The sequence below is a fragment of the Amborella trichopoda genome, chromosome 11, assembly GCF_054954075.1.
Source record: "Amborella trichopoda isolate Santa Cruz 75 chromosome 11, AtrichopodaSantaCruz75HAP2 v2.0, whole genome shotgun sequence".
In the NCBI taxonomy this organism is placed as follows: Eukaryota; Viridiplantae; Streptophyta; class Magnoliopsida; order Amborellales; family Amborellaceae; genus Amborella; species Amborella trichopoda.
The window spans coordinates 29,781,839-29,853,927 of NC_142346.1; the positions used below are offsets into that span (position 1 = coordinate 29,781,839).

Genomic DNA, 72,089 nt, shown 5'->3' on the forward strand with positions numbered 1-72,089 from the left:
AGCATGAAGGTCCCTAATCTCACTTTTTGCTCATCGGAGCAATGCAACACTTCAAATATCTTCTCTACTTGCCTCCTCCATCTTTCAGCTTTTTCCACTCCTCCATGTCCCGAAAATGCGAGAGGGGCAAGTCTCATCTTCTTTTCAATCAGTCCATTGTCACTTTAATCTGGGGTGGAGGCAGCCGAAGTCGGCATGCAGTCTTTCATAATTGAGTCATAGCCTCCAGTGTCCTGAAGAATTCCACAAAGGCTTCAGTGTTGTCATTACTGGAACTCACATTGTTGGCACGACTACTTGTCATCTTGACTTAAAACATGAATACCTCAATTACTAACCTATCCAAGAACCACTCTAAGGATACTTTTAAGACTCTTTAGGCCAAGAATCATATCATGACTGCTCTGATACCATAATTGTCGCGACCCCGCCCCCCGACCCTTACCATACCATGTCGGAGGGCGAAAGAGTGTGTGATCACGACCGGGTCACGAACGCCACTCAGGTGGGAGTGAGCTCAACACATTTTAACAGAGGAAAATCAGAGCAAACCACAAGGTAAAGCTTCAACTCCCACTAAGGCCATAGAAAAAGTCAGATGAATGAAAACTATCAAGTTACACATATACAGAACCCAAAAATATTACAATTGGCCTGAGGCAACATGGCCTCACAAACATACATAACATGTACAATAAAACCACTGAATGGCTACAACCAACAGACACCTACAGCATAAGAAAGCTTCCTCATTGAGCGGATCTTCACGTAGTTAACCTCGATTGCCACTCACTTGTCCTCAACCTGCAGCTGTCAATCTACAAAGAGAGAAGTAAACGAAATGAGCAAGTAAATGGATCATAATACTTTCCCTGCCTAAGAATATTATTTTACAATAATTAGAAGATATAATAATAAAATCCTCAATATACATGAGTCATATGTTAAAACCACATCTATCAGAGTATCATAGATGATTCACAGTGCAACAATAACATGTTATGCCACTGGATACAATACGGAAGGAGATCATTTATTTACTCAATAGTATTAATCTTAACAGCGTCATATGCTTAGCCAACCATCACATTTACCAGCTAACTCACTCCTTAGCCCACCTACTCCCGAAATAGAAGTCCTATTCTTCAGACCAAACTAATCCCATTGCTTAGGACCTCTATCACCACTCAGGAGGGAAGACATTGACAAGTGGGTGGCCCACTTCGTATTGTCCTCACACACACACACACAATCCCCAGCGCACTTTAGGGATATTGATAGGCTCTTGGCCTTGCAAGACACTGCCCTCTCTTTGCATCCTTCAAGAGGGTGTTATACTACTAAAGGGGTCCCAATGGATAGTGCACATACATCTTGGGGGACCCAAGTTCACATCACATCCTAGATCCCTTCCTATCATCAGGAGTTAGGGAAAGAATCATTGTGGTGCAAGTCCATGCTCCCACATCACATCTCATCATGGTGTTAGTTCATGCTTCCACATCACATCTCATCGTGGTACAAGTCCATGCTCCCACATCACATCTCCTCGTGGTGCAAGCCCATGCTCCCACATCATATCTCATCATGTCACAACACACTATCAATGGATGACCCATTACATAGTGCTTCGTATCACATTTATCAATATCAGTATCGGTATCAGTGTCAGTATCACCGTATCCGTAACAGTATCACGGTATTACATTTTCAGCATCAGTATCACATATTTAGTATCATAGTATCACATGTTCAATAGCACACTATCACATATTCATATTTTTTACAATTTCAGGCAGTGACATCTGGTCATAAACAGGATCATAACTTTTGATCCATTTGGAATTCAGAGACAGTTCCAAAACTAATTTTACACCAAACATATGTATCTTTCAAATGGGGGTAGTTTGAACTCATTCGGATCTCATTTGGCCCTTTAAAAGCTTAGTACAATGGAAACATGCTATCTGAAATATGCTGCACAATTATAACAGTGACATGTCCCTCTTTGAAAAGTTATAACTTTCAATCCATTAAGTATTCTAAGATGATTTCAAAACCAAAATTCAAGTAAAGACACGTATCTTTCCACCAAGGGTCATTTGAAAGCATTTGAACCCCATTTGGTTATTCAAAAGTTCATGAAAACGAAAATGACAGTTCTGGAATCTAGTAAATTCTGTCAACAGTGACATATTCTCATAATTTCATGCATAACTTTCAATCTAGGAGGAATTTCAAAATACTTTCAACATGGAACTTTAAGTCAACTCAGAGATCTTTCAAATGGAAGTAGTTTGAGGATATTGGATTTCATTTGATTAGTCTAAAGTCATGTCAACAACAAGGACAGTTCTAAAACTCAGATAAATCTATTAACAGTGGCATGCTTACACATATTAGAGCATAACATCCCATTTATTGGGAATTTGAACAAATATTGAACACGAACATTATAATAGACTCACATATCTTTCAAATGGCAGTGATTTGAGGTCATTTGAACCTCATTTGGCTACTTAAATATTCATTACAAAAGTATGAAATTTCATTGTGTGTACAAGACATGCCTCATCAAATACTCAAAAACTTTTCCATTCACAAAAGATAACAACATGAAGTTCCTTCCTTCTTACTATAGAGTTAGGGTCCTCCTTATTTTGCAACATGTATCCACCCTTAACTCTAACTTAATAATATAATAAGGAATAATTCATAAGTGAAAAATGATATAAATTTTTATTTTAAGAAAAGAGAAAGTAAAACTCATTCTTCCTAAAATAAGTCCTAGAAATTCTATATTTGTGTGTAAAAAGTTTTTACCTACTATATTGTGCCATAATATAGAACTGTAAGGGTTTGCCCACATACTTTCTATAAAATGCTTACAGTTCCCATAATAAAGAACTATAAGGATTGGAAAAATCAGAACCCATACAAAATGATGAGTGGATTTTGAGGATATGTCCTCCAAGAAAAATCATAAAACCCATGTTCTTATTATATTTATACCATACAGTCATCTAAAAAAAAAAAATCATAAACTTCGGTTGAAAATTAAACACCATTTACAGTGTATTGGCATTCCAACTGGAAACTAGATTACTTCCATAACTCATCAAACTCGTCCTCAGCTGTTTTCTATTTCTCTTTGTTGCAGTCATTGTCTTCTCCAAAGTATAACTTCAACGGAAAGTTTGTACTGTCAGGAGCTTGACGAATTTTATTTGCTTTAGGTTGTAACACCATTTCCTCTTCTACTTTTAATTTTTCCACCATCATGTTCTCCTCGGCAATAGCACCTTTTCACTCCATAGGCTAAAGGATGGAACCAGAAGGGAACGAGAATAAAAAGGAATTTCTCAAACAAAAAAAAAAAAGAGAATAAAGAAGAGCTGCTTAAGAGAGTGAGATGAGTGAATAATTGTTTTGCAGGGGCTCTTTCTCTATCTAAGACTCCCTCTCTCCCCTTTTATCTCTCTTTTTCTTTCCCTCTTTGGCATTCTGCTAGCTATGAAGAAGCTTGGATCAAAGAGTTCTGGTGCGTCAATTTTTCCGCATATAGGTATGGTTTTCTGATAAACCAATTTTTTTCTTGTACCGTCACTTTATTCCCTCTTTCTCACATTAGCAATGGGTCTAATTTTTTTTTTTGCACGAATTTGTCCCCATACTGTCAATTTGTTCCCTCTCTCTCTCTCTCTCTCTCTCTCTCTCTCTCACACACACACACACACACACACACATAGCAAAGGCCGAGGATAGTAGTCTAGAGCAAAGGCGATCCAAGATAGAAATTTTGTTTTCTCACTGAATTATAAAATTTAAAGTTTTAAAAATTGCACACATTTATAAATATAAAAAATTTGAAAAATAATGATCTTGTAAAAGATATATAATCTACTTAACTTATTTATTATGAATTAATTTTTTTGTTTTCTTCATTGTTTGCCATAATATTTTAGAAAATTATTGATAAAACCACAAACCAATTACTTAATTTATAATGGTCCATGCATGCACCCATAAAACTGCAAAAAATCAATGGAATTGGCCCCATGCCGCATACTATTTTATTTTTATTTTTTTTATTGTTACCATGCATGTTGTGCTTCCATGAAATCAAATAACATATGGTCATTTTTATGTCGTGTAATATTTATCAACATCAATGTACTTGGCCCCATGAATGCATGCTATGTTTTTTTATTACTATCATCATGCCTGTTGCATTTCCATGAACTCAAAGATATACGCTCTTTGACTTACCCAAAAAAAAAAGACATGTTCATTGTTATGTAGTGCAATATTTATCTACGATAATAATTGTTTTGATCTATCTTCAAAAAATGTTAAAAGATTGTCCTAATGTAGAAAATCATTATTCTGAAAATTATATTTATATTCATGTAAATACCTGGCAAAATATGTTAGGCCTCGAGACATATCATATTTGTCGTGTACATTCAACATATATTCAAAATTTATAATGATCTTATGTAATAGGAAATAGATCATAACTCTAGAAGTCACTCATATCTTATTTGTTGTAGGATTTACTGAATTCGTGTTCTATGCATATTCCAAATTTGTAGCGACTATGTAATAACAAGAATTGGGTCGTAACCTTAGAAACCACTCAATTCGTAAGAGTTCTTTTAACAAAGATCAACATAGAGATGCATGTTAACCCTACATATTTATATGATTAATGGGCATTATTTTCTCGGTAAATAATAGGACAACTATCGCTAATATTCCTATATTTTAAAAAAATCGAAAAAAAACCCCCAACTTTCTAAAACCTCGCCTACATCCTTTTTCCCAATTTTCGACTTTTTTAGGATGAAAATACCCTTTACGGTAGTCTTTTTACCGTAAAACATATTAAGCTTTACAGTAATTAAAATACCGTAATAAGTTGAAAGATCATTACGGAAATCAAAATACCGAAATTTGTTGAAGTAGAATTACGGCAATTAAATTACCGTAAAGGTTCCCACATTCTTTACGGCAATCTTAGTACCGTAATGTTTTCAATTTTTATAAACAACAAGATAATGAATAAAGAGGCTTATATAGATAAACCAATTTCCACAAAGTGAGAGAAAGACAGAGAACCTCAATTCGTGACATGCCGTCCCCCAGGAAGGCGTGCACCCCTTCCAAAATCTCTTTTTGGAAAACTCACAAAATTTTGTCAAAATCAAATCATGAGTATATCTCAAAATTTTCTATGATTGATGGGGCATGTTACTTTCTCGCTCTACAACTTATCCAATTAAAATGCATACAGGTTAAAAAACAGAACAATGGGTGGGTCCCACACCCTTTGATTTTTCTTGCCTTTTTCTTATCTTCCTTGTTACACTAAGGAAAGGCCTTATAACTAGAGTTTTCAGTTTTCTCTCTCTACACTGTCCAGTGTGAATTCCAAGAATGCTTGCAAAATGAAAGCGAGGATGATGATTTACAGGAGCTTTATTCTCCACAAAAATTTGAAATGATTCTTTTCATTTTATAGGCTACATCACTTGACGGACAAGAGGCTAGCAGAGTAACAAATTACATATTGAAGGTCGATATTACTTTTGAAAGCCTCATATCTCTTGAAGCTATTGTTTTATGAAACCTATAGAAATAAGAGACTAATGCTCAACGCTCTTCCCACACACTTTTAAGCTATTGTTTTATGAATTCTACAAAAATAAGAGACTGATGTTCAAACCTCTTCTTCTCCCCCTCTTTCATTTTGCAAGCATTCTTGGAGTTCACACTGGACCGTGTAGAGAGAGAAAACTGAAAACTCTGGTTATAAGGCCTTTCCTTGGTGTACAAGGAAGATAAGAAAAATAGAGGTAAACAGAGGGGTAGTATTGAAGAGGCAATTGAAAATACTACAAAGAATGTGAAATCTTGGCCAAGGTTCATCCTAAGAGTAGATTGTGACATCCTAAGAGTGAAGATTACAGTGCTTCCAAGGCAAGTTCACAGAGCGCGGGAGGAGAGGGGTAGCCCTAATATTAGCTTTGGTTTGAAACTTTTTAACCAATGGGTATTTGTAATTGACGAGGAAAATGTTACAGTAATTAAAGTACCGTAATACAACTTCAAGCTATTATGGTATTTTGATTGCCGTAATACTCCTTCAACTTATTACGGTATTTCAATTACCGTAAAGTTTAGTATCTATTAAAGGTTATTTTGGTTCGAAAAAAGCCGAAAATTGTAAAAAAAGGTGTAGGAGAGGTTTCGAAAAATTAGGGTTTTTTTTCGATTATAATAAAATATAGGTATATTAGCGATAATTTTCCTAAATAATATTATCCTCTATATTGTGAAGAGATTTGTTTTATGTATGTTTATATTTCACTCTTAAGTACAACACACATAATCCATAATTTTATTTAGTAGTTTTGATGCATCCTAAAAATTCTTAGTAAAATTTTACATTTTAAATTAATAAACTTTAGTAAAATCCTTTGACTTTTGTTTTAGATTTACATATCATCATTTTAAAAAATTAAATATAATTCTATGAATTATTATGTATCCATAATTAATCATAACCAGTTTTTACTATTATCATAAACTTTAGATTGTTAGAAAATAAATTTTTGTGTTTACCATGCAGTAGAAATTCAACTTTGTATCTTTTATGTATTTTTTTAATAAATTTATATTTTATAGTGTGAAGTATAAAATTTATCAAGATTCATTATTAATTTTTATATTTTTAATAAAGACTTTTAAATTATCAAATATTTTCATATTTCATTCTTACAAGTAACACACGTAATTCAAGTAGTACATAAATATAGATTCATCTCAAAACTCAAGTGATAGCAATTTCAAAAAATTAAAAAGGCTAAATAATAGAAAAGTTAAGATCAAAATTTAAAATCGTATCTCGTTCTTTAGCTACGCACCAATTTTTTGAACCTTAGATTTCATTTTCTCAATTCTCTAAAATAGAGTAAGAAATTTAAAATCATCTCTCTCTCTTTCTCTCTCCTACATGCACCAATTTAAGGATCTCTCTCTCTCTCTCTCTCTCTCTCTGAGCATCAATTTTAGGAACCTTAGATTTCATCCTCACCAATCTCTAAAATAGAGTATGAAATTTAAAATGATATCTCTTACCATGCACCCTTTCCAGGAACCCTAAATTTCATTCTCTCCAATTTTTGAAATAGGTAAGTACTCAATTTCTCTCTCTTCCCCTAGGTTTCATTCTCTCCCATCATTAAAATTTATCTCTCTTCCCCTAAATATGGGAATGTGTCCTACAATATTTATAGAGTTAGGACCCTTTTCATTTTTACGATATGTGTCCACCCCTTAACTCTCACTTAATAATGTAGTATAGAATAATTCATTAGTGAAAAATCATAGAAATAATTTCCTTAGAAAAAGATAAAGTAAAACATGTTCTTCCTAAACGTAGTCCTAGAAACTCTACGTGCATGTATGCATAATTTTTATTTGTTATATTGTCTCATAATATAAAACTGTAAGTATTTGCCAACATACTTTCTATAAATGGCTTACAGTTCCCATAATATAGAACTATAAGGAATTGAAGAATAAAATCCTATGTTAATTTCTGAGTGGATTTTTAAGATATGTCCTCCAAAAAACATCATAAAACCCATGTTCCTATTGTATTAATACCATGCAATCAACTAACTAAAAAACAATCATACACTTCGGTTGAAAATAAACACCACTTACAATGCATTGGCATTCCAACTCGAAACCAGCCTCCTTCCATAGCTCATCCAACTCGTCCTCAACTATTTTTTCTTTCTCCTTGTTGCTCTCATTGTCCTCTCCAAATTAGAAGTTCAAGGGAAAATTTGTACTTTCAAGAGCTTGACGAATTTTCTTTGCATTAGGCTATGACACCATTTCCTCTTCTATTTCAGATTTTTCCACCATCACCTTCTCCCCAGCTATAGCACCCTTTCCCTCCATAGGTAAAAGGAAGGAACCAAAAGGAAGAGAGAGAATAAAAAGGAATTTCTCAAAAAGAAAAAAAAATAAGAGAGAGAATAAAGACGAACTGCTTAAGAGAGTGAGAGGAGTGATGAATCGTTTTGCAGGGGGTTCTGTCCCTCTCTAAGACTCCCTCTCTCCCCTTTTATCTCTCTCTTTCTCTCCCTCTCCGACATTCTGCCAGCTACGAAGAAGCTTGGATCAAAAAGTTTTGTCGCGTTAATTTTTCCGCATGTAGGTCCGGTTTTTTGCTACGCCAATTATTTTCCTGCACTACCAGCTTGTTCCCTCTCTCTCTCACATAAGAATGTGTCTATTTTTTTTGCTACACGAATTTATCCCCAAACTACCAATTTGTTCTCTCTCTCTCTCTCTCTCTCTCTCTCTCTCTCTCTCATAGCAAAGGAACATGAAGGTAGTCCGAAGCAAAGGCGGTCCAAGATTGAAATTTTATTTTCAAGCTGAATTATAAAATTTAAAGTTTCTAAAATTGCACACATTTATAAAAATAAAAAAACTTGAAAATAAATGATCTTGTTAAAAGATGTATAATCTACTTAATTTTGTATTTCTTTTATATACTAGTGGAATTATGTGTGTTGCAGATAGAAATGAAATAAATGAGTTGCACATAGAAAATGAAAAAGGTTATCACATAAATAATTGTGTAGATATGCAATGTAGAGAAGATATAAATGCAAGGCTTTCCATATTTTCGGACTAAAGCCTTTGCATCTAAATAACGTGCTTGCATATATATTGGACCCCCAATGAACCAAGCTGGTAATATAACCTGTTTGCCAACTTTATGTGCTATGACTTCTCCATCTACAATGGCATCGTGTAGGCCTTGATAGCACTCGGTTCTTAACTTTTGTTGGTTGTCTTTACAAAACCGAAGGCGATATATCTTTAGCTTTACATACATATCAACCAAATATTGTTGTAAGAGCCACCCATGTTGCAAAATGATATTTCTTTCATCGAGTCTTATTTGCAATTTATATGTATAATATTTACAGCAAGTTACATATCATTTTCTCATGTTGGACTCATTTTCTCTTCTGAGTATCTTGGGATGCTATCCTGTTTCACCATGGGGGGGAAATAATTTATATTGTAATAGATCATAACAACATGTAATTTCTGATACTTTAATCGTTTCTCCAGATTGCCCTTGGACAACAATACTCCTACATTGAATTTGTGCATCATTATCGGTTTCTATCCAAATTGCAGCAACTTGTGGTTCAATAGTTTCATTGTAAACTCTTTGATCTAGTCTTGGGTCACAATTGATAACTAATCGACGTGGTCTTAAATCATGGTAATGAATCAAGCTTCAAAGAACTAAGGCATAGGGATTATATTTATGTAAAATATGTGTGAGGAGCTCAATCAATGTCGGGTATAGCATGTCATAATATTTTGAGACGATTGCCAACTTCATTATCTATATCATAGAAATATAGCTGCAAGAACCTCGAAGAGTGTTCATTAGGGATTAGGGATGAAAGGCGATGGTTGATATGCCCTTTCACTTTAAAATTATATGTGCCGCTACTGTTTTTGAGAACTTGTTTTATCATCTCCAATAACAAACATAATAAATAGGAATTCACCATTACATCTTCTATTTTTTTTTTTTGAGTTGGCTTGTAAGATATGATGATTGGGTAAATAATTCATAAAATCCATTCAGAGTATCTGGGTGAGGTAAGTTCACTCCACCTCCTCCACAATAAAAAGCAGGAGGTCCATATTGAAATATGACTGCATGACAATGTCGACAAATAATGGTCAATAGCACATGAGGTATCCTTGGAAGCTAATGAATATATTTCATTATCTATATCTATATGCAAAGGATCTCTTCTCTCCAAGTGGTAAGGGATATTGTTATCGGAAAATTGGATTGATGATGAAAAAATAGTATTTGTCAAAGGTGTATCTGAAATGAAAGCATGATAATTTAGAGGATTTTCTTTCTCCAAAAATTAAGTGAGTAAAATCTGTATAAAAAGATAATGATTTTGAGTTCATACGATTGTCATAGTCAATAATAGAGGCATCTTCAGAAACTGACGGATACCATTAGCTATATCCATATGCAAAGGATCTCTTCTCTCTAAGTGGTCATGGATATTGTCATTGGAGAATTGGTTTAATGATGAAGGAATAGTATTTGTCAATGGTGTAGAAATGCCTTGTGAAATATTAGTTTCCAAAATTTGAGATTGTTCGTATTGAACATGCTAATATGCCCTTTCGATCACTCGCAGATGAGCACGGAAACGTGAATCTCTATGTTGATCTTTGTTCAAAGAACTCTTACGAATTGAGTGGTTTCTAGTGTTATGACCCATTTCATGTTATTGCATAGTTACTACAATTTTTTAATATGTATTGCATATTAATTCAGTAAATCATACAACAAATTAGATAGGAGCAGATAAATATTGCACTACATAAAAATAAACATATGCTATTTGATTTTATGGAAGTACAAGATGCATGATAATAATAACAAAGGAAAAAAAAGAAAAAGAAAAGCATATACACATGGGGCCAATTCTATTGAATTTTAGTAGTTTTATGCTTGGACTAACATAAATTAAGTAATTCATTAGTGGTTTCGTTTTATTGAATATTATGGCAAACAATGAGAAAATATAAAAATTCATATTTTATTATTATTAGTATTACCATTGGCGTATGCTTTTAGAGAGCAAATAAATGACCGTTTGAGAGGGCTTTAGAGAGAATAGTTTACTAGTGGTTGTTGGGCTTCTTAATTTTCTGCAATTGATAAGATGTTCAAAAACAAAATGAGTTCATTGCATACTAATTCAGTAAATCATACAACAAATAAGATAGGAGTAGATAAATATTACACTACATAAAAATAAACATATGCTATTTGATTTTATGGAAGTATAACATGCATGATAATAATAAAAAAAAAGAAAAAAGAAAAAAGAAAACCATATACACATAGGGCCATTTCTATTGAATTGTGGTAGTTTAATGCATGGACTAACACAAATTAAGTAATTCATTAGTGGTTTCATTTTATTGAATATTATGGCAAACAATGAGAAAATATAGAAATTCATATTTTATTATTATTAGTATTACTACTGGCTTATACTTTTAGAGAGCAAAGAAATGACCGTTTGAGAGGGCTTTAGAGAGAATAGTTTACTAGTGGTTGTTGGGCTTCTTAATTTTCTGCAATTGAGAAGATGTTAAAAAACAAAATGAGATCATTGGGAAGCAATCATGGATATGAATAACCAATAACTTTTGCTTATAATGTGTAGTAATTGTAAATTAATGTGATCACTTCCTTGGGAAAGAATTCTACAGTCGATGGACTATGGAAGGCACATAGAGTTTCAAGCTAACAAAATTTAAAAGTACACCTTAGTTGTATAGTGATTTTCACCCATATGTCCAAGTGGGGTGATTCAAAACTCTCTCTCTCACTCTCTAAGGGCGCGTTTGTTTTCTAAAAAAATTCATTCTGAAATAAATCTTTTTAATTTTTCAAAACACATGGCTTCCATCTAAAAGTTCGGAAAGTAATCTTCCAACAAAGTTCCAACCATATTGATAGAAAAACTAGCCGGTTAGCTTGGAACCACTAGGGTTCCGAGTCTAGTTAGGGGCGGTTTTGTGGATCTCCTAACCTAGGGTACAACTCCATTAAATTTCAGGCACAAAACCGGCCAGTTAGACCCCTAACAGGGCGTGTTTTAGTCAAACCAACCTGTTTTTTTGCTAACCGGACCGGTTAGTAGATATAACACGTTTTATGGATAAATAACGGTAAATAACGCCCGTTATTTTCAATTGAAGCTGTTATTTGACGCTGGAATTCAAAAATTGATTTTTTCAGTTTTTTTGATTTTTTCTGCCATTTTTTGGTTTGTTCATGCTATATGACTATAAAACAGTATTTATTATCTGTAAAACAAGTAAATTCGAATCCAAGATTGAAAAATCAACAGATTTTGTGGATTGAAATGGTGCATTTTCCCGTTTTTTGAAATTTCCCCCATTTCATCAAAATAATATCTTCAATATCCAATGGTTTTTGCTGAAATTTGAGGGTTTTTAATCCTAATCGAATCATCTACCATATACCTCTTTCAATTTGTTCAAAAAAACAAAAGATTTTGGCCCGAAAGCTGCTGCTCAAAAAACCTATGTTTGATCCAAAAAAACAGATTTTGGATCAATTTTTTGGTCATTTTTTATCAAATTGATTTGTGTATTTTGATAATCAAGGATTCATCTAGTACATAAAATAAGTATACTTATTTATTAATGAGTAAATATTTTTATATGAATTTTTTTCTTGCTCAATTTCACAGATATAAATTTTTTCATATTTTTTAATTAAATAAAAAATACCAAATATTTTTATTATTATTTTGGGGCATTTGAAATGGTGATCGAAGCCTTTACAGTGCTTGTGTGTCGATTTGTTCGATTATTCGAACATTGAGGGTCATTTCTTGCTTTAAATGTTGCTTCATTTTAGGAGTTTTTAAGAAATCGATTTTTCAAAAAAAAAATTTGTTTAATAAAAATGTTAGTTTTGATGAATATGGAATGTGTTTTCTTTCTTTTTTTTTGCACTAAGAAATATTGCGACATGGAAAAAACCCTAATAACTAAATTGCCATAAGTATTGATACCAAGGATAACTAAATTGTCACAAATATTGACATCAAGGAAAAAGCAAAAGACACATACCTTTGTCACAAATATTGATACCAAGGAAAAAGCAAAAGACACATACCTGATTTAGAGGTAAAGAGAGAGAAAGATAACATAAAAAAGGTAGAAGCTAATATAGTTTATATGAGCATATGGCATATAATTTATATGAATATATGGCTTGGGCGTAACTCTTTAGGGTTTTCTAACTTCTATAATATTAAAGCCCTGATTAATATGAGAGATATAATAATGTGAGAGATATAAAGTGGTAAGGGGCTTAAAGAAGGAAATAGGGTGACATATAGTAGATCTCTCTTATTCCAATATTCTTGTTTATCTATTTTTCATGTCTATATATTTGGCTAACAGAAGGAAATAAGATCTATGTTATCCCAATATTCATGTCTATCTATTTCTTGTGTCTATCTATTTGGCTCAAGGAAATATGGGCATAGTACGTCTCTCGTATTCCAATATTCATGTCTGTTTTCATGTCTATATAGTAGGTCTCTCTTATTCCAATATTCATGTCTATCTATTTAGCTTAAGGGAGGAAATATGGTGACGTAGGTGTCTCTTATTCTAGTATGCATGTCTATCTATTTTTCATATCTAAAATTTGTAGATATTTTTATATCTTTCTCCTCCCTCTTATTCCAATATTCAAGTCCAACTATTTTTTTATTAGTCCAATATGCATGTCTATCTGTCTTTTATATCTATCTATTTGGCTAAGGGAATGTCTATCTATTTTTCATGTCCAACATTCATGTCTATCGATTTTTTTTCATATCCAATATTATCTGTATCTATTTTAGGGAACCTATGCTCCTCCCTCTTGTTCCAATATTGATGTTTATCTATTTTTCATGTCTATCTATTCATATCTATCTATTTTTCATATCCAACATTCATGTCTATGTATTTTCTAATATTCATGTTTATCTATTTTTCATGTCTATCTATTTGGTTTAAGGAATGATATGTGGAAAGGTAGCTCTGTCTTATTCCAATATTCATATCTATCTATTTTTCATGTCTAAAATTTGTAGATATCTTTATCTCGTTTCTTCCCCACTTTCTCTCTCACCTCTCTTTTCTCCAGACACTTTCTCTTTCTCTCTCTCCCCCTTTCTGTACCTTCTGTCTTTCTCTCTCTCCCTTTCTCTACCTTAAAGATTTCTCTACCTTAAAGATAGGCAACCCTGGTAGCTCCTCCCCTCTTATTCCAATATATCTATTTTTCTCTTTCTCCCTTTCTCTACCTTAAAGATAGGGCACCCTTATAGCTCCTCCTTTTTTATTCTAATATATCTATTTTTCATTTCTATCTATTTGGCTTAAAGAACCTTGGTAGCTCCTCCCTCTTATTCTAATATTTGGGTCTATCGATCGATTTTTTTTTATTATTCCAATAGTCATGTGTATCTAATATTTGGGTCTCTCTATCTTTTTTTTTTTTATTCCAATATTCATGTGTATCTATCTATTTTTCTCTTATTCCAATATTCATGTCTTTATATTTTTCATGTCTATTTATTGGGCTAAGGAATGATATTTTTCTCTTATTCCAATATTCATGTCTATCTATTTTGATTTTGATATCGATTGGGCTTAAAGAAGGATGTTTCTTATTCCAATATTTATGTCTATCTATTTTTCATCTCTATCTATTGGGCTTAAAAAAGAAATATGGTGACATAATATATCTATCTATTTTTCATCTCTATCTATTGGGCTTAAAAAAGAAATATGCTGACATAATATATCTCTCTTATTCCAATATTCATATCTATCTATTTTTTTATGTCTAAAATTTGTAGATATTTCTCCTTTTTTCTCTCATTTCTCTCTTTATCTATCTCATCTCTCTCTACCTTTCTCTCCACACTTTCTTTCTCTCTCTCATCTCTCTCCCTTTTTCTCCCCGCACTTTCTTTCTCTCTCATCTCTCTCTCTCCCTTTCAATTCTCTCCCTTAGGGCATGTTTGTTTTTTTGAAAGTATTCTTTTATAAAGTTTTTTTTTTTTTTTCAGATTTTAAAAAGTTTTGCGCTTCTTTCACACATTCCATTTAAAGTTCGGAAACTAATCCTTTAACAAAAGTTCTTGTTCCTTTGTTAAAAAGTAAAATAATAAATTCCTTGGAAGAGTAGGAACGTAATCTTTCAGAGCTTTTTTGTTGATCACTATGCAATATGCATAATATAAATACATAATTATTAGAATTATTAACATGATATAATATAATATATATATAACATAATATTATATGATATAATATAATATATATATAACATAATATTATATAGTATAATATAATATTATATAGTATTATATTTTATCATATTATATATAATATAATATAAAGATATAGTAATATTATATATTACATATAATACATAATCAATATATACTATATAATATAAATTACATAAATAAAATGAAGAATATTACATTTATATGTTATATATAATAATATAAGTGTTATATAATATATAAATATATATATTATATTAATATTTATATTATATAAATATATTAATTCATTATATAAATGTAATAAATATATATATATATATATATATATATATATTATAATAATATTTATATTATATTAATATATATTGTATGTAATATTTATACTATTATATTATATATTATATAAATGTCTTATACTATATATATATATATATATATATATATATATATATATATATATATATATATATATATATATATATATATATATATATATATATATATATATATATAAGAAAATTCTTTCCAATGCCTATAGGCGAAAATGAATAGTGATTTCGCTCTACCCTCATCACCGTCCAAATTTCATCCCACGGTCACGATTGTCTGATAGTGTTTTATTTTTCAGTTTTTTTTACAAATCAGAATAACCTAAAATTTGGAGGCTATGTACATCTTACTGAGGCGCATCTAATAAAAATATTAAAAAAAAATATTTGTGAAAAGTAAATTGACCAAAATACCCCTGAAATTTTCGGAGGTATTTTGGTCAATTTTTTTCTAGTAAAATATTTTTTTTATAATTTTCAAAGATTCCCCTATTTTTTATGAATATACGCTCCAAATTTCAAGTCATTCCGATTTATAAAAAAAATAAAAAGTGAAACACTACCAGACAATCGTGGCTGCGCAATGCACTTTGGACGGTGATGGGTGTAGGCGAAATCACTGTTCATTTTCGCCTATAGGCATTACGTAGTGTTTTCCATATATATATATATATAATCAAACAAATTACTCAGAACTTTCTTAACATTCCAACAGGTTATCAAACACAATACCTAAAACTTATTTAGACCTTCCTGAATAAAACATTTGACTTTCCAAAAGATTTAAAAACATTGAACTTTCCAGAAGATATCTTTTAGAAAAACAAACGCCATCCTTAAAGATAGGCGATCTTAAATATTTAAAAATATTCAACTTTCCAGAAGATATCTTTCACAAAAACAAACGTCGTCCTTAAAGATAGGCAAGCTTGTAGCTCCTCCCCTTTTATTCCAATATTCATGTGTATCTATTTTGCGTCAGAGAAGGAATCTTGTAAATCATCCCGTTTTATTCCAATATTCATATCTATCTATTTTTCATGTTTATCTATTGGCCTTCATGTCTATCTATTGGGCTTAAAGCAAGGATATGGTGTCTATCTATTTTTCATGTTTATCTATTGGGCTTCATGTCTATCTATTGGGCTTAGGCAAGGATATGGTGACATATAGGAGGTCGGTCCTATTCCAATATTCATATCCATCTATTTTTCATATCTAGAATTTGTAGTTATCTATATCTCCTTTCTTCTCCACTTTCTCTCTCTCATGTCTTCTCCACACACTTTTTCTCTCTCTCTCATCTCTCTCTAAGATGGAATCCTTGTAGCTCTTCCTTATTAGTTCTTTTTAAAATTTGCAGATATCTTTCTCTCTTTTTTTGACAAATGTTCCTTACTTTATTAAAGAAATCTACTCAAAAGAAATTACATCAAAGGAAACAAAATAGAGAGTCGGCCAAGGAGTTCGCCTCACAATAGACATGATAGAACGAGACTGAAAAAAGAGCCACCAAGTCCTTAATCTGCAACCAGGAAGACCTTAGCTCCTAAGGAATACGTTGCTCCTTCTTATACAATTTAATAACATTCAAATAAACCTCTTCAATGATGCAATTACCCCTTAAATTTCTAGTAATAATAATTTTATTCCCTTGCAACGGTGCTAATAACTCTGCTTGGTTAGTGGCGGCAACACCAATAGGGCCAACATATGAGAAAATATCCTCTCCAAATCAGTCACGCACCACACCGTTAAGCCTGGATTACTCAGAGAGCTGCCATCGAAATTTAATTTAAAACCCTCACACTCTGGTGCCACGCAAATGTACCTTGGTCTCATCTTAACGCTACCTATCACGAAATTGAATTTAAAATCCCCACACTCTGGTGCCACCCAAATACACATTGGTCTCATCTTAACTCTACCCATCAAAAACAAGTTTGGTAAATTCAACAAAACATCAGGTTGTGAAATACCTCAACCTCCTTAGTAACTGAGAACCAAAACCAAATAGACAGTTTGATATGGCTAAGCAATTTGTCAAAAGAGAGACTCTTACCTTTAAACATCCGCCTATTTCTTTCTTTCTAGAGTTCCCAAAGAGTAGCCCCTCTCGCTATTTGCCAAACCAAAACACCCACATAAGGTAGATGATTAAAGGCTAAATGAGACACTAAGCCCAACATTGATTGAGGAAATGAAGTGTGAACCCCAAGAAGCCCAAACAACCAATACCAAATTCTAGAAGCAACATGACAGTGGATAAAAAGATTGTTGCAAGATTCCTCATCCGCTTTACACATCAAGCAAATGTAGGTTAAGATTTTATCCCTCTTAATCAAATTGTCCTCTGTCAAAATTTTATTTTGGATAGATAACCACAAAAAAACCTACACCTTATGGGGGGATAGGCCATTTCCACACTTTGGCAGCAGCAGGTAAAGACTGTATCCAATGATTGTGGGAAAAAGCCTATAACAAGACATGATCGAAAAACCCCATCGCATTCAACTTTCCAACTCACTTTATCCAACATCCCATGTGAAATATAAGTCGACTCCAAAATACTCATCAAGTCATTCCATTGAAGATAAACCTCTTCACTCAACCTATCATATGGAAAATTAATACTCCAAGCATCATGATTACCTCTCACTTCAACCATATATGAGATCTTAGCATTAGATTGTGAGACCTTAGCGAAGAATTGCGAATAAGTAAGCTTAAGAGGAGCATCACCTGTCCACTTATGATGCTAAAAGAAGATGTTATTACAACATCCCATATTCCAACGAAAATAACTTGCAATCATCGGCCTGCACCTGTAAATGGACTTCCACAGAGAGGACAACTCTATATTTCTACTCCCTCCTATCCACATACCCTGTCTATCCAGACCATATTTCAAAGACAACACTTGATACCAAAGTTGATATGTAAATTGCAAGCTTCTCCACCACCATTTGCAAAGCAAAGACTCATTCATTTATTTAATCTTTCTGATGCCAAGACCACCTTCCCTCTTAGGGGTACAAAGACGATCACACCTAAGAAGATGAAACTTTTTTTCATCCCCAAAAGATCCCCACATAAAATTACGCATCATTCTTTCAATTTTCTTAATCACTGCTGCTGGCATCTGAATAAGCGACATCAAATAGATTGGTAAATTAGCTAAACAAGAACTTACCAAGTAATCTTTCCACCAATAGGCATGTATTTCGGCTTCCACAGATCCAACTTCACTTGGACTGTCTCTCGCACCTTATCCCAAACTGCAATAGAATGCTTAGAATCAGCATTCCTAGATAAATAAAGGGGAAAGAGCCCACAGAGCAATCCAAACAATTTGCTATAGATAGTCATTGTCGAAGGTCAGTTAATTCCTATCAAAGAGGTCTTATAGAGGTTAACCTTCAAGCCCAATGCCACCTCACAGTAGTCTAAAAAAGGTGCAATGCTTAACACTTGCATCTCATTTGCTTCACAAAAAATAAGCGTATCATTTGCATACTACTAATGAGAAACTCTTGGACCCATCTCAGCCACCTTAAAACTAGATAAATGTCTAGAACCTTCCACATTACGAATCACCAGACTAAAGCATTTTGCATAGATGGAAAAATGAAATGGTGACATGGGGTCCCTGTAAGCTTTAAAAAAACCAATAGGACTACCATTAAAAAGCACTGAGAAATGGGCAGAGGATAAGCATCCAAAAATTCAACATCTCCATTTAGCCCCAAAACCCATATTTTTAAGGATTTCCAAAAGGACTCATCATTCAACTCTATCATATGTTTTTTCCAACTCTAATTTAATAATGACTCCAGGAGCTTGACTTCTAACTCTAGAATGAATACACTCTTGAACCACCAAGATACTATCAATGATTTGACGATTCTGAATGAAAGCAAATTGTGTGTTAGAGATGAGAAAATGTAACACAGACTTCAATTTTTCAGCCAAGACCTTAGCCACAATCTTATAAAGACTGGTTAGAAGACTTAGAGGAATATTATCTGAAAGTTCTACAATCACTAAATTTTTGGGGATAAGAGCAATATAAGTGGTGTTAACCCCTTTGAAAACCTCACCCCTAGTCATAAAAGCTCGAACCATCTCCAACAATTCAAGCTTGATCGTGTTCTAAAATTTATGGAAGAAAGATAGAGGAAAGCCATCTGGGCTTGGAGCCTTATCACCAGGTGCGCGAAAACAACCCCATTCAGTTCTTCCATAGAAATGTCACACTCCAAGTTAGAATTCATTATGCCTGAAAGAACTTTAAAGGGAACCCTTTATAAAATAGGAGTGAATTTCACCTATGTCGTAATGACTTTGTAAAATGGTCAATAATAACCCCTTCCACAACAATAATATCCTTCACATCAACACCCGGGATAGACAAACCAGAAATATCGTTTTGCCTTTTTCTTACACTTGTAATGGAATGAAAAAACTTGATATTAAGATCTCCCTCCTTTAACCACTTAATCATTAATCTTTGATTCCAATATATCTCATCAACTCTACGAAGATCAATAAGAGATTTCAACTTCGAACGCCTTTCACCCATCAATTCCTCAGTCAACACACTTGTAGATTGCACATGCTGGCCCAAGGTTTCAATTTCAGATAAGGCCTCATCAATTTTAGATTGAACATTGTACTTATTCTCTTTCTTCCAAACAATAAGTTTATGTTTAATGTTGATAAGCTTTTTGTGTAATTGAAAATCCAATGAACCAATAAAAATTGTATTCTATAATAGTGGTTTTAATGACATCTACCATCGTCGTCTCCTCCAACCACCCAATATCAAACCTAAAAGGCTTCGGCCCACATCTATCCATGATGATATAAAAAAAAATGGGGACATGATTAGAAGAAAGACGTGGAAGAACTCTAATAGAGACAAGAGGTAACACATCAACCCAATCTACAGATATAAAAAATCTGTCCAATTTAGACATTGAAAGACTAATGGTACTATTATTCGACCAAGTAAATTTGGTCCCAACAATCGGTAGATCAAAGAAAGAATGATTTGTTATAAGTCTATTGAAAAGCCTCATAGACAAGTTAATAGGATAACCTGTCAAACTTTCATCTGGCCACCTAATGAGATTAAAGTCACCCCTAGACATAGAAGAAATTGATATTGCTGAATCACACTATCGATATCATTGATAAAACCTCCCTTAAGAGTAGGGTCATTAGGACCATGCACATTCATAATACCCCAAGAAAACCTCGGGATAGGACCATGAAACAATCTATCTTGAAGAACCATCTCAAAATTATGAAGAACAAGAGGGTCCTACAAAACCCATAAATCACCAGATGCTCTAACAACATCAATACTACAAAAAGAGACAGCCCCTGAGCCCCAAAACGTCCCTAACCCCAAAAACACTAGGACTAGGGAGTTTGGTATCTTAAAGAATTAGAATTCAAGGCTTAAATTAAAAAACAAAAAATAAGACATCCCTCTTACACCTAGGGTCACTCAAACCCCTAACATTCCTAGATAGAATATTCATAAACAAGGAGGTTTAAAGGTGGAACCTGGCCCATTAGGACCTGCACCAAAGTAAAGATCCTCCAGCATCAAGGCTTCATTGAAGGCAGCAGAATCTGAATCCTCCGACTAGTCTGAAGCGACCTCCGAGAGATCAATTAGTATTGGTTCCTTACCTAGAGACACTTTCGGCTTTGCAGTACTCTTGATGATGCCACGGGCCTCAAGCCTGGCTGAAGACCTCAACCCCAAAGAAGAAAACTTCTTAGGCTTAGAAACCTTTCCGACTTTGATAGGGGGTTTGTTAGACGTCCCCTCTCTATTCCAAGCGACCTCTGTTCTTGATACCATAACACTTCTAGCCTTCTTGAATTCACCTCATTGAAGAAGACCCTAATGGGGATGTTAAAGTCCAGACCTATATCAAAAGCCATACCAGCAATTTTCAACTCTTCAGGGTCAGCAACCATAGTCTCAAACGCAAACGCCCCATCCTTGGCAGTTACATGTGGTCCCCCCAGACGCCGCAAAGGAGAAACCTCCAATTGGGGGATAACACTCAAATGATCAACCGTCTCAGAAACTGCCAAGGTAGTGTTCGGATCAAATGGGGCATCCTCTAATTGTTCCCCCTCAATATGCATTGACAATATCTGTTCACCAAGAACTAAAGCCGGACCCTCATCATCATACTCCACCACCATCACAACAAGGGGATCAATGAGAAGGGGATCAAACTTCGTTCTAGCCTTAGGAGGTTAACCCTTGATAGCGACACTCCTATAAGGCAATGCGTACATGATTTTCTCCAGCGAAGTAAACAACATAACGAACCAGGCTTTGAGCACCAGATTCAGCGTCACTCCTTTCTTTGTCAAGGATAGTAGAATGAAACTCCACCCAATAAATCTCTTCTCCTCCAAGAGATTGTCCCTTTCCCTCACGACTTCCAAAAAGAAGGTTTCTCGGTAATGAGAAGATGGAGTTGCAGGCAATCCATAGTGACGATCTCGCGATCACTTTCCAATGGCAGGTCATCATGAAGATATGCCTTGGGACTCGGAGTGAAGGCCACGTGCACAGAAGCGCCGCCAGGCTGCGACAAATGACCTGCATGATCACAAACCTCATGTGGACTCGCAATAGGGGAATTAAATTGAGACATCGAAAAGACGAGAATGCTTCTCCAGCTGAGGCAGAGCGTGAACCGAAACCACCATCCCCTGTTTCAGTGTAGTTCTATGGGCCAAGCAATGGCCCTCCCTTTTTCAGTGTGAGTCATCCATTCTTCTTTTAAAAAATATTTACTAACTTCATCACCGTTAATGGCATATTCCTGAACTTGTTGGTTTGTCCTTCATAGCATCGACCAAGAATGCTTTTGCACAAACAAATCCACCCCCAACTAATAAAGATCACAAAATAAGAACAATTTCTCAATTTCGAGCAATATATAAGACTTTATTAGTTCACCACAGCTAATAGCGTGTTGAAATAACCAGCTAGTTGGTCCTTCATAGCGACGAAGAACAGAGGCCCAATTGTGCAAACTAGATTATCTTGAAGAATTTGAAGAGAAGCTGCATCCTACGGTGTGGGATTCAAGCAAAGCGCCCTAATCTTGGAGGCGAAACCCTGAGCTGTGGCCATGAACAATTTAGAGAGAGAAAGTGCAGGTCCAAGAATGTATTCATTTAGCGAGGTGGCTGTGGAAGCAGTAGCTCTAACTTGATGAGATAGAAAAACCCTAGTTTTGGGGGGCTTAACTCTATTAGAGGGAAAAACCCAAATTAGAGGGCTTGGCAAGACGCAGGTGTACCTGGTTAGGGCAAAGCTTGGATCCATGAGGGGTTTGAAGCAACAAAGAAAGGAGTTTAGTGGATAACTGAAGAAGAAGCCATGGCAAAGCTTGTGTTTTTTATTTCAGTTTCCCCAAGACAATGATGAAAGCAAGTTGGATACAGGGAAAAATCTTGATAAGAGAAAGGTTGTTTAAGAGGTCACTGATATCTTTATCTTCTTTCTTCTCTACTTACTCTCTCTCACACATCTCTCTCTTATCCACGTACTCTCTCTCTCTCTCATGTCTCTCTCTCACATCTCCCTCTTTTAAAGATAGGGACTAGGCACCTTAGGTATTTTTTTAATTTAGAAGTTATGCGCCCTACCTATATACTTTAGAATTAGGGCATCTTCTTATTTTTACGACACGTGTTTACCCCTTAACTCTTGTTTAATAATGTAGTATAGCTACAAGGAAAAGTATATAATGAGACCATTTACTTTGGTGCAAGGTGGTCAAAATTAATTTTGACTATAGGATGTGAAATTGGGTGGCTGCATTTATTTTATTGATCAAACTAGAAGTTCAAAAGAAATTTTCCATGGGATGTGAAATTGGGTTGCAACATTTATTTTATTGATCAAACTCAAAGTTCAAAAGAAATTTTCTCGTACTTTGTGACGTACTCAAACTATCAAATTTCACATCGGATGTTTATAAGTAATTATGACTTCTCTATACAAAGGTAAATAGTCACATTTTATACAATCCCATAATATAATAGAAAAAAAAAATGTTTCATGTGAGCTGAACCGCATTAAGATAGATGCAAGTAGGTGTTCCATCTAAAAACAATAGAAGCATCCATATGGATGCAAGTGTGCGTGCCATCTAAAAGCATTAAGATGGATGCAAGTAGATGTTCCATCTAAAAACAATGGAAGCATCCATTTTAAAGATGGATGCAAATAGGTGTTTCATCTAAGAACAATGGAAACTAACGGTTCAAATATTTTCTTATTAAAATTGTTATTTCTAGTTTTTTAAAATTTATCTATTATTAAAATGCCTGCATTTCTACGGCTGGGCTGCATAGAAACCGGGTCCATAGAAAAATTTTTTAAAAAAATTCTTACGAAGCGTATGGAAAACTTCTTTATCGAACTCTTCGTTTATCATGGTATGTATGGATGCATCAGAAAAAATTGGAAAGTAACCCCAGATGCATCACATAATTGTGAAAAAATTGAAAATATCCTCAGATCATGTGCTAAAATGAAGGTGCTTCCTATTCAAACCGCACAGTGGATACATAGATCGTTCTCCTCGTGCCCTATTTTGCATCTTGATGAAGCAAACGAAAGGCTTGAGACGAGTATTCTCCTCTTCTTCCTCATTCGCTTTCACTTCCAACCAGAAGCAGCAGCAACCACTTGCGGATCAAATCAACAACCCTCCTCCCTCTTCTTCTTCAAGCCCCTACGCCCTCCTCAAATCAATGAAATCAGAGCCAGACGCAAAATGGGCTCTCAAGCTCTTCTACAGAGCTTCAATGCTACCTGGTTATCGCCCAATCCTCCCTGTTTACGACAAGCTCATCTCCAAGCTCGCTCGCTCTGGCCATGTTTCATCCATTGAATCCCTCCTCCACCACATGAAGTCAGAGGCCTGCAACCTCTCTGAGGGCTTCTGCATCAACCTCATCAACATTTATGGGGAGAGCCGATTGCCCCACAAAGCCATGACATTCTTTTCATCTGAAATGGAGGCTTTAGGTTGCAAAAGGTCGGTGAAAACCTTCAATACTTTGCTTAATGCTCTGTATAAATCGAACTGGGTTAAAGAAATACATGAGCTTTACGCTCAAATGGGTAGCTTTGATATAGGACCAGATGTTTGTACTTTTAATATACTCATTAAGTGTGGAGGTGACAGCCTCTCTGCACTTAGGGTTTTTCAAGAAATGAAGAGAGAGTTTGGAATAATCCCTAATATAGTTAGTTACAGTACTCTGATCACCTGTTTTTGTCGTGAAGGTTTGATTGGAGAAGCAATGCGAATAATGGAGGAAATGGCAGCGAAAGGTTGTGCTCCTGATGTAATTACTTACAATGCTTTGATGGATGGGTTTTGTAAAAAGGGGAAGAGATTTGAAGCCTTGAAGCTAATGGAGAAGATGGTTGGTGAAGGTTGCAGGCCTGATGATATTTCTTTCTTTGTATTGGTGAATTCTTTTTGTTTTGAGGGTCAGCTCAGAGAGGCATATGTGGCGTTGAACCAGATGATTAGGTCTGGTTTGAAACTCAGCGTCTCAATTTACAATGCATTGCTGATGGGTTTGTTTAAATGTGGAAAAGTAGAGAGACGTTTGAAAATGTATACTCGGATGGTCTTTCGGGGATGTGTTCCAACCGCTGGAACTTATGAAACAATTATCAATGGGTGTTGCAGAGTTAGGAAGAATTATGTGGAAGCAACTGTGATAGTTGACGAGATGTTGCTTGAACAAATGTTCCCATCAGTTGAAACCTTGAATTGTTTGATTCATGTACTTTGCAGTGAGGGTGAGGCCCCTAATGCTGCACGAATGCTTCGAAGAATGAATCATAGGTAGCATTGGCGCCAAATATGCAGGTGTTTAGATTCTGTGAACATGAAACAAGCTTCCTTGACTTAGCTTGAGCATGGCATATTTAAAGAAGTTGATGCAAAGATGTCCAAGATTTGGCATGCTTACTCAAACAATGATACAAATAAATCAATCTCTACGCTATATTTTTCTCTTTTGGAATGAAATGGGTTTCTATCAAGTGGCTAAAGTGTGGTATATTTTGAGTAGTTGATGCAGTCAAGCGCAAGATTCAATATTCTATCATGACAGGTATTTGTTACTGAATTTGTCAGTATAGAGCCATGTGATGTATCCTTTTCATTCTTGAGTTTGTCTAAGGAAACCAGATCAATCAACTACTGAGGTAAGAATCTTACAGTGTTTGTTGTGTTCTCTTGTCTTGATATTCACTGTGCATGGAAATTAAGGCCAACAAGTACTTGCATGTTCAAGCGGTTGCATTAGGCCAAATGGCATTGGAATTGTATAGGATCTTCTCTGGGTTTTCTATTTTCGATTGTTGAACCATTGGAATTGTATAGGATCTTGCTTTTTTGTAATGTAAGATATTGAAACCACTAAACTATAGGAGGTAATTATTTTCCTGGTTTCATTTTTAGTGAAGCATTGCCTTTTTTTGTTGCACTTAATCTATTTAAACCTATAGAACCTAATTATTCATATCAATGAGAGTATCAGTAAACTCAACTCTACATATTGCGTAAGGTATGGTTTCATTTGAAAAAATCAGTTACAGAAATGCATCCAACATACTTTTAGAAGAGAGCTATGTTAAAGTAGGTTATATCTCATGAGCAATATGCCTGAAAGAACTACCTCAAGTCATTTTGACATTTCACTTACATGTAGTTGGTATTATGTCATAATTTGTCATGATGTCATCCTATCTCAATAAGGATATTTCATGCCTAATATAAATTCACTAAATACCAATTATAACCCACGGTCAAAGGATGATGATGGAAGAGTCAATGCTTGTGTATCAAAACCTTCATGAAAAACTCAGTTCTCAAGTGGTTTTGCCTCACCAACTTCTCCCTTTATAAACTCTACTCTGTAAAAAAGATTAAATATTTCACCTCGTCATTTCTTCACTAGCTGGTGAAAAAGGAAGTGCAAATGACATTTATAAAAGAAGTGGTGTGAATCAAGATGGAAATCTCGGTGTTTCCTCCCTACTTGAAAAACCACGGATAGACAAGGCTGTTTCTCAAAAAATTTTCAATGTTGGCGGTCTTCTCCAGTGAATTTGTTTGTGTTGGTAAGTGTTTGTAGGCATTAGGAGAAAAGTCCACAAAAGAGAATCTTTGTAATGAGATTTGTGTTAAAAACACATTGAAACATATGGTCATATATAGAAAATAACAAGTTCTGCATATGTATGAATTCCCTCTTTATGGTACCATTGTTAATTCTTGTTCGCGCCATTATTGCATGCCTCAGGAAGTTTTCAATAGGCCAAAGCATATGACTTGTTCTTAGATTGGATAAAAACAAAAAGTTAATTGTAAGTTTCGCTATGAGCTTGTATGCAAGGTATCGGATCTATTCATTTTTCATAAGTTTCTTTTGGATGCATCAAACTTGTGATTGGGTTTCCCATTGCTGAAGTTCCAAAATATTCTCCTGAAATTTCTTCTATTTTTACTTGTTTCTTATTTCATCTGTCTTTTTATTTTAGTTTATTTCTTATTTCATCATAGTGTTTATGTCTCTCAAAAACTCTCGGTAAGCACTGAAGGCACCACACAATGCATTGGCCAATTGATTATACAGTAGTGGCTGCAAATTTCAGATGTAAACTGGCTGCAAGGCTATTCGCTACACATTAGACAGCTGTTATCAGTCTCCCAAAAAATGAAACTTGATAGCTATATTTTAGGTTTCACATAGGCGGGAGGAAATCTATACAACTTGCTTGCTTGTTGGATTCCCCACAATGGATCACAAAAAACCCTAAGTTTTGGGACAAACATAAAAAAATTGACACCTTTCGCGAAACAGAAATCTGTTCAGAGAATAAACCGTAGAAAATGGCACTTTCATTCTAAAAAAAACATTGATAACAATGTTCTTACCATGCTCTTCAAAAAATAACACTTTCCTCTGTTGTCTGGCTGTACTGCTGAAACCAGCAGTTATATGGCCAGTGTTTCACTACTCTCTCACTTGTTCGAATCTAGACCTTGCTCTAATACCAAGTTGAAAAATATAATCTAGATCTACACAAATCAGTAAGTATTTGATGGAGGAAGGTGAATAAAATAAAGATGGAAGAATGAAAGAGTGGAATAAAGAGGGAAGAATGCTGGAGAGGTGTGTGAGAGAAGAGAATGACATGACCTCACTTATGGGATCGGTCATGTTTATATTACTATCCATATGAAAATTGCAAAATACCTTTGTATAAGTGTATAACTCACACATAACCCCCAAAAATCTATTATTTTATTCGTCTAAAGTGACATTGTACATTCATCACTTCCCTCAAGCCACCTTCCTTCTTAGCCTCGTCCAGTGTTAAAAAAAGACAGCTTGGGGACTGTAACCAGCTTCTAATGGGTCTGAGTCAATTCAGTCAACTAGGAAAATTGTCAAGGGTGTCTCGGCCCATACATTAAAAAATTAGAAACAAAAAAATGAGAAAAAGAGAAAAATGCCAAAAGAATAAGGAAAATTACATAAAAACAAGTATTAAAAAGTAAAAAATGGAGTCAATATAGGATTTGTAAATGAAAATCAAAATAAAAAAAATTAAATGGAAACATCATTTTGGAAAGAAGATGATGGAAAAAATGATTGAAAAATTGCCAAAATTTTTGATATTGGTTTTGATTAAAAAAACTTTGTTAAGGCTTTGTAAGTCAATGCGATTGGAACATTTTGAGACACATTTGAATGGATTTAGTGAAACACTGAGAGAGAAATCGAAAGATTATTGGTTTGAGGTCCAAAAACCATTGAAATTTGGAACCTTGATTTCTTTTATTATGCTTTTTTATCCAAAACTGCTTTGGGGTTAAATAGAGAGAGAAAAAATGAAGAAATTGAAACAAATTTCAAAGAAATGCTGCCTCTTCCTTCTGATTCGAGCTGACTTAGGCAATTTTGAGTCGGCTCGATGGCGTAAAGATTGGTCGCGACAAGATCATTTGGGCTTCCTCCCCATCTGCCAAGTTTACTCTCATACTTCTATCACACATGGAAGCAACACCCACCCTCCTCCCTCTCAGTGGCCAACAAAACCTGTCTTGAACCCATACCCCTTAAAATATAGGCTTTTGATCAGATAGCCATCTACAAAGGAGTCCTCACTGTGGACCAAATACAAAGAAGGGTCATTCACATCCCCAATAGGTGTGCTTTGTGCATGTCTGCCAAAGAAACCAATGATCACCTTTCTGTTCACTGTGATGTGGCCAATAAACTATGGTCTTCTAGTGTCCCTCAACTATTCTAGGCCTTTCTCTCCCCTCTGCGATCAGTCGTGGGCCTATTCCCATTGCCTGTTGCAATGGTTGCAACTCTGTGGTTGCTGTGGATCCTGAGAAACTCTAGAAATTTTGAAGGAGACAAAGATTGCATCAAAGCAATGGTCCTTTAATGGGAAAAAGTGAAAAAAAGCCTTCAAAATCTATGCCATTGCCAACTTTCTCGAAAATTGGGATGCAATATTCACTGCAAGGCCAACCACTATATTTCATTCATCGATGTGGTGACTAGTGAAATAAGGGCACATCAAACTAAATTTTGATGGCTGGTCCCTTTGAAACCTTGGTCTTGTACGCTTTGGGTCCCAAATCTCAATACAAGGACCACCAAGGGAACATTCTCCTTTCCTTCTCAGGATTCGTTAGACATGTTGATTCCACAATAGTTGGGACTATCGCCTTCCACGAGGGTATCAAAAGATTCCTTCGAGCTTGGGCCATCTTTTGGTGATTGAGGGTGTTACAAAAATGTCATCTCCTAAGCCCCGAGGTCCTTCCAATGCCCCCAGCAACTCGAGCACTTATTTGACCACATATTTGATTTGGGGGCCTATGCATACCTCCTTTTGGCATATGTTGTCGGAGGCTAGCTCCGTAGCTGACGCACTTGCCAAAAATGGTGTCCCATCAGGGATCAACACTGGGACCATTTGGTGACTTTTTAAGCAATGGTCCCATTTTCTGACTTTTGCTGTATTTATGGTTCCTTTCTTCTTGTCATGGGAGATCTTAATGCATTGTGTAGAGCGCCTGATGTAAATCGCATCAAGGGGCTAGCCAAAACAAGTTTCATTTTTAAATTTGGCAGCACGAAGTGTCTATCATTTTCAAGATCTTTTGGCCGGGGGGTGTGCTTGTCATTTCTAGAAGCTTGTTGGCCCCCTCAGGATGTGTTTGTCATTTCCAGGAACTTTTGGTCCCTGGATGTTTTTGTCATTTTGGGATTTGTTAAAGACTCTTTTATAATTTTATCAAGGGACTTTCTTGGGTATAGTTTAAAGTCAAGGGTAGTATAGAGTTCTATAGATTTTTCATGTAGTCAATGTGTCAAAGTAGAGTAATGTTGTCTTGAGTTCCCATGAGTCAAAGAGTCAATGGTGTGTAGTTTCAATGCATGAGAATTTGGTTACATGAATGGGGACTCGTAATATGGGAATTAGGTTACATGAGAGTTGAATTTTTTTTTTTTTTGAGAGAAAGTTAACATTTTATTACTGGGGAGAGATGATTACATGGATGTGAGAGTCCGAAGTCACCCACACGGGGTGACTCGGTAAAAAATGCGTTAGTCTATCATGTACAAAAAAGGGCTTATAGAAACCGCCCAATTACATTGATTTACTTGAAGCTTTCAAAAAATTACAGCAGGGCTGAAAGTTGCCGAGATACAAGTTGCATGAAAGTCGATTTAATTGTATAGGGATAGGAATAGGGGCAGTTTAGTCATTTTAATATTTTTGTTAGGGGTATTTTGGTCATTGTCTAGTTCCAGCGAATGAGTTTATATATTTTGTACTTTGATGTAACAGTTGGATAGTTTTATTGATAATTTGATAATGAAATTGAAAAGTTCCTTCTCCCTCAGTGGAGAGAGAGACAGAGAGTTCCCATACTTGTGTACTGTGAGTACCTTGAGTTGGAAGGCTATCAACTAGTGTAGTGGCAAGAGTTAGGGGCTGAAAACCCCTTTATCTTTATTCCCTTGATTGAGATCAAGTAAGCTCGGTTATTGTGGCTGAATCGACCTAGAATCTATAATTTCTGGTGCCGTTGTGAACCATTTGATATCAGAGCCACGGTTAGTGAGCTTCATTAATTTTGATGGCTGGTTGTGGTAGAGGATGTGGCCGAAGATATGGAGCTCACGACTTTGATAAGTTGGCTAAAAAGTTGAATAACCTAAAGGAGTTGGTGACCTTGCTAATGTGTGATCAGATGTTTGAATGGGTGGACCACCTAAAGAAATCAGTAGCCTTGCTTATCCGTGAGAGAAAAATCAGCATAGGAATGCTCCATGCGAGATAAGGTCTACGGTGATAAGACTAACATGTGGCATTCACCTTGAATCAAAGACCAAGTTGGTATCAAACATGTCAGATTCACTGTATGATCATAATCAAGAGCTCAATGCACATTGGTACAATATCAATGATGATTTGAGTGGATCTTATGAAACTCTATTGGAGAATGACTATGGAGAGGCCTCGTTCTCTTCAAATACTTCCCAAAATCAGCAAGTCATTGATTAGGATTCTCTATCAATCTTTGATGTATAACATGATGAAGATTCGGTTGCTGAAGAAGAAGTGGATGATAATGATTTTAATGGTGATCAAATTGATGAAGAGGATTTCGTTAATCCTGTCCTTGATGATAAACCGGGTTAGAGTGACGAACTTGCTCCCGAGATTATGGAGATAACTGGTTTCTTTGTCCCCAGAGGAATAAGTAGAAGAATGATGTTAATGATGAAGATAAAGATGTTGGTGAGGAGACAAATAGATGGGAAGACTATAAAGAGCTCCTTTCTCCCAATGATGGTGGTGGCGTTCCTTTGTATTTTGATTCAAAAGACTTTACTCCCCCACTATCTGCTGCTGAATTTTCAGTTATTGAGTTTAGCATAAGCGATGCTCACCAAGGGGTGGCTGAAATCATCCTCTATGAGAGAACCCAAGTTGAGTTGTTGCTTTGCTTTAATGAAAGAACCAAATATGTTCCTTATCTTGTTCCCCAAAAATCTCAACCAAAGGAGCCTAATATTTACATCTCGAGCTCACCAAATTCAGCAAGAACAAGCCTCAGAGTTCGAAGTTCTTCTTGCATCCTAAGAGAAGAGTTTTCCTCAAGTGTTTTTGCGGCCAATGGTGTTGTTCACTTGCATCACAGGTGTGTTGGTTTCCAATGTGCACAAAACATGATGGATGAGATATCTATAAGAGACACCATATCTTGGACCACATTGACCTCTAGTTTTACTGAACTTCATGTCTTTAAGGTCTAGTTATATTGTTTACAAGAGATGAAAAACTCTGGGTTTTGGTCTTCTTAATATACTCTTGCTGGTATTGCTACATCAAAGTGTAGTGGACCATTAGAGGGTATGGCAGCTCTTAAGCATACCCATGCTGAAGCTTTGAAACATTAGTTTGGTTCTAATCGTTGTACCATCATTGCACCATCATCCGCCCATTATGAGAATGACTATCTCCTCTCAGCGGAGTTGATGCTCATCTTACAAGTCATAGTGGGGAGAATAACCATAAAGTTACTTTGAATACGTATCTCCAAGGAGTTATGGTCTGAAGTAATTCAAGGCTCTTCCCTTCTATGTTTTTTCATTTGTGGACCAAGTTGCTTTGATCTTCTTGCTATTGTTAGTGTTTACTTGTGGTTGAACTCTTAAGGAATTTAGCCTTGGATGTTCAAGTTCGTGAGCTGAACTTTAAGTTGGGCCTAGATTAAAAAATTTCTATTTGGGTTTCTTTTATTGTGCTGTAGGCTTGGTTTGATTTGTTGGAGTGTGCTTATTCTCTTGGAAATTGGCGAGAACAAGACATTTTCAGTTGGAACACTCTATTAGGGGCTTGTGTCGTCCATGTCCATGGAGGTACTGCTTTGCATTATGATCAAGAGCTCAATGCTTTAGGCTTGAAAATAAATAAGTTAGCAATTCTCCACAATCTTAGGCATGCAAAGCAACCCTATGATCGCATACTGATTTTGAGACCTCAAGTAGGTTTTGATTCAGCTATTGGGCTGCTACGTGACAAATTATGTTTTAGAGAAGTGTTCGAGCTCTTCTCTGAGCCACGCCTTAACTTTATTGGGTATTGTAATGAGCCTACTGTTGGCTTGGTGTTAATGTCTATGTGAGAACCAAGGGTGTTGTTCTGTTACTTTCCTAGCTGGTGTTCTCAGTGAACTTAACACCATTGCTGAATTTTGCTGCAAAGAATTGCCACTGATGCGTTTGATTGTGATGGATAGCTTGGGTGGTGAGTGTGGGTTGAGTGACACTAGTATCCCCACTGTATTGGAGGAGAGAGCAAACTTGTTTACATCAGCGTAAGCTGCTACTTGTGTGCCTTTCTTCACCCAGCTGTGAGTGGTGAGGCTGTATCTTTCTTCCTTGCACTCAATGAGAGCAATCAGCTAGGCCTTAAGGCTAACTACCAAGTTCTTTACCAAGTTAGTGAAGCAATTAATAACAGTGGCTCCAATCTCAGAGCTGCAAAGGTGGGTGAGACATTGATCGAGCTCGCTGATGTTAGGGATTGTGTACTGGCTTTCATGTCACCAGCTAAGAGACCAATCTTTAATGGCCGAAGATTGGGTGGTAAAAGCAAATGTCCCATGAAGCACTTCCTTAAAGTCATGGTGAAGAGGTTAAAGTCATAGTGCCGTAAATTCTTGAAGATTTTCTACCACTGCTCTAGACTAATTTTTGTGAATATTATAGGCCGAGGTCATCTACGGGTATGCTTGCTGTACTTCAAGGAAACTACTCTTTTCCTGAGCTAACGCCCAAGTGTGTTGTAGGAACTTTTGAAGTGATGAGACGAAATGGGGTTCAATTCAATGAGATCTCTCTTGCAGCCTTGTTTGGAGCTTGCAATCACACAGAGATATTCATGTATAAAGAGCTAGTTTGTGCTCGAATGCTAACAATGTGGCTTCGTTTTGAGAATGTTTCAATGAGTTCTTTCCTTCCCATGCATACTGATTGTGAGATGGAATAAACAACTTCTTCAATGGGAAGCAAACCTTCATTTGTTGGAAGTAAGATTGTTTTGGCAAAACTTCTTTGATGAAAAGTGACTCTTCTTTGGTACCAATGTTATGCTTTGATCAGTGTTTCAAAAAGCGCTAGGCAGCACCTAGGCGGCCGTGGGGGTCCAAGCCACCCAGCACCTAGGCGGCTGCCTTGGAGGACACCCAAAACCTGGGCGGCCCAGTTGAAAGAAAAAAGATAGAATTTTTGAGAATTTTGATATTCTATAATCTATCCATACTCCATATTTAATATTTCCATGAATGATGAATTGAGGAGAAGTTGAGAAGAGAATTTTGATAATTCATAAGATCATAATCCATATTTTTATAACATGCTAAAACAATAAAACCATACAAGCATCCACTGATAGTCTGATACCCACAAAAGTTAGATAGTAGAAACTAAAAACTAAAAATAAGAAAAAAAAAAATATACAATCTAGGACACAATAGTTAACACTCAACAATCAACGTCAAGAGTTAAGCACTCAAGCGTCTTCAACTCTTCATTCTTCAGTCATCATCATCATCATCGTCATCAGAAGGAATATGGTAAGCCTCATCATATGCATCAAATTCAAGCCATCATCATTAGAGTCATTTCCCTATTCAACACAACACTCGTCTTCCTCTATTTCTTTTGAATCTGCCTCTTCCTCCACCTTTGTTTCTTCTGAATCTGCCTCTTCCTCCTCTTCTTCTACCTCTCTCTTACTATGTGCAGATGAAGCCTTAGGAGTCTTGGCTGCTCTACTCTTTTCTATCTTTTGCGCTTCCCTGAACTTAAATATTGTATAATCTCCTCCTTGGTAGCCTCAAGAACATTTTTACACTGGGCAACATCCCCCTTAATACCGGCAAGGTGTTTTTTGAACTGGTAAATACCCATACCCCCATTAGTATCCTTTCCAAAATAATTACATTTAATATGATTTTTGTCATTCGGATTCGAGTTATGACCATAATTCAACTCCGATCACCACTTTTAGAAGAACCTGGAGAAAATATTTCTATAGAACAAAGCTCATTTGTATTTTTTTCTAGTTCTTCTAAATTTAGAAATTGTCTAATCTCATCTCGAATAGCTTCAGGAACCTTTTTACAAGAAGCAACATTCCCTTTAATACCGGCAAGATGTTTCTTGAATCGGTTAATACCCCCATTGGTATATTTTTCACAAAAATTACACCTTATACAATTTTTATCGTTTGGTTTTAGGTTATGACCATACTTTCAACCCGGATTACTTCTTTTAGTAGAACCAGAAATAGACCTATTCAAATGACAAGAATTTTGTTCCGATTTTTGTTTTACAGAACTCATATAGTGCTTAATCTTATTTCTGATAGCTGCAGGAACATTTTTACAAAGGGCAACATCCCCTTCAATACCGACAAGATGTTTCTTAAACTGGTTTATACCCCCTTTTGTATCTTTTTCACAATAATTGCATCTAATGCAATTTTTGCCATTTGGATTCGGGTTATATCCATATTTCCAACTTGGTCTCCACTTCGACTAGAGCCTGAAGAAGACATCTCAAAATAAAACAAGCAATCTAGAAAATAAAGTTTTGCATTTACTTTTATTGCTCGAACTCCAAACTTCCACCTTTGAGATGTTTTTTGGTGCTAAATATTCAAAAACACCCCCTAATAGGATTAAAAAACCTCCAAAGCTAAATCTAATCTACCTGGGTGATGTTTGGATCCATTTTCTGTAATTTTGAGAAATACTTCGATCCAATGAAAATTACAAAATCTAGTTTTTTTGAGGTTTCTGTTTTTAAAATGGGTTCTTGTGGGTTTAGGTTTCAAATGAACCAAAAATCCACTCTCAAAAGCTTTTATTTTTCAAAAAAACTCAATAGAATAATAAAAAAGAAGTCATTTCCGCCCTTGGGTGCCCGGCACCCGCCTAGGTGGCAGTGTTTTAAAAATGCGGTCGCATCGCCGCATATGCGGCCGCATCATGGGGGATGCGCTTGCATCCGCATTGCGAACTGGCGCATATGCGCTTTTGACAGAAGCGGCCGCATATGCGTCGCATCAGGCCGCATCATGGCCGCATCCCACATCGCACCACATCAGACCGCATCGCACCGCATCAGACTGCATCGCGCCGCATTTGTTTCCGCGGAAATTTTTTCTTTTTGCAGTTCCAAAGTTTAGGGAAACTGTTTGGGGGGTTATTATACCCCCTAAACCAAGATTTCCAGCCACTTTTGAGGCTTTTTTTGCATCAAATCGAAGGTAAAAAAAAGTTTGGCAAAATTTTTTTTTTCATCCAAATTTTCGATTTGGCGGTTGTTTGATACTTGGATGTTCATTTGATACCTTTGATTGTTGATTTGGGGATGTTAAGGTGAATTTGTGATAAGAAATTGGGGATTTCAGAGGCCATGAAGAAATCGAGCACTACTTTACAGAGTCGGTAACTTTTTATTCCTTCTTGTACAATAATACTGTTATACTTATTTTTGGGGCAATGTCTTCTTCTCAATCTTCTAGTAACAATGATCTGGCTTGGAAATATGCTAAACTTAAAACTCCGAAAGATAGAAATTGTGTGATATGCTTGCTCTGTGGAAATACTTATATGGGTGGTATTTTTCTACAAAAAGAGCATTTAGTCAGAATTTCTGGGAATGTAAGAGCATGCCCACAAGCTACAGATGATATAAAAAGGAGATTAGAGAATATTTAGATAGATTGAAAAAAGATAAAGAGAAAAAAAAAAAAGAAGAAAGGAATTACTTGATGATATGCAATTATTTGATGATGTTGATGATGATGATGATGATGACGATATGTCTGAAGTTGCTATGAGGCAAAGGGGTGCTCATAGGGTTATAAATATTGGTGTAAGTGCTGAGAGAAGAACACCTCTCTCTAAGGGGCCAATGGATTCTTTTTTCACCCCTAGCCCCGAAATTGTGGTTCAGAAGAGAAAGAAAAAAATAAAACAAACCACAATTGACAATAAATATGAAAAAGAACAAAGGAAGTCGGTATGTAAGTGGATTGCAAAGGGGATTTACATGGCCGGCATTCATTTTAATATTATAACTTTGGGCAGTTTTGCATGTATGGTCCAGGCAATTGAGCAATGTGGCCCAGGACTTATTCCTCCTTAACTACATGAGGTTTGGGAGCCTTTGTTGAAGGATGCTGTATTTGATGTGAATAAAATTTTGATTTCTCAGAGAGAAGGGTGGGAGAAATATGGGCCACTATTATGTGTGATGGTTGGTTCGATGGGAAATTAAGGGCATTCATTAATTTTTTGGTAAACTGCCCAACAGGTACTTTTTTTGTTAAGTCTATTGATGCATCAAACAAGTCACATGATGGTACATACTTATCTTGCTTGATGGATGAGATTGTCGATTTTGTTGGGGAGCAAAATGTGGTACAAATTATCACTGACAATGGTGCCAACTATGCTGCAGCTGGGCATTTCTTGACTTTGAAAAGAAAGCATATGTTTTGGACTCGTTGTGCAGCTTACTGTGTTAATCTTATGCTTAAAGAAATGGGTACAACATCTTTATTTAGTGGGGTGATTTCAAGAGCTATGTTTGTTGTTGGATTTATTTACAATCACACTATAGTCTTAAGCATGATGAGGTCTTTTACAAAGAAGAGAGAATTAGTGAGACCGGGTATCACTAGATTTGCCGCGTCATTTCACTCTTTGAAGCCTAGCTAAGCAAAAAAGTGCCTTGAGGACCATGTTTACTTTAGAGCAATGGAGTCAAAGCAAGTGGTCAAAGCATAAGGATGAGAGAAAGGCTGAAAAAATTATTCTGAATACATCTTTTTGGAGTCAAATAATTATTGCATTGGAGGTGGCTCGCCCTTTAGTGAGAGTGCTTCGACTGATTGATGGTGATGCGAAGCCCGCCATGGCTACATACATGAGGCAATGATTAGGGCAAGAACTGAAATAAAAGATATTTTAAAGGATGATGAAAATATGCGCAAGGCTATACTTGAAATTATTGATAGGAGATGGGATACCCAACTTCACAGGCACCTCCATTCAGCCGGTTATTTTCTAAACCCATCTCTTCACTACAAGCACCCATCCATTGAGTCAGATAGTGTTATAAATGGTGGGTTCTTAGATGCGCTGGAGAGGTTGGTGCCAGACAAAGATATCCAGGATGAGATCCAGAGCCATGAATTAATTAAGTTCAAGTTAGCTTTGGGAAACTTTGGGAGAGATATTGCCACTTGAAATAAGGACACTACAGATCTAGGTAAAGGCTAAAAGCCCAAAAATAATCCTACTTGTCTCTTACTTTATGTATACTTGTATAGTTCCATTGTTTATTTTATACCCTTAATTTTTAACTATATTCTAAATTATAAAATATTATACAGCTGCATGGTGGGCATTATATGGAAGCGAGACACCAAATCTACAACGTCTCGCTATTCAAGTGTTGAATCTCACTTGTAGCTCATCTGGTTGTGAGTGCAATTGAAGTGCATTTGAGCATGTAAGTCCTTTACTCCTTATTCCTTAATCCTTATTTCTTGAATTTCAATTTTCTAATCAAAAATTTAATTTATATGATTTCAAATTTCTACCACAGCTCCATACAAAAAAGAGAAATAGGTTGGAGCAGAAAAAGTTGAATGATTTGGTTTATGTGCGGTATAACGAGCGGTTTAGGGAGAGGTATGAAAATCGCACGAAGCTCAACCCTATTCAACTATATGAAGCTGATGGTGATTCCATAAGTGAGTGGACCATGGATCCAAGACAAGAGCGTGTGTTTGAGGGTGAGGATCTTACATGGCTTGATGTCGAGCTAGGCTAATGAAGATGATCGACCTAATATTAGAGCACAAAGGAGTAGAGGAGCTGCTGGGTCTAGTCGCACTCGCACATTAGCTTTAGAGGTCGAGGAGGAAGCTGACTCAGAGGAGACCGATGAAGAAGAATACGTGGAGGCCGTCGAGGATGATATTGATGATGCGCATGACGACTCTCATGATGACTTGTCTGATTGATATTTGAAAAAATGAAGTTCAAATTTCAAAATTGACTCTCAAAATGGATGATTGTATTAAGTTATTATTTATTAACTATTAACTCATCTTGAGCTTGACTTTTGATTTGTATTTTGTAATATCATTATTTTGTACTTATGGTTGTACTTATGGTTGTTGATGGTTGTGTTTAGTTATAGTTGTGCTTAAGGTGCAAATTTGTGCTGGTGGTTGGTGATTGTTGAATGCTTTATGAAGCTGGTTTCAAGTTTCTAGTTTCTATCAAGGGATAGTGGATAACTGGATACAGAGTCTCCGACAGCTAATAGTTTTGAAGTTAATCATTAAACTAAAATACCTACTATCACATATATCACCTTCGTATTTTTTTCTATGCATTAACTTATTTTTTTAGATTTTTTAGATTTTTTTTACATTTATTGCCCTCATCATCGCGATGCACCCGCATCCGGGCCGCATCGAGCCACATCGTCGCATCGGTCCCCCCACCGCATCAGGGCCGCATCCCGCATTTTAAAACACTGCTAGGCCGCCGCTCAGGGATCACCGCCTAGGCCTGGGCGATGCGCCCAGGCCTTCTGGACCGCCTATGCGTTGGGAGGTCTGCTTTTTGAAACAATGGCTCTAATCTTTCCATGCGCAACATGTTGCCTACCATGAATGTCAAATGTGGAACTACCAAAAACTTATGCCAAGGGTTCAACCAAATGCCTTGTAAGGATAAACCCCATGGAGGCATAGGACTTCACCATCTGTTAGAGGAAAAGAACGCTAAGCAGTTTGCCAAAACTCGAGGACTAGTTTTTTTCCAACCTGGGGAGTATGATATAAATTGCATCAAGGGGCTTGCCAGAACAAGTTTATTTTTTGAATTTGACCCCGCGAAGTGTCTGCCATTTTCAGGATCTTTTGGTCGCTAAGTGTGCTTGTCATTTCTAGGAGCTTTTTGGCCCTGGGATGTATTTGTCATTTCCAGAAAACTTTGGCCCCAAGATGTGTTTGTCAATTTGGGATTTGCTAAAGACTCTTTTGTAATTTGTTATCAAGGGACTTTCTTGGGTTTAGTTTAAAGTTAAGCATAGAATAGAGTTCTATAGATTTTTCATGTAGTCAATGAGTCAAAGTAATGTTATTTTGAGTTCCAACGAGTCAAAGAGTCTATGCTGTGTAGTTTCAATGCATGAGAATTTGGTTGCATGAATAGGGACTCGTAATATGGGGATTAGGTTGCGTGAAAGTTGATTTAATTGTATGGGGAATAGGTATAGCAGCAGTTTAGTCATTTTAATAGTTTGTTAGGGGCATTTTGGTTATTGTCTAGTTCCAGTGAATGGGTTTATACATTTGTACATTACTGTAACAATTGGATAGTTTGGTAATTTGGTAATGCAATTAAACAGTTCCTAATCCTCCTTGGTGGAGAGAGAGAGAGAGAGAGAGAGAGAGAGAGAGAGAGAGTTCCCATCCTTGTGTATTGTGCCTACCTTGAGTTGGAAGGCCGTCTACTGGTGTAGTGGCAAGAGTTTGGGGCTGAAAATCCCTTTCTCTTATTCCCTTGATTTAGATCAAGGAAGCCGGATCATTGTTGCACAATCGGTTTCGGATCTATAATTTCCGGTGTTGGTTTGCACTAGCACCCAAGCACTTGACACGTGGGATGATATTCTTGACTCTGTTCACAAATCTTTACATATATACATAAGTTAACTTTTACTTCAAAAAACTTAGAAAGATTACTATAGTTTTTTGTTGTGTATAAAGATTACTAGTGTTACGACTATATTAAAGTGTATGTGCATGTGTGTATACCCTTATATGTTGATTATGTGGCTTGCAATCGAAAGACTATGGTGGTTTAAGGATAAATTTTTAGTTCCCTTTCTTGTAATGCTCCCGATGTCCCCCACTCTGGCTCCCACACCCATTTCTACTCCTAGTGTCTATGACTCGAGCACTTGTTTAGCATATCATATGCCGATACCATTTAGATGCTTTTCTTTATTCCAAAAAAAAAACATTTAGATGCTTTTCTGTCAATATGGTCTCCCAAGGCTTGGGATCACTCGTGCACAAATACAAAGGTTGTTCCATTGGTATAGATACTTTCTCTCCTTTCTCAATGAGCTTTTGTAAATGGATCTGCTGGAATTGAAGCTAGGAAACTTAAGTGAGATATGATACTAATGAGTCTCCTAAGATCTCCATTTAATCTTCAGCCATACCCAAAAGTTCACGGAAGGAAATCGTTTGAGGCACTTTGAGGACCAATATTGACAATTACCTCTTTCTCTTCTAGTCATATGACTGGTGACTACTTAGAATGTAAAAGTAGGACTTTTCTTCATGAATCTTGAGAGGCGCATTCTCTCTCTCTTTTGCGTTTAATTCTTTTTCTTCTGAGTAGACCCATGCACATCAGGATCTGTCTTCTTTGTAAATTTGTACAAGTAGCTCTCATTTCGAGCAAAGATAATGTTTTTCGATTCGCTTAATTGCTTTTATAATGAGCCAATCCAGCTCCCTTTGTCAGCTATGCGCCTGTTACGGCTTTAATTGCTAGGCTGAGCTCTTATGATAAAGTCAATGTTTCCATACCAAGCTGAAAACTAATATTTGCATAACATTGAATTCCAGTCACAGATCTGGTTGCATAGCTGTGATGATTCTGGGTTTCAGAGCCAAGCTACAATTCCTTGTGCTCCCTTTTATCTCTGTAGCGAATTGAGATTGAACCCAACAACACGTTCAGGCTTCAAAACCAGTCTGTTCAGAACTTAGAGCATCATCATGATGGGTTTAAGGCCCTATATTAGAGCTTTAATTCTCTTACATGCAATGTTGGAAAATTCCCCCCCTCGACCTACTAGGTGGGTCGCCTAGGCGGCTAGAGGCCTTGGCCGCATCGCCCAAGTGCAGTCGGGCTGGGGCGAGAGCATGCATAAAGGCTGGCACCTAGGTGCCCAGGCGCCCGCCTAAGCGGGTAGCGGCCTGTGAAAAATTACTGAGGGGTGGAAATGCCCCTAAAAAATTGCCCCTCGTTTAGGGGCTTTTTCAGTCTTTCCCCCCCCCCCCAATCTTTGTATTAAAACTGTGGGGGGTCATTTGAACCCCCCAAACCCCTTGGATAACCAATTTCAAGCCAAAAACATGCTCAAATCTGGATTTTTACTGTGAAGTCCAAGATTGAACGAAAATCCAAATTTTTTGATTTCTCATGAAATCGAAAGGCATTTGCGCCCAATCTTTTTGTGGCTTGAAGGGGTTGTGGAAAGAGGTTTTGGGGAAGGGAATAAAAAGAAAACAAGATAAGGAGAGAAATAGGAATAAAGAACTGATCGAGAAAGATCTCTTGCTCTTATTAGAATATAAGATCGTGATTGGATTCGCATTTGTTTAGTAAAAAGAATAATCTTCTCCTTTGATCATCATAAAAAATGGAAAATGTTCAATTGAACATGAAAACGCGACTGAATTGGTCCTAGTTACTCTTCAGGGATGAATTGTTCCTAGTTACTCTACGGGACGGAGTGGAAAAACTCACCCTATCAAAGCTTGAATGATTACGTTTTAGAGGTTAGGGATTTTCAAGTTTTGGATTTATGGTTTTTTAAGCAATTATATATTTCTCATAAGATAGTTATACATATTATGTTTTTCTTTTTTATTTGTGATATTTGTGATTTATTTCATCTTTAGAATGTTGATTAGTATGGTTTTGATGTGTTTTAACTTTTTTTACAAAATTGGATTAGGATTTGAATCCCAAAATTCATTAAACCTAAACCAAATCAAACCTAATTCTCTCTCTTAACTTTTTCGTTGATTATATTTGTGTTACTAGTGATTTTTTTTATCATTCGGATATGAATTTGTATAGTTCAACTTTGGATTAGGATTTGAAATCCAAAGTTCAATAAACTTAAAACCTAAACCAAAATATACCAAATTCTATCTCTAACTTTCTCATTCATTATATTTTATATTTATCTGTTTATGATTTTGTACATTTTCAGAATATAGATTGGTATAGTTTGGTTTTGTTTATCATGTTTTTATAATTTGTGAATTTTTTACAACTTTAGAATATGGATTGCAAGTAGTTTGAAAATTTGAATATCTTGTAAAATATCCACGGGGTTTTGTATTTAACCAAACCCTAGAATTTCTTTTTTTTTTCGACAATTGGGCACCCGTGCCTTTGGGTGCTCGCCTAGGTGGCCTAGCTCTCCCATCGCCTAGGCAACGCCTAGTGACTTTTCCAACATTGCTTACATGCCATCTGATGGCGTATCTTGTAAAACCATAGATTAGGTGGCAAGCAGGCCTTTATGAAACATTATCAGTTTGTAGCAAGAAATACCTCGTGTGTTGCATGTTCAATTTTCTGAAGTTCTCTAAAATCTGTTAAGAGGTGCTTATTTGAGAATAAAAGAGATTTTGAGCTTTCCAGTGCTAATCAGTGGTACTTTCAAAATGCAGTATGCTTATGAGAATGTTATATATACATTTCTAGAAAGTGTTTCCATTGAAGAGAAATTCATTAACCTATGCTTCGGCGGCAGCCATAAACCTAGTTATATATGTGCATTGGTCTAACTGAAGCTCAGTGAGAGAATTTTGGGACCAGGTATGCTGGTCTACTTTTTAGCATATTTAATGTGTAATCTACAGCTGATACGACCTCAAATAATTGGGATAAGGCCTCATGATGATGATGAATTTGGTAATCAAAATCTGGTTGTGCATAACATATGCATAGTTGAGGATCTACCCTTTAAAGGGTACACATTTAATCATTTGTGAATGATCTTCAATCCGTGACCGAAGACCGAACTTGTGCTTATGAAAATTTGACCATTCAGAGGTTGTTTATTACACCTGTTTTTTGAATTTTGAGCTTGTCAAGCTTGTTTTGAGTGCCATAGCATAATTCCTATGAGTTAACCTTGATATATCAGCTTTTCGATCATAATATATTGTCTAAATGTTTGGATATGTGCTTTGTCAGGTGAAATTCCTGGTGGCATGTGCATACAGGTTGTTTATATTCTTCACTTGCATGTTTCACTTGTCCTTGCCTATGTGTGTCTGGCATGTGCATGCTTTTGTTTGTGCCTAGTATATTCCCTTCCACATTCATGTTTTTGGTTTGTCCACGTGTTGTAAGTTGGTAAAACCAGGTGGCACACACAAGACATGTCAAGTAACACACATAAGACTGGCCCAGGACATGTCCAATGGTAGTTGGTGTCTCCAAATATGAGGCCTCTCCATTGATATTCATGAGTTCCAGTATTTGTCAACAACATTTAGATCAATGAATCCCTATTTCTTTACATGAAGATTTCGGTGGCTTTGAATTATTGGAGCAGTTGTTTCTTATATTTGTATTTCATAATCTAACTTTTTGTGGTTAGTTTGTGCACTTAAATTGGTCTATTCGAGTTCGTGTGTTCTGCCTTAGTTTCTTGTTCCTCTCTATTCTTTTTGTTTTAAATGCTCCTACCCATTCTGGTTTCAGACTTATTTTATTTCCTTGCCATTCTCTGAAACTCTTTAGAATTCATTCTCTGAAACTCTTTAGAATTCTATGTATTTACGAAAAAATAGTTTAGATCTTTAATGAATCTTTCTCTTCTGCTTCCTAATTGTTTATGCGAAACGCCTTTTTTTTTTTTAATTATTTTAAATTCTCCTTGGCTATGGACTGAGGTCAATGTTCTTAATATTGGTTGAGTATTTCTTTCTTTATTCTATTGACATTTTTGCATTATTTCGCATATCTGAGTTATTCTTTTATAGTGTCAGTTTACTCGAGCTTTTCTGAAAACATTCTCTTTAATGCCAAAACAGGCCAGAGGTTTAGGGTGTGGAATGGTCTTTGGCTTGGGATGCCACCTTGGCATCTCTCCATCCGAGGCTCTTTACTATTGCTAGGAATCCAGATGCTATGGTGGCACAATCATTTGAGGTCATTGCTGGATAGGTAGTCTGGTATCCCACTTTGAGAAGGAATCTGTTTGACCTCGAAATTCCAGTGCTTGCTTTGTTATCTCTCTTTGCAACCCATTACATTTCGAACTCGGGCAGCGATAGGATGCTTTGGGCACCCAGTCCCTCTGTTTCCTTTTCGCTTAGCTCCTCCTAGCTCTTAGTCACTACCCAAACCAGTTGACCTTGGTCAATAGATTCTGTTTCAGCCTGACCCCCTAAAAATACAGGCCATCACTGTGCTGGTCCTCTCAAAAGAAGTCCTTACAGGGGACCAACTACGAAGAAGGGGCCTACAGCTGAACGATGAATGTCCAACATTCAACGAAGCTGAGGAATCAAATGATCATGTCTTCCTCGATTGCCCAATGGCTGAATATATAGGGGTATCCACTTCACAACTGTTTGGGTGGTCCTGGGTGACTCCCCAGTCCATTCAGCAACTATTTTCAGTGTACTCTGTTCCCTTTCCCCTTGTTGGGCCTATTTTTTTGGTGGTTACCTGCTTACTATTCTTTGGAATGTTTGGTTGGACCTGTGGCATAACCTTTGAAGGCAAATGCTCAAAGAGAGCGACAGTTGAGGATTGATTAGAATCCTTGGTCTGAATTTAATACCTTGAGTTCGACATAGCCACACCTTTCATTGGTATCAGACCTTCTATATTTTACTGCCATAATTTAGGAGTTTTATTTTTTTATTTGGTCCAAGAAACATGACTGCAAAAGTTTTCTTTGCTGAATTTATTAAGACTGAAAAATTTGATGGGGAAACTATCTTAGTTGGAAGAGAAAAATAGGCTATGTCCTCTTTGAAGAAGGACTTAGCCCAATGCTTACTGAAGCACCCCCACCTGTTCCAAGAGGTAATGCTTGTGAGACGCAGTTCATAAGAGAAGCTCATGGTCAATGGGAGCGCAAAAACACTCTCGCAAAACATGTGCTACTTGTGGCCATGGATGACTCCCATGCTGTTGAGTATGAGCACCTAAGACTGCAAAGGAGATTCATGAATGACTTGAGACTGATTATGCTTCACTTTCCTTCACAAAAAAGACAATGGCTATAAAACAACATTCAGATTTGAAGATGAAGGAAGGAGGCAAGTTTACCGAGCATATACAGCAGTTGCCTTAGTTTGTGAACTTGAGGCCGCACAAGTCAAGCCGGATGAAAACATGCAGATCTGCCAGCTGCTGAATTCTATGCCGAGCTCATGGGAAAACTTTATTTCAGGCCTTACGGCAAGTGAGAGCATGCCGAAGTTGGATGAGATCATCAACAAACTTAAAGCCGAAGAAGAACGGAAATTTTCTTGCGATTCTTTAGCCTTGAATGACTCTGTAAATGTGGTAAACCTTAAACCCAACTCTTTAAGAAGAAGAAAGGCAAAGGAAATAATAAGAACAAAATGAATGAGAATCAAGAAGGGAACACTGAGCCTAAGAAAAGAAGGATTTTAATAATACCCCAGTGCTATAATTGTAAGAAATTGAGGCACATTGCTAAGTATTGCAAAGCACCCAAGATTGCGAATCCCGAGGGCGATAGGGAGCATGCTTGTGTACTCCTAGAGGCTATACTAGCTGACCCTAAAGTAGGGTCATGGTGTTTTGACTCAGGGTCCACTGCCCATGTGTCAAACACCAAGGATGAATATAGAAATTTCCAGCCTGTTGCCCATGGGGATCGGTATATCTATATGGGTGAGAATCAAAAGAGTGAAATCACGGGTATTAGCGATTTCGTCCTTCAACTTGAAAAGGGCAGAAGCATGGTCCTCAAACAAACTCTTTATGCTCTTGAGATGAGAAGAGTTTGGTTTCGGTCACTAAATTGCCTACGGCAGGCTACTCTACCATTTTTACTCGTAATAAGGTGGAGGTGAAATATGGAGATGAAATTGTCATGAATGGTCATCTTATAGAAGGTTTATTTTCAGCTGCAATAAAGAATTCCATTTCGTAAGTTTCGTGTTATATTGATAACAATAGTGTATAAATATGACACATGAGACTAGGGCACATATAAATAAAAAAGGGATGGAGAGATTAAAGAGTGAGGAATGATTGAGTAATCCAAATGAAGACTTAACCAGAGTTTATGAATAAACTGTTCAAGGAAAGCTGGTTACGAAAATTCTTGAAAGATTTGAAATGGAAATTGCTGACCCATATTAACCCTAGCCATGTGTCCACTACTTCAGAAGAAAAGGAAGCCATGCAGAGAATTCCATACAGAAGTGTGGTTGGATCACAAATGTATGGTACGCTATGGATAAGACCAGTTTTATCTTTTGCCATGAGTTATGATTAATCGGTTCCAGAATAATCCAAGCATGGAGCACTGGAAGACCATCAAATGAGTACTGCGACATTTGAAGGGAATTATTAATTACACACTCAATTATGGAGGAGGCTCGGACATACAGGTACAAGGATATTCAGATGTGGACTATCAGGGCGATCCAGATGAGAGAAGTCCACATCTGGATATATCTTCATGCTTGCAAATGAAGCTGTTTCTTGGACCTCAAAAAAACATGATATATTTGCACTCTTGACTATGGAGTCAGAGCATGTTGCATGTTGTTTCACTGCTAAAAGAAGCAGTTTCGTTGAAGAAGTTCCTGAATCAACTCAGATTTAATCTAGTGAACTGCTCGTGTGTTGGAATCTTCTGCGATAACCAGACAGCTATTTATAAGATAAAAGAACCGAGATTTCACTAGAAATCAAGACATATAAATCCGTGCTACTACCACACTCACAAAGATCTGAGTAGGAGATTTAGATTGCATACATCCCAACAAAGGCCATGTTACTAGATCCTTTGACAAAAGAATTAGTGGCAAATGTTTTTGCTAAACATGTATATGAGATGGGCTTGAGAGAAATTGAGAGGGAGTAATTGTATGGCCTTCAAAGGCCAAGTGGGAGATGTTGGGTTTTGTGGCATTTAAAGCCCTAGAGAACTTGTAAAAATGATATCTATGATGGAATATGCCCTTTAGTGGAAGTTTGTGTGTTGATTGACCATGAGTTGGACGGTTTATGGCCCTGATCATGTCTAAAACCTTTGCCTTTAAGCATATGGTACTAACCGAGAAGGGTTGGAAGTGGGTCACCCCTTGTTGAGGTAGGGATGATGCCTAGGGATCTTGTTTGTAGGCCAGGAGAACTGCGTCGTCTCCTGTGTGTGGTTGTAGGTCTATGAGAGCAAGGGCCAAATCCCGCACGGCATGTACACATGATAGCCGCATGGAAAGCAGCCCTTTCTAGAGAGACACATGTACATGTGTATTGTGAGAGCCCCATTTACACTGTAGTGACAAGTGCTAAACTTGCTCTTAAAGGGGGAATTGTAATCCACATTCCAAGGTCATGGTCTCATTGTTTTATTATCCAACTTTGACAAACCAATCATGAGCATCTGCAAAGAGACTGTGTCATGGGACTTTATTGGGTTAAATAACAGAACAGTTGTGGATCATAGTTTCCGAGGTGAGTGGAATGTCCTTATTGTCGTTTATATTGATCCATTGGTACCAGTCCACTCTTAATATATTTGATTTTAGTATTATAAATGTTCCTTTGATTTTTAAGTAGTTTTCAGAATTTTAAATATTATTTTTTGCTGTAAATTTTCATAAAAAGAGTATTTCTGAAAATTGCATAACTTTAACATATGTGGGACCAAGGATCTAACCCCACATGTGAGACGACGTACTCCTTAGGGACGACGCCCTATTTTTTTGTAAAGCATGATAGTGGCATGCCATTATTTGTGAAACAAGGGAGGGCACACCCTCTTTTAAATATTTTATATTGTTTTAAAATGTTGTTTAAAATAGATGGCACGCCACCTTTTCTTTACACTAAGGAGGTCACATCACTGTTTAAAAAATATAGTGGCCACACCACTTTTTAAGGAAAATAAGGGGCACCCCATATTATTAAAAAAATTATTGTTTTAAAAGGAAAAGGGATCACGCCACTTTTTGTGGCCCCATACCACTTTTTGTGGAATAGGCACGCGTCTTTATTTTAAATTGAATTTGTTTCAAATTTAAACTTGTTATATCTAAAGATGAGAAATCTAATGAGATATTATTTCTCAATATTGTGGGAAATCTAGGTAATATTTATCTAAAAAATATTTAAGTTTGATTTCAAATTTAAAAAGATAAAAGTTTAAATTTGATTGGATTTATTTTAAATAGGAGTTGATTGAGTGAAAGTGTAAAGGGATAATGTTCCTAATATTTTTACCCAAAATCATGATAGCTGATTTTTGCGACAGATGGCTCTGATTAATCTCTCAGCCTTAAATTTCTATTTATTCTAAAAGGTTTTGTTGGAAATTAGATAAGACAAGAATGTTATTTAAACTAGGATAAAGAATCCTATTCAAACTAGAAGATAGATATTTTTTAAATTTCTTTCTATTTAAAAGAGTTTGAATCTATTTTAAACCATCATAAGATCTTCTCTCTTCCAAAGATCCTTCTCTCTCCCTCACACACCAAATTGGGAGATTCTCTCTTGTCTCTCTCACGCACCAATGTTGAGAGGGGGGGGGGACCTCTCTCTCTCCCGCACACCCCAAATTGTTGGAGATCTATGTCTTTCTCACGCACAATATTGGGGGGATCTCTCTTTCTCTCTCACCTCTCCCTCTCTTAACCAAAGAAAGGCACACCACCTCTCTCTCTCCTTTATAGTTTTATCTTATGAAGAAAAATAGAGGTGGCCTTTTCTTGGAGATACCCTAGACTTGGGTTTGCTGTATTTTTCTAGGAAGAAGAGAGAAGCTTACCTTATAGTGAGATTAACTCCCAAGATCAGCCCTATTTTGTGTGAGAAAGAGAGAGATCTCCCACAATTTGAAGCATGACGGAGAGAAAGAGAGAGGGCCCCCAAATTTGGTGCGTGCAAGAGAGGAGAAAATCTTCCAATTTGACGCGTGAGGGAAAGAGAGAGACAACGAACTTTGGTTTTATCCTATGAAGAAAAATAGAGGTGGCTTTTTCTTGGAGAAACCTTAGACTAAGGTTTGCTGTATTTTTGTAGGAAGAAGAGAAAAGCTTACCTTAAAGAGAGATTAACTCCCAAGATCAGCTCTATTTTGTACGAGAAAGAGAGAGATCGCCCACAAGTTGGGGCATGAGGGAGAGAGAGAGGGCTCCTCAAATTTGGTGTGTGCAGTAGAGGAGAAAATCTTCCAATTTGGTATGTGAGGGAGAGAGACAAGGAGCTTTAGGAGAGAGAAGATATCATGATGGTTTGAAATAGGTTCAAACTCCTTTACATAGAAATAAATCTAGAAGAAATATATCTCCTAGTTTGAATAGGATTCCTTCTCTTAGTTTGAATATGATTTTTGCCTTATCTAATTTCCAGTAAAACTTTTCAGGATAAATAAAAAATCTGTAGGGTGAGAGATTAATTAGAGTCATCGATCCCAAAAATCAACCATCATGATTTTGGGTAGAAAGATTAGGAACATTATCCCTTTACACTTTGATCCAATCCAGTCCTATTTAAAATAAATACAATCAAATTTAAACTTTATCTTTTTAAATTTGAAATCAAACTTAAGTATTTCTAGATAAATATTATCTAAATTTCCCTTAATATTAAGAAACCATATCTCATTAGATTTCCTATATTTAGATATAGCAAGTTTAAATTTGAAGCAAATTCTATTTAAAATAAGGGACGCGTGCCTATTCCATAAAAAGTGCCTTGGGGCATTTTGCCACAAAAAGTGGCGTGATCCTTTTTGCTTTTTTAAACTACTTTTTTTAATAATATGGTGTGTCCCCCTTATTTTCCTTAAAAAGTGGCGTGACCACTATTTCTCACAGGCCTACTACCGTACACAGGAGACCACACAGTTCTCCTAGTCTATAGACATAATCCTTAGGCATTTCTCCAACCTCAACAAGGGGTGACTCACTTCAAACTCTTCTCCATTTAATGCCACATGCCTAGGGCCAAGGGTTTTAGACATGACCAGGGCTATAAACCGCCCAACCCATGGTCATTCAATACACATTCCCATTGAAGTGCTTATTCCATTATATATATCGTTTTTACAAGCTCTCTAGAGCTTTAAAGGTCACAAAACCTACCATGGTCATCTTTCGGGCCCAAACTAAGGAGTTCTCAGCCTCGTTTTCTAGGGAACTGTAACTAAATTGGAGAGTGATCAATCGGTCAAGAACGATTGTCATCAAAAGCTAGCCTTTGGCATTCCCCACTCAATGGAGTCATAAAACTCATCTTCAATGGTTGTTCCCTCCGTAATGCTCGTTTGACAGGTGTTGGGGCCTTCCTCCAAGGTTGTTTGTCTCAGCTAAGGTGGTCTTTCTCAATGTCTGTTGGGGTGGCTAACTCGATGATGACTGAGGCCTTGCCCTGCTGGGAGTGCGGAGCTCAAATTGGGTCTGATCTCCTTGTGGAAGGTGACTCCCAAAATGTTATAAGATGGGCCTCACATTTTCCCCATGCTAATGCCGACTTGAGCTTGTCTTTGATGAAATCTTCTATGTTATCAGGCCATTACAGTTTGTTATTCCTGCAGACTTGAAGAATTCCAAATGCTATCCGGCCTCCCTATCCAACAAAGGTGCACACTTGCCTCTTGGGGCTGGGTCTAACACTTTGCCACATTACGGATCATCCCCCTGCCCTCCTTCATACTGCTTCCTCCCTACCAAGCCTCCGCTGCCTCCTACGTAGCCCCCCAAAGCCCCCTCTCTCTCCATGTCCATTTTGGTACTCCTTATTTCTTCATTGATTGGAGGTCACAGTGGTGTAGATTGCAAAGAGGTACCGTGAGTGAAGTTTTATAAAGGACGCACCATATGTAACTTGTATATTTCTTACATAATAAAACATTGTCAGTTACTTAAAAATATCCAAGTATTTCTTCAGTCCGGTACATGTAAGGGCTAGAATACTTTAGGCAAGTATTTCTTCAGTTTGGTACATGTGAGGGCTAGAATACTTTAGGCTTTTCTTTTTTCCGTTCTTTTTTTGGTTGAAGTGTGTTAGTGGTGGAAATAAAGCCTAGGACATAATGTTGAGGCACTTGCCCCCCTAACCACTGATGCCTCAACCATGTTCTGAGGCTGCTTTAGTTTGGACATGGGGAACAAGAGCTTCCCTAGATTCATTGATTAAGCCTACCAAAAGGATTTGGAAGTTTGGTTCCTGTCCTTAAGTTTCTTTACTTAAAAGATATCATAGTGGATGTGCATGCGCATATGAATGCATACATAGCAATGGTCCCCAATGCTCATGCTGTAGGGAGCATGGGATTGAGGTGAACCTTTGGTTGCCATGGCCCGCTCACCTGCAACAAAGCCTGGACCATTAGTTAGATTGTTAGAAAATTAAGATTGAGTGGAACCCAGCCTGGTCCATGATATACTTTTCACCAGGCTTGAACCCAGGTGTGGTTGAATATTACTGCAAAATTCACAATAGTGGAAACTAAAGAGCCTAGGGTGCTATTGCCACCCATATTTTGGGTGGCAGAACATATGACATTTGGTGGATTAAAGTAAATATGAAAGAAACAAAGAGAGATATTTAAACTTACATGTTTTAAGTTCTTAGTATATCTAGTATGATTCACTACTAATGTTAGAAAGCTCTTCAGATGAGATTGGAAGAGGGAAAGAAAGTACACCAAAAAGCCCATAACACTAACTTAACATTTTATAAAAGTTCTACCAAATGCTAATTTCCACCTTTTATCTGATATTAACTTCAATGTTTAGGGGCTGAGTTTAATGGCCTGGACCAGGCCCAGCCCATTGCAAACAAAGTAACATCCTGTCAGTAAGGACCCCATTAATTTTGTGGAACCTAACATTAAACCCATTGCACCCAATGGGTCCCTATAAGTCACCCAAATCCAAATAGGCATACTTATGGGTCTATAAATTGGTCCTAACTGCTGCTTATGTGCTGGTGGTTCATGTCCCGTGTGCATCCCCTAATACACTCACAGCCATGACTGATGCAAAGGCAGCACACACACAGATCACACTTAATATGGGCATGCGTTCTACATAAACAATATAAGTGCAAAGTCCCACATGTTCCTGTTAGTTACATTGAAAACCAGCTGAAAGTTTATTCGCAAGGGAGCAATTAGGTCATTCTCTATCTTTTTTGTAGGGATTCATGAATAGGATATCTCTTCTTGAGTTTAAAACCAAACAAAGGTTTCAAAGTCTGGCCAAAGTGGATAGTTATAACTTAAATTAGAAATGATTTGTTTATAATTTTGAAGTAATATAAAAACTCGCAACAAATTTTGTAAAGAAATGATGATGGTATAATCTTATTCAATAATGAAAATAATGGGCTGTTCTTTTTCATTTCTGTAAAAGTAATAGACATAGTAAACATTATAATGGATATAGTCCATTTTCGTTGTTTGTTTTGAAACATTTATGATGATTTCTTTATTGGTTTAATTTTTATGCCTTTTTGTCTAACAACTATAAGCACCCATCGTATATACATAGCAGACATCATATTCATCTTGCTCATTTCTTTTATGTGATATAATAGGCAGGGGCTGCAAGCATTATGGCAGCCTTTTATGACAGTGATTTTCATTTTTTTCAACCATGGGTCAATTAAGTGCATACCAAGTGAATTTTTAAATATTTTAAACCTCGTCCCTTGGATGTTTTATTAAGAAATTGCTTCTCCCTTTTGCATGCACATAGTTTATAAAATGTAGCACAGTTGAGTTAGTGGTTTAGATTAGTGTAAGAAAAATCGAAGCGGGATGTTTAACCGGAAATGGCACTGGAAGCGGTTCAACCGGCCTAACTAGTAAACCGACTGGTTCAACTGGCCTAACCGGTAAAAATTAGTATTAATTTATTAATATTTTTGTACATTATACTTTTTACACGAAGTGTCTTTTCTACCTTTGGAAAGTGTCTATTGAATGATTTTTTGTTTTATTTTATATTATTTGTAAGTATATAAAAATAATGTTATTTTTCATTTATTTATTTGTTCTCTTAACTTCCTTTTAAGGATTTATTGGTTATAGTAGAAATCTTTTCTTGGAATTCGTAATGCCGTTTTTGTCACTCGTTTCTTAAATAATCAATTTAATATCATTTCATGCATTTATTGTATCTTGTTTCAAATCTTCCCTCAAATATTTTTCTTGAAGTTTTAATTATTAAGATTTTTCGTACATTACATTTTTTGCACAAAAAAATCTTATCCACTCTTCAAAAGTGTCTGCACAATTGACGGACTTTTTTTTTTAATATATATTATTTGAAAGTGTATGAAAACAATATATTTTTCATTGATTTATTTACTCTCTTAATTTTGATTTAAAAACTTATGTTTATGGTGGAAACTCTTTTCTTGAATTTTGTAATGCCTTCTATGTCTTTCATTTCTTAAATAATCAATTTAATATCATTTCATGTATTTTTTTTATCTCACTTCAAATCTTTCTAAAATCTTGTCCTTGATTTTTAATTATCAAGAATTTTGTATATTAAAATTTTTAACGCAAAATGCCTCTTAACTAAATTCTGCTATTTATAGTAGAAAATTTATTTTTGGATTTCATGATTTTCTTATGCCTATCATTTGCTCATGGTTGTAGACTCTAAATGTACTCTTATGCCTATAGACTGAAGTGTATTCTATAGACTCTAAAGTGTACTCCTTTCTTGGTTGGATTTCGTAATTTTTTTACGGGGCTTGCTAGCAATAAAGTCCATACAAGCATGTGTGCAGCATATCGATAATGCTAAACGATTGATTGGTTGTTCTCTTATTTTTTTGATATCACTTCTGAAAAAATTGATAGGTCATACATGTATGTATACACAGACACATACATTTATGATATATCATTTAGGTAATTGCAATAATATATAAACAATTATGAACTGTATGTATGTGTATATATGTATACACACACATACATGCATACATATGCATTTACAAATAGATGTATCTGGCGCTCCCAAGTCGCCCCCTGAGTAGTACTCCCAAGTGCTCCAAGGATGGGGAGCTTCACCAAGGTTTGATTCCAGGCTCCCTAACCTACTCCCGCACCCGCATCCAGCTCCCACTCTCAATAACTATGGACATTATCAAAACTTGGTTAACAATTTTTTTTTTTTTTAAGGTTTTTTCTTCTGTTTTAACTCTTTTATAGAAACAAATATTGGTATACTATGGCTTCTAAAGAAATATGCTACTAGTTTCTATGGAATTGGTATGGTTGGTTGTATTTCCACGTCATTAGAAACAACATCTCAATTTGCAATGTTAACATGCCTAACCTGACTTATAATTGACTGTGAAGATAGTAGTTTCTCTGACTTGAAATTAACCATAAAAAAATATAAATTTTACTTACAGGTTGCAACTTGCAACTAACTAGATATAAGTTTCTACAGATGCAGTTAGGAATATGTAATACATTTTTTTTCAAAACAACATCTCAAATCGCATTGTTAACATGTCTAACCTAACTTATAATTGACTTTGAAGATTGTAGTTTCAATGACTTAGAATTAAACCCTAAAAAAAATTCATAATTTTACTTGATGGTTGCAACTTGCAACTAACTAGCTATAAGTTTCTACAGATGCAGTTATGAATATGTAATACACTTTTTTTTTGTTTTTTGAAACTGTTAACAATTGTATTAACAAAGGGGTGTAAAAGTGCAACAGCATTGGCATCCCACGGCCTTGGTGCTCTATACAAAATAACCCACGATGATAATAAATGGTGGGCAGCTCAAAAAATGCTCTACAACATGGTTATAAGCAACAAGAAAATATTGCAAAAAATAACAAAGCAGGGTAGTGTGAATGGTTAGTAAAATGCTGGGTTTGATCCCTGCATTCCACTCCGTATGGATCCTTCTTTAGTGACAGTGTCGACTTCTGAATTTGCCTCACGCCAAATATGTTTCCATGAGACGTGCATGTTTCATCAGCCCCCCTTTACTACCAAAGCTGGGTTTTGAAACTGGGTTGAAGTTCGAGAGCTTCAGCCAAAGCTGAATTGGCTGATAGTTTGAGAAAAGGAAAAGGGTGCGTGACTGGCAGAATCTCTAATAATGTCCCCTATTCCTGCTAGGCCCGAATTGACCAAGGAGAAGCCATTGAAGTTGGGACGGATTGGCTGGGCTCAGGTGGTCTCCCAAGGGAGGCTTAGAGGTGTGGAGGCTGGGGGTCGGGCGGGGTGGGTGCGGTGGGTGGTTGTTGGAGTTAGCTATAGCAAGAGGAAACCAAGAAAAGACTCCAAGGGTCAGGAGATGATCATGTCCACCACTTCGGTAGGGATAAAGACATATTGGAGAAGGGAGGATAAGGCCAAGAAATCATCCACTTCATTGTCTACTAGAGGTCTCCTGAAATTGGAGTTCCAGATTCTAGTAAGGACTCAACATCTCAAACTGATTTGCCACTTCACCTGGCTATTCCGAGCTAAAAGAAACAGACTTGGGAAGTGCTCCTTCAAAAGGGTGTTGCCTATCCAGAGGTCTTTTCAAAATTTGCTTTTGTTGCCCTCCCTCAGACGAAAGCGGATGTTGGCTTTGAAGTGCTTATAGCATTGGAGTAGAGGCCTCCATGCACCAGAGGGTCTGCTGACGGCTGTGCACCTTAGGAGCCAGCTAGAGGTGTCGCAATGATACTTGTGGCAAAGGACTTCTTGCCATAAGTGGGTGTTAGTGGTGGCTAAATGCCAACACCACTTTCTGAGGAGAGTGAAATTGTTTATTATGTGGATGTGGATGCCTAGTCCTTAGTGTGTGGGTCAGCAAACTCTTGTCCAGGCAATGAGGTGGAACTTTTTGTTTCCCCGTTCTCCAGACCATAGGAAGTTTCTCATGAACTGCTTTAGGCAGGCCGCTACTGAGGAAGACATATGAAATAATGACAACTGGAAAATGGTGATGTTGGATAGGGTAGCTTTTTATGAGAGTGAAATGAAAGGAATATGACTTTCCAACGAGCTAACTTCCTGTCAAACTTGTCGATGATGTGACTCCAAAGGCGGTTTGGGCTTACTTATGAACAAGGCTAGACCCAAATAGGTGGAGGGGAGGTTGTTGACTTGGCACCCCAATCAATCAGCACGGTTATGGATAGTAAGGGCATTAGTAGAGACCCTCATCATTTTAGATTTGGCCATGTTGATGCTGAAACCAGTGGCCATCTTAAAGCACTTGCAGAAGGGGATTAAGGTGTCAACCAGCTGAGCAGACGAGTCACAAAAGAGGAGGGTGTCGTCAGCATTTTGAGGTTGGAGATTACGGGACCTTGAGGAGCCCCTCATTGTACATCTTAGCAATGGACCTACTGAGAACTTTGACTGCTATAGCAAACAGGAATGGGGAGATGGGTTCTCCCTATCTCGGACCTCGGCTGGAGTGGAAGAAGCCTTCAGGAGAGCTGTTAATATGGACGGATTACAGAAAATTCGAAATACAACCTTTGATCCACACCCTCCAGTGGTTCCTGAAGCCCTTATTGAGGAGATTTTTGTCAAGGGTGGCCCAATCAATGTGATCATAGGCATTATCCCAGTCTAATTAGATGACTACGCTAGGGCTTTGGATAGGGTGTGGAGCTTAATGATGCAACTGCGAAATGAACCACACAAACTATCAATAGTGGTATCAACAACTGAAGCACCAGAAAGCTCAATGGGCATACATAAATGAGGAGGTGCCTGATCGACTCTAGAAAGCTCGAGGTATTGGTGGTCTCAATGTCAAGATGAGCACTTTAGGTGCGAACTCAAGATATCTAGCAATGTGGAAGAGATTTGTGGAGTCCTTTCTGGATGCTGGATTCTCCTCAAATATGGTACAAAACCAGCAAAATTCTTTATTTATGGAGTCCTTTCTGGTGGTCTGAGAGTGTTTAACCAAAAGGTAATCCAATAAAATGAAACAACTCAGGTTTTTCTTACCAACTCGGCATTGATGTTGCACACGGTTTCTAGGGATTCGTATGTAGAAATGAGTCTCCTCTTAATAATCCATTTTTGAGATCGATTTTATACCTGATCTGTAAGGATTATATAATCTCCAACATGAAAATCATGAACATGTAAAAACTTCAATTTTAAAAACTGACAGATAATTTTAGAAAAAAATGTGTGGACCATTGGTTTTTAACCCTTTTTTTTTTTTTAGAGGGAGCATCCATTTGCATCGATCTTGGATGTTTGATGTGTCAGGGGACGCAAACGTCAGAATGTGTCCCCCGACGCATTCAACAATTCTCCTTAAAATTCAGGTGCGACTCACTTAAGGGGGAGATCACCAAATTAAATTACTTGGACCTACTACCTGAAACAGGAGGTTCCACTCATAACCACTACCTAATGAAAAAAACTTCATCACTATGGAACATGTCGATGTGCTGATCTTACTGTTTCACATTATTAAAAAGACTCTATAGTCTTTCAAGATGGCGCTTCCATTGTACATTGTAGGACTGGGATTAGATGGGTCCTGATGACTGGCAAAACGTGGTCCCCCAGTCCTTCCCTTCCAATTGGGATTTCATTCTCTTACACTTTACTGGCTAGTCTGGTGAGAGAGGGAACTTGGATGCATTGGAACGAGAAAATGGTCATTTCGAGGCTTTCAAGAGCTTCTAAGTCCTTTTACTGAGGTTAAGAATTAGCCGCCAACACACCTAAAACAAAAAAAGAATTAGCCCCCAAGGTAGGCCCTGAAGGATTATACCTTAGTGCTAAGGCGGTTATGAAAGTTGGATAAGGGTGATCTTTATAAAACTTTTAAATTTTCTTTTTCTCACCAACTAGAACATTTTCAATGGTCTAATTACAATAAATTCAACTTGAATAAATAAATAAAATTGGTTATCACGTGTTGCCTCTATTTATAATTTTCTTTTATTAAATAAAACCAACATAATGCTTTATGGAAATAAAAAATTAAATGCTGCAAACCATAAAGCAAGATGTCAGAAGATTTCTTCAATCGGACGTAGTACACCCCACATCGAGTCTCCTCCTCTAATGGCGCATGAGATCAATGGTCAATATCGAATCTTCTAAATATAGGAAAGCCTTGGCTAAACCCCTTCATAAAAGTATGAGAGCAAAAACTATTTGATTGAGTCAAGGCCTTAATGCCTAAAACAATTTTATGAGAAACAGTTTTATGAGTGGGGTGCGCTCACCTCTACAGTGTCTTATGAGGGCGTGCCTCTATCTCTCTTTAAAGAGATGACACCTTCAAGAGAGAGATAAGAATTTCACAGAGACTGACGTGCTACCCTAGATAGTTTAAAGAGAGATTTTTTGGTGTAGATAATGAGAGGTGAAGAGGTCCCTATTTATAGACTTTTTAGGGGTATAGGGTTCCATAGGGATAACTATTCATGGGGATTGATCATGACTAATTGATCATTGAAGATATATGAGGTGCGAGATTTGAGCCATTCATTTATTACATTAACTATCATGATTCAAAGGATGATGCAGAATCTTATCTTTTTGCTTCTTAAACCTTTATCCCATTAAATATAAAGATATAAAAAATATCAGATAATATCTGTTTATACATATATCTATTTTTGTATTTATATCTCTTTTAAAAATCCTAATCTCCTTAGGATTCTATAAGGTATATTTTGTTCTTAATTGATTTGGTCAATAATACATGATCCAAATCAATAGATCCTACATACGTGACTATCAAAATTGGAGAGAACTCCCCACTTTAAGTGGGGCATGACAACTAGGGCTCCTATAGTGAGCCCCACACACATCCCAATGGGCCTTCATCTTATTATATTAATTTTAAAATAAAAAAATTGATTTTTACTATTTGAGAAATAAAATTTAAATTTTTTGATTATTTAAATACTAAAAATTGAATATTTTTTATTTTATAAACTCATTTTACAAAAATAAAATATCCAGAGACTCACAAAAGTTTAAATAATCATTCTGAAAAATCAATGAACATCAAAATAAAAGAAACCAAACTAATTTTGATGGGAATAAGATCCTCATATAAGGAATTAATATTTCTGAAGCACTCAATTTTTTATTGTGAACTATAATCCCCACTTGCTTTCTTAAATTTGCCCAGCAGTTCTCATGACTCACAGACCACTGCAAGGGATTCATGATTGGCTACCAAAGTCAGCCAATAGGCAATAAGACATAATCACTATATATTATTACAGGTTCTTTGCTAGAGACGAACCCATAGTTACTTAGACCGAATGCAACTACAACTCAATGGTGAATAGGGTAATATCTCATACATGTACATGCTGCACCCTCAATGGTGTCTTGCTTCCCGATAAGGCTATCATATATATACATGTCATGTGATGGTTCAGTGGTGAGGCTTTGGCCCTTGTATCTAGAGGCTAATCATCACACACAAGGGTCACACAGTCCCTTGGCAACTCCGACGTCATCAAGAGATAACCTATAAACTGTCAGTTTTATTCTATGCCCAGGTAATTAGCGGTTTTCCAACTCGATTGGCATAGCTCTTCAAGTCAAGTCTAAGTATTAGCAAATAATATTTGTCTATCTCGGTCCCTCTGGACCATAATCTGTTGGTCCATTAGGACCATAATCTCTTGATCCCTCAAGACTATACTCCCATTGGAATTCTTTGAACCACTATATTAGATATTGATTACATGCTCTCATAAGGCATTTAATAGCCATATAAACCCTACAAGGTGAATCTTGAGGAGGTGAATTCAATGGATGGGCATTGAAAAGTGGTACTTAAGTAAACCTCCAACTCATGCCGAGTTATTATTCCCTCTTGGGTTTAACTTGATGTTGTGCTTGAGAATGTCCGTGTAGTTGTGTGGGACGAAAGGGATGGCAAGGAGGTGGGCTCTAATTTGATTGTTTACAGACTCGGCTTCATATATATATATATATATATATATATATATATATATATATATATATATATATATATGCTAGGGTGAGCCCACTAGCTGATGGAATAGTATAAGCCCAATGGCCCAAATTAAATCTGGGCCGATTTGATGTTCAGGATTGTATACCGGTAATATAATTTTAATATTTTTTATATAAATCCAAATAGTATGAAATTTGGAGAGTAAACTCTTCTCATCAAGGCGCACTTAATAAAAATATTTTAAAAATAATTCACATAAAATAAATTGGCCAAACATATACAAAACGCCTATAGGTAAAGTTCTACAGTACTTCACCTACACCTCATCACCATCCAAAGTTCATCACACGGTCACAGTTGTCCAGTAGTGTTTGAATTTTTATAATAATTGTACTAATCCGATTTATCTAAATTTCGGATGTGTGTACATATAACCAAGTCACACCAAAATAAAATATTAAAAATATAATAGACAATAAAATAATAAAATTACCCTTGAAACATTATAGGGTATTTTGTATAATTTATATTATTTTTTTTATATTTTATTCATGTGCATCTCACTAAGGCACACACATCTACGAAAATTTAGATCATTATGATTTGTAAAAAAAAATATTAAAATTCAAACTCTATCAGATATTTGTGACCGTGTGATAAACTTTGAGTAGCGATAAAGCCGTAGGTGAAGTCTATAGGCGTTTTGTAGTGTTTCTATATATATATTTGAAGTTTTTATATATATATATATATATATGAAAAAAGCTAGGATTAGCCCACTAGCTTATATGAGCTCAACGGTCTAGATTGAATATGAGCCGATCTGACGTTCACGACTTCATTTCGTGCTTGAATTTTTATTTCTTTTCTACAAATCCAAATCACTTGAAATTTTATGTGTGTGTTTTTCTCATCAAGGTACAACTAATAAAAATATAAAAAAATTATTCGTAAAAAAAAAAAGATCAAAATACCTCCGAAATGTTTCGGGGGTATTTTGATCAATTTATTTAATGAAAATACTTTTTTGATATTTTTCGAAGATTCAAATATTTTTGATGAACATACTCCTAAAATTTCAAGTGATTTGGATTTGTAAAAAAATAAAATAAAATTCAAACATTATCAAACATCCGTAATCGTCAGATCGGCTCAAATTCAATCTAAACCGTTGCGCTCATATGTTCATATGAGCTAATGGGCTAATTGCAGCTTTTTCATATATATATATATATATATATATATATATATATATATAGGAAAAGTCTTCCCAACGCCTATTGGCGATTGGGAATAGTAACTTCTCCCCTTCTCTATGGACCATTCATTTAAATGGGATGAAAGGAGAGGTTGTGATTGAACAACAAAAAAACTCGCGTGCGTAGAAAGATTCGAACCCATTGAAATTTCATCCTACCGCTCTCCTCCTGCTTCCCCTTGCTCTTCGAGCTTCCTTCTCTCTCTCTCTCTTGCCTGCCTATGCTTGGGAAGCCTCTTATCCTTTACAAAGCCCTCTGCCTTGATCGTGCTCCTGTCTCTGTTGCCCTCTTCTCTCACTATCAAGCCTATTGCTGTCGGACCCACACACACGGTTCTTCCACAAACCAAGTGAGTTCTTCCTTGCCTTCTCTCTCTCTAGCCACACACACAGTTCTTTTATATTGCTCAACCCATAATCTGTCAATAAACTCTAACACCTAAATAAAAAATAAAACCCCATTTTTTCCCAAAACCAAACCAAAATTTTTTTTTCAAATCCCAAATCGAAATAATCAATAAAACCCTATGTTTTTTTTCTTAATAAAACACCAAAAATAGGAGAGGAAATCACATACAGAGAAATCTTTGACGGCCATAAAATCCCAATGTGCTAGATACAAAATCCTCATTTTGAGTTCAATGATATTGCTCAAACCATGGAAGGTACCTTGAGCTCTTCAAACTCTCTCAATTTTTCAACTTCCCTTATCTATTTTGATCTTTCTTTTCATTGCTATATGAAGGTTTTATTTTGGAAATATTAGTTATTGTATATGTGGAAATGGGGAATGTGATTTATGTGCGGTATTTTTTTTATTTTGAACATCTGCATTTTCTTCTTAATTTTAATTTTTTAAACTCCATATTTCCTCTGTATATTTCTTGACTATGAACTTTTTACAAGAAATATTAGGTTAAACTACTTTTTGAAATTTTTTTTAAAGCCGGATTGGGCTGATTCAACAACATTGTTTGAAATTTTAGGGAAGGTCAGTGTTTTTTGATGGAGTTTTTCATCAATATGTCAAATTTGGTTGTTGTAAATGACCCAAATACTGAGATTCTTCATAGATTGGATTGAACCAAATTATTTGTGAATTTTTACAATTTGTGTCTAACTTTGAATCTTGATTATGAAGAATGCATTTTCCGTTCACTAAAGGAATTTTTTTTTACTTTGACATTTTCAATGCACAGGGTTATAACTGGTACTAAGATATCTTAATTCTAGCATATTTTTCTAATTTATAGAATCCATGAAAGAATTTCTTTTTTTTGAGTAAATCATCAATCCATACTAGAGTTGTTGTTAATTAAGTTAAATTTTCTAGGTTGATATTGTTATTACTATCATTAGTACTATTATGTTCCTCTTACATGGAATTCATTTTTTTTTTTTTTTTAAGTTTTTACCTTCTTTTATTTTAGGGGTATGAAATTGTTCGTTTTCAAACTTTTTGTTGAAAATCTTCACAATGTTGTCCGTTTTGCCTTTGAACTTGTAATTATGAATTCAATATACATTAGAAGGTAATTTTTTGTGGTTATTCTTGATATCGTTTCTCTCTCTCTCTCTCTCTCTCTCTCTCGCTATATATATATATATATATATATATATATATATATATATATATATATATATATATATATATATATATATATATATATTGAAGTATGATTCTTTTGTCATATTTATATGTTCTCCTTCTTGCTTCTCATTGTTGACCATATAAATTGAATAGGTATACTATGCATGACTCATGGACGCCTCAAAATCAACATGTCATTCCTCTCTTGTCGACATCACTAGTTCAAAAAATGGGCACGAGTGTGGTGCTCAGGCTATATTGGATAAAACTTGCTATGATTCTCCATTTAACGAGGATGTAGTTGTAATAGATGGAGAAGGAGATCCTATACTTATAGATGCAGAGGCAGCTCTAATAAGAACGGTAAATATCGAACCCATAGTAGGAATGACATTCATTGACGAAGATGAAGCTTATGATTATTAAAATAAGTACGAAAAATTGATAGGGTTTGGTATAAGAAAAGGAAGAACCATTTGGAAGCATGATGAAAAAATTGGTCAGATTATAGAATGCTGTAGGCAAGGTTTTTGTAGTTAGATGTATGGTGGGAGAGAAAATGCTCAGCCCTACACAAAATGTGTATGTTAGGCAAAGATCCGCATTAAGAAGAATGAGAACCAGAGATGGGTTATTGCGAAGTTTGTAAAAGAACATAATCATATTCCCAGCAAGACTAGATTTATTCACTCTCATCGAAAGATATCAAACACAGTGAAAAAAGTGATTAACACATTGGAGTCTTCTATGGCTAAGTCTAGGGTTATGATAGATTACCTTATCGAAGAGCCTGGTGGGTTAGAAAATATCCCTTTCATTGAGAAAGACCTCGAGAATCATATAACTAGAAAAAGAAAATAACTAAAAGGGAAAGAGGGTACCGTTGTTATGGGTTGGTTGCATGCGAAGAAGGAATTGGACCCTTCATTCTTTTATAGATTTCGACTTGATGAGGTGGGGAAGCTAATTAATTTTATATGGGATTCAAAGTCTATATTATCATACCAATTTTTTAGTGACGTGGTAACCTTTGACACCACCTTCCAAACGAATGAATTCAGTATGCCCTTTGGCCCAATCCTTGGAGTTAGTCATCACGCTAACACAATTTTCATCGAATGTGCTCTCATCTTCAATGAGACTACAAAAACTTTCATTTGGTTATTTGAGAATTGGCAAGAGGCAATGGGAGGCTGCCGACCAGGTACAATTATCAGCAATTAGGCTTTAGCTATAACGACTGCAGTTAAGACGATTTTCCCTAATACTAATCATCACTATTGCAAGTGGCATATCGTGGGAAAGTTTAAAACACATCTAAGCTGTGTTGAGCATTATTCTTAGAAGTATTCAAGAAGTGTATTGCAGCCCACACAGTTGAGCAGTATGAGGCTGATTAGTTAGTTATGATTCAAAAGTATGATATTCAAGAGGAAAGTTGGCTCAAGTGGTTATATGGTTGTCGCACTCAATGGGTTGATGCATACATAGCTGATAGGCTCACAGCCGGCATGAAAACCACAAAACGAAGTGAAGGGTTCAATCATTATTTAAAGATTTATGTCACTTCTGGAACATGTTTGACAAAATTCATGAATGCTATTGAAAAGTTGCAAAACAAGAAGTTCATCAAAGAAAAAGAGAAAGACAGTAAAAATCTTACATCCACACCTGTTTTAAAGGTTGCCCTTCTTATCGAGGAGCATGTAGCAAAGATATATACTCAGAAAGTTTTTGGAAAGTTACAAGAAGAGGTGGTAAGGTCCTCAAATTGCCTTACTAAATTAATAGAAGGCGATGATGAATTTGTCAAATACAAGGTGGAAGACATTTGTGGTGTGCCTATCCCTCAGACAGTTACATTCATTGAATCAAGGATGAAGTGTATATGCACATGTCAGTTCTTTGAGCGTGTTGGAATCCCTTGTTCGCATATGCTTAAAGTGCTCAACATGAGAAATGTATTGAAGATTCCATCTAACTACATTTTGAGCCGGTGGACAATGGAGGCAAAGAAGGGGGTCAAAGACAAATGTGGTGGTCTTAGTTCGACTTCATCTAAATTTCTGAGGTTTATTCGACATTATGAGCTTTATGACATTCTGAGAACAATTGTAGAAGCATTAGAAGGTGATGTTCTATTTGAAAAAGTGAAATTGGGTTTATGTAAATTAGCTGAAGATGTCCATGCAACAAGAGAGCATTTGTCAAATATTCTTACACCATCACCCTCCACTCATTGCAATGTCGCTGACGATGAAGTATATGGCTGCAATAGATCAGTTGATGCCTCCCCCCTTGTACTTGATCCACCATGTGCACGAGCAGTTAGACGACCAAGGATTAAAAGGAGGAAACCTTCATGGGAGAAGGGTAAAAGGCTTCTATGTAAAAACACAGTCGGAGGAAAAGCCACCTACTGAAGGAAGTGTAAAGTTTGCAATAAGAGTGGGCATGACATGCATAATTATTCGGTGCGGGCGAGTGGGATGTAAGTGCTTGCCTACTTTATATTTTGGAAATAATAAGCATAATTGTTTTTATTTAGTTTTAGTTTTCACTTATCTTCTGCTTTATGTATTAGACTAACAATACATCTTTCTCTTTTAGAGCCACTGAAGACTTTAAATCGAAGTCCATTCACCATCAACATAGTTCAAAAAAATAAAAAGTAGAGTCAAAACCAAAAATATTGCATGCGCAAGAATGATACATTTTGAAAGGCTACATTCCTCATAGAGTGAAGACATACCACCAAAGGTCACTAAGACTCAAAGATGTGTCCCTTGATTAAACATCATTTTTTTTTAGCACAAGGAATGTTGAAGTTTTCATTCATAACAAAGTGAAATTGATAAAGTATGGCTACAGATAAGATGAATGAAAACCTAGTAAGCATTAATGATTCTTGATCTGCACCACCGTTTACCCATTTCATGAAAAAAATAAAAAAATAAGGAGAAAGCTCCACTCTTTTACACCTAATAATAGCGTTAGGAGAATCTCATAGTTGGCATCGGCACAGTGGGCACGATCTGTTGTAGTCTACCAGCCGCTTCAAGATACAGTTGCTATGGAATTTGTGATTACATGGCATCACCCATGTCTCTATGCTGGGAACAAATCCACAAAGACACACTGCAATCTTCTTGCTCTCCATCCTCTATCTCGATCTTGTTTAGGTGCTTGATTGTTTGGATAATGCAATCGAGCAGCATCGATATTCTTGAACATCTTGAACACTACTCTCATCGATGTACTTGTTTGAAAACTCTTGTTGAACCCTCACCACCAGGTACACCTTACTTACATTTAAACGGGGAAGAAGATCTCACGTAATGCCCTCTAATTCCTCCTAAATAAGAGTCCGAAGCAGCGGGATTATGTCTCCGAGGAAGCACGAGGACTCATGTATGTCCCTGAATCTGTTGGAGATGATGCGACCCAAGTCATCTATGGTTTGTCGCTCATCAAAAGATGTGTGTATGGTGCATTCTTTTAACCATACCAGTTCTTCCCCCACCCTCGTGCGTTCAATCGAATCGGGCCGTACTTTGACATATGCTTCCTCTTTGAACTCTATGTTGATCAGAATATTTGAATTTTCCATCGTATGGCCTTCGGGAAAGAAGCCGAGCCATTTCTCAAGGAAATATTTAGACCAGATTTCGCTAGAATTGTTGATAGTCATGCCTTTCAACAATTCAATCCATCATTAGAAATGACAAGAGAGGGTAAAGAAGAACCACCCTTTGCCAAAGCATTAGCCACAGAGTTTGATTAAACAACATTAATAAGAAACATTAGCACTTCTTTTAAGCATTACAAGATGCAGATCTAGTTTTACTTCTGCCACATGTGATAATTAATAAATAATCTCTTAAAGAGACAAGTCCATTCAATGGAAAAAAAATGCTTCCATATTGTACTAAGAAAAAATGCACACAATGTACTTATTTGTTCAATATATGTCAAATGATTGTCATAATACATTCCTGAAACCTCCAACCCATACTAAGAGAATCTGAATGGATTCACACCTAATATATTGGCATATGCACTGGCAATCACCTAAAATCACCAACACTTCCTAATCCATTTTTTTTTATCCAATCGTGGCAAAAATGTAGAAGTGATAAGATACATTGCAAAAAATATTACCTAACCTTGCCAACAACCACAAACATTCTAAATCAGTAAAGGGGCAGCTTATGAGGGCGTGATAACTCAAAATATAAAATTCCCAAGTCAAGCATGAAGATGCCGGTGACAAACAATATAAATAGTGACATTGCCAAATACCATTAAACAAATTTCAGAAACAAAAGTAGGCTAGAGCATCTTGGATAAGCTATATTTGAACATGCATGAGTTAAACTACCCTTTTTGCAATAGAATCCAACCAGTGCAGCATAGTACAAATAGGTCTCATATTCCCTATGAGAATTACCTCTATGGATGATCTGATAGCCCAAGTGAAGCATGAAGATGCTGGTGACAAACAACTTAAGTAGTAGGGAAATTTTAAATTCAACTATAATTTCAATGCTTCGGTAATAGGGAGAAAGAGTCATTAAGGAACATTATTATATTTTCTTTTCATGTACTTATTATTAAGCTGGTTGATGACCGCGAAGCAAAACTGTGCATAACAACTCCACCCATAAGGTAGAGTGGCTGAATCTGCCACATCCAAGTACATCAATAGGTTGTCCACATTATTCCCTTCAGGAAATATCAGCACCCACCGACCAAAACCAAAATCCCATAGATTAAGTTAATAACAATAGCATCACAACATTGAGCCATGAGTCAGAATGCAGCAAAATAATAATCCCAGTTTCCCATACTATTGAAACTCAATGATCACAATTTAGAATATCTGATGAAACTTGTGAAAACCAAAACTAGGGAATATGCATGTATATGCACAGAATTAGATATTTTCAACAGAAAAAATATGGTGGAATTAAGATCTCTTAGTATCAGTTGTAACTCTATGCGGTGAAAATATCAGAATATTCCTTTTTGATGTGAAGCCTTGTGAAATTCTTGATCGTCCAAGTAAATAGGGAAATTGGGGGATCCTCGACAGGTTGGTTCTCAATGGTGCTAACAGTTTCCCCTTGCGCTACTACTACACCTCAAAATAGATAAGGGAAGGTGTAAACAAAACAAATAGCACAAGGTAAATCAAGGAACAAAATGTGAAACAAAAAGCCATGAGGAAGCAAGACGTGAAAATGTCAGAGTATTCCTTTAATGGACGCAAAATGCGTTCTTCAGAATCAAGAATTCGAAGTGATGTGCAGACAGCCAGACACAGATTGTAAAAATTCACAAATAATTTGATTCAATCCAACCTATGAAGAATCTTAGCATTTGACATATTGATGAAAAAATCCCTCAAAACCCACTAGCCTTCCCTAAAATTTCAAACAATATTGCTGAATCAGCCCGATCCCGCTTTAAATTTTTTTCAAAAAGTAGTTTAACCTAATATTTCTTGTAAAACGTTCATAGTAGAGAAATATACAGAGGAAATATGGAGTTTAAACAACTAAAAATAAGAAGAAAATGCAGATGTTCAAAATAAAAAAAATACTGCACATAAATCACATTCCTCATTTCCACACATATAATAGCTAATATTTCAAAAATAAAACCTTCATATAGCAATAAAAGAAGGATCAAAATTGATAAGGGAAGTTGAAAAATTCAGAGAGTTTGAAGAGCTCAAGGTACTTTCCATGGTTTGGGCAGTATCGTTGAACTCAGAATGAGGATTTTGTATGTAGCAATTTGGGATTTTTTTGGCCATCAAAGATTTCTCTGTTTGTGATTTCCTCTCCTGTTTTTGGTGTTTTATTAAGAAAAAAAAGTAGGGTTTTATTGAATATTTCGATTTGGGAGTTGAAAAAAAATGTTGGTTTGATTTTGGCAAAAAATGGGGTTTTAATTTTTGTTTAGGGTTAGAGTTTATTGAGAGATTATTGGCTGAGCAACAGAAAAGAACTTCGTGTGTGGCTAGAGAGAAAGAAGGCAAGGAAGAACTCACCTGGTTTGTGAAAGAACCGCGTGTGTGGGTCTGGCGGCAAGAGGTTTGACAGTGAGAGAAGACGGCAACATAGACAGGAGCAAGATCAAGGCAGAGGGCTTTGTAGAGGATAAGAGGCTTCCCAAGCAAAGGCAGGCGAGCGAGAGAGAGAGGGAAGCTCGCAGAGCAAAGGGAAGCGGGAGGAGAGGGGTTGGATGAAATTTCAATAGGTTTGAAGCATTTTGCACGCGCGAGTTTTTTTTAGTTTAATCACTGCCTCTTCTTTCATCCCATTTAAATGGATGGTCGACAGAGCAGGGAGAAATTACTGTTCTCTATTGCATACAGGCGTTGGGAATATATATATATATATATATATATATATATATATATATATATATATATATATATATATATATATATATATATATAGAAGAGGTTAGGGTGAGCCCACTGAAATAGTATAAGCTCAATGACTCATATTAAATTTGGACCGATCTGACGGTCATGATTGTATATCGGTAATATAATTTTAACATTTTTTATATAAATCCAAATAGTATGAAATTTGGAGCATAAACTCTTCTCATCAAGGCGCACCTAATAAAAATATTTAAAACATAATTCATATAAAATAAATTGATTGAGCATCTACAAAACGTCTATAGGTGAAGTTTACACCTCATCGCCATCCAAAGTTCATCACACGGTCACAGTTGTCCTGTAGTATTTGAATTTTTATAATTATTATACTTATAAGATTTATCTAAAATTTGGGACGTATGTACATATGACCAAGTCGCACTAAAATAAAATATTAAAAATATAATAGATAAAATAAAATAATAAAATTACCCTTGAAACTTTATAGGAGTATTTTGCATAATTTATATCATTCAAATTATTTGTTTTATATTTTATTCATGTACATCTCACTAAGGGGCACACCCATACAAAATTTGATTTGTAAAATAAAAATTCAAACTAAAACTCTATCAAATATTTGTGACCGTATGATAAACTTTGACCGGTGATAAAGCCGTAGGTGAAGTACTGTAGACTTTCACCAATAGGCGTTCTGTAGATTTTTCATATATATATATATATATATATATATATATATATATATATATGGAAAAGCTAGGATTAGCCTACTAGCTTATATGAACAAATGTGCCAAATGGCCCAGATTGAATCCGAGCCGATCTGACAGTCATGACCTCATTTTGTATTTTAATTTTAATTTTTTTCTAAAAATCTAAATCACTTGAAATTTTAAGCATGTATTCTTCTCATCAATGAACACCTAATTAAAATATAAAAAAAATTATTCACAAAAAAAAGACCAAAATACTCCCGAAACATTTTGGGGGTATTTTGATTAATTTATTTCATATAAAATATTTTTTTGATATATTTCGAAGATTTAACTATTTTTGATGAGCACACTTCTAAAATTCAAGTGATTTGGATTTGTAGAAAAAAAATTAAAATATATATATATATATATATATATATATATATAGGAAAACACTACACAATGCCTATAGGCGAAAATGAACAGTGACTATTTCTACTCCCATCACGTCCAAAGTTCATCACGCGGTCACGATTGTCCGATAGTTTTTTCTTTTTCATTTTTTATCTAGAAATCAGAATGACTCAAAATTTGGATCGTGTATTCATAAAAAATAAAGAAATCTTTGAAAATTTTAAAAAAAACATTTTACATAAAAAAAATTGACCAAAATACCCCCAAAATATTTTCGGGGGGTAGTTTGATCAATTTATTTTTCACGGATAATTTGTTTTATATTTTTATTACATGCGCCTCAGTAAGATGTATATACCCTCCAAATTTCAGGTCATTCCAATTTATAGAAAAAAAATAAAAATAAAACACTATCAGACAATGGTGACCGCACGATGAAATTTGGACGGTGATGAGGGTAGGCGAAATCACTATTCATTTTCGCTTATAGGCATTGGAAAGGCGTTTATATATATATATATATATATATATATATATATATATATATATATATATATATATATATATATGTGGAAATGATGGGATTAGCCCACTGGCTCATATGAACATATGAGCCTAAAGGCCCAGATTGATTCTGGGCCGATCTGACGATCATGGATATCCGGTAGCTCTAAAATGTTTTTTATTTTTTATTTATAGATTCCAATCGCTTGAAATTTTAGGTGTGTGTTCTTCTCATCAAGGCGTACCTAATAAAAATATAAAAAAATTTATTAGCAAAAGAAAAATGATCAAAATACCCCCCTAAGATTTTTGGAGGTATTTTGATCAATTTATTTCTTGTAAAATATTTTTTTTGATATTTTTCAAAGATTCACCTATTTTTTATGAACACACATCTAATATTTTAAGTGATCTGTATTTGTAGAAAAAAACTAAAATTCAAATACTACCAGACATCCGTGATCATCAGATCGAGCCAGATTCAATCTGGGATGTTGGGCTCATATGTTCATATGAGCTAGTGGGCTAATCCCATATGTTTCCATATATATATATATATATATATATATATATAGAGTGAGAGAGAGTGATAGAGAGAGAGAGAGAAGAAAATCTTTGAAGTTTGACCTTGGTGAAGCAAGCGATGGTGGTATATGCAGTAGGTGACGGAGATGGAGATGACGCCGATGGGAGTTT

At 36.0% G+C, this 72,089-nt stretch overlaps 2 protein-coding genes across 3 annotated transcripts; both read left to right on the forward strand.

The window, feature by feature from the left end:
* Positions 1-23,719: 23,719 nt before the first annotated feature.
* LOC18431087 (pentatricopeptide repeat-containing protein At3g09060) lies at positions 23,720-45,993 on the forward strand. 2 transcript variants are annotated; one of them, XR_016045002.1, is made up of 3 exons: positions 23,720-24,414; positions 24,666-37,792; positions 37,917-45,993. XR_016045002.1 is itself a non-coding variant. In XM_011623885.3 (2 exons), the coding sequence occupies exons 1-2, from the start codon at positions 23,978-23,980 to the stop codon at positions 24,724-24,726; spliced, it is 498 nt and encodes a 165-aa protein (XP_011622187.2). In that variant the 5' UTR covers positions 23,720-23,977; the 3' UTR covers positions 24,727-25,823. The 2 variants fall into 2 exon arrangements, 1 of the variants encoding a protein (XP_011622187.2); XM_011623885.3 differs by lacking the exon at positions 37,917-45,993 and having other exon boundaries at positions 24,666-25,823.
* A 15,795-nt stretch (positions 45,994-61,788) lies between these two features.
* On the forward strand, positions 61,789-69,636 carry LOC110006984 (protein FAR1-RELATED SEQUENCE 5). The gene is made up of 2 exons (XM_088852650.1): positions 61,789-62,119; positions 63,514-69,636. Exon 2 carries the CDS (start codon positions 64,767-64,769, stop codon positions 65,781-65,783), a length of 1,017 nt encoding a protein of 338 aa, XP_088708776.1. The 5' UTR covers positions 61,789-62,119; positions 63,514-64,766; the 3' UTR covers positions 65,784-69,636.
* Positions 69,637-72,089: the final 2,453 nt, after the last annotated feature.

What these genes read in the sequence shown, in the direction of transcription:
- LOC18431087 (XM_011623885.3), top strand. Translation starts at nt 23,978, where the DNA reads ATGAAGCAAACGAAAGGCTTGAGACGAGTATTCTCCTCTTCTTCCTCA. An exon ending in GAGGCTTTAGGTTGCAAAAG is followed by an intron (nt 24,415 to 24,665) that starts GTCGGTGAAAAC and finishes TTTGTCGTGAAG; the next exon opens with GTTTGATTGGAGAAGCAATG.
- LOC110006984 (XM_088852650.1), top strand. Translation starts at nt 64,767, where the DNA reads ATGATTCAAAAGTATGATATTCAAGAGGAAAGTTGGCTCAAGTGGTTA.